This window comes from Phaethon lepturus, unplaced genomic scaffold (assembly GCF_000687285.1).
Source record: "Phaethon lepturus isolate BGI_N335 unplaced genomic scaffold, ASM68728v1 scaffold6457, whole genome shotgun sequence".
NCBI classification, from domain to species: domain Eukaryota; kingdom Metazoa; phylum Chordata; class Aves; order Phaethontiformes; family Phaethontidae; genus Phaethon; species Phaethon lepturus.
The window spans coordinates 1-58,100 of record NW_010553934.1 but is presented as its reverse complement, the minus strand read 5'-3'; the positions used below and the strand labels follow the sequence as shown (position 1 = coordinate 58,100).

Here is a 58,100-nt window from a genome sequence, read left to right as displayed (position 1 = left end):
CGGGGCGGGAAAAGCCGCGCTTCGGGAGCGAGCAGCCGCTCTGTGAGGAGCGAGCTCGCCACCGCCATCTACGCCCCTTCCTTCCCTCCGGCCCGTCTGTCCTTCCCTTCGCTCCCCCCTGCTCTTGCTCAGGCTCTTGCCGCCGTCTCTGAGCCTCGCCTCCTCCTTCAACAGCGCCGGAGGGGAGACGGCCGAGGGGAGGAGGCCTGGGGCTGCGGTGTGAGGCTGCGGGACCATGCCTGAGGCTGGGAGACGCCGACCCAAACGCACCGTGTCCGAGTAACTCCTCGTTATTGTCCCATCTTTCTTGAAAACTCCTAGTAAATGCTTTCAGCTAACCTGTTGCGGAGCGGCGTGTAGCGCACGCACCGGGATGGGTAGTGATGCATGTACCTGTTGATGGCAGCAGGTGAGCTATGCGGCATAAGAGTGGGCGTTCTGCCTTTTAGGTGCGCATAAAGAGTGCTTGAGTCGTTTCCAAAAGTTATAATAAAGTTCTGGTTCTTGTCTTTGAAAGGAAAATAACAGAACTCCGTGTAGTGGGAGCAGGGGGGGAGTGCAAGCTGGAAGCTGACAGTAGCGACATGCCTGCTGAAACCCAAAGTGAGACATAAACAGATAAAAACTACCGAGCAGCAACTGAAAAGGTGGGTTTGGCAAGGTGTGGTGTGCACAGAAAACAAGCAGGTAAGATCTGTGCATCCACATACACGAGAGGTAGTCAGTTAAGCAGGAGAGAGTATCTTCAGTACTGTTTTACTCGGTGCTGTTTCTTTGCTATATACAAACCAGGCGGTTTATGTTTGGGGATTTCGTTTTAGAATTTGTGGGACAGAGTCTAGCCCTGCAACTGATCATCAGAAAATGTTGCAGTGTATGCTGAATGGGTATGTGCAGCTGCTGAACAATGGCGTTGCCATGATACAGAAGTCCAGGATGTGATTAAAAGGCTACTTTGAAAGTTCAGTACAAACGTAGGCCCCTTTGAAATGCCTTGATGATGCGACTCCCTTAGGCAGTTTTTGGATAAGGGTAGGAGAAGGAAATTACATAGTCAAGTATGAGAGAGATAATGATTTAAAAATAAAAATAACTATTTGTGTTTATTAATTAATGTAAAGTAGGGTTGAAAAGAACTTATTTTATTCTTTGGGCACAGCAAATTATGTTTTAGGACTATTATCCCTTTAATGCTTCTTAAATTCTGTATAGTAACCGTTGGACACAGTAATTTTTATGGTGAAAAAATTCCAGAGTATTAGAAGGCCACATTGTGCATCATCATGGTCTCCTCAGAGTATACCATCTATTCCCTCCCTCTTGCTCTCACTTCTTCCCATCCTGGAGGACAAAAAAGTTTTAACCTGGATCAGTGCCTCTACGCTGTCCAGGCACAGACACACAAAAGCCTTTGCTGTCACAAGAGGGACGGGGACGAGGGGGTGGGACCCCAGTGAACTGTTAATGAAATTAATGTGTTGCACTGAAGTATCGTGGACATTACAAATAGGGGGGGATGAAAGACTAGGATGTTGTATCATTTTGTCACGGCAGGATTGTTTTCATAGTACAGCTTTTTCCTCTAAATTTTCTCACGGTGCTCTTGCTAAGCATGAAGTTCCTTGGCTGTGTGGTTCCAGGTTTTCCCTTGCTACCTACCTTTATGGTTACATGTCAGCACCAGAGAACTTCACTGTTTCAACCTGTAATGTTTCAGGAATATGTTCCTAGCATCTCTTGTTCTTTAAATTGTCCAGTGTGTTTATACTAAGCGATCAGATAAATATAAAGATGTGTACTGTACAAACAGAATTCACTTTAAACTCAGGTCTGTTTTTTGCTGCTTATTTTTCCACAGTAATAATGTAATATGACTTACTTCAAAACTTTTTATCTTGGTATTAGTGTCTTCCTTTTTAGTTTTGCCTGCTTATATATGTGTTTGTTTTGTTTTATTACAGTTATACCTACATAGCTTTTTTTGATGTTACATCTGACCAGCTGAAATGAGACTGAAGACTTCGCTTTTAAAGGAACCAAAACATATCCTTTGTCTCAGAACAAACTGTAGAACGGCATGTTAATTCTGAATAGACTCTTTTACAGAAAGGATTTCTGTATCATAGCTGTCATAGTAAAATATTTGTAAATTGCAGGTAGCTTTTTTTTTTTTTTTTTGTTTCTTCATCTTGCCATTCAGTACAGCCTTTAAGGGTAACATTTTAAGAGGTGTTGAACACTCTTAAGAGTAATACCTTTCCTTCCGAAGCTATCAATTTTATGGTAGAAAGTTTTCAGTTTTTCTTTCCCTTATTTGTAGGAGTAAATTAAAAGCTTTCCCAGACACTAAGTAGGAGTAGTGATATATCTACTTACTTGTAATAAGACATGCTGATACAAACAAAATTGTAATTTTCCTACAAATAAGTTAGATATGTCAACAATTTATATGTGATGTGGTGTTAATAAGCCAACACATTTGGGTCATAGTTGGGTGTTTTGCACTTGCATTGTGCACTAAGACCCTTCTAGAGGTGTAACCCAACAATTAGTTACTAGTTTCAATCAGCAGGCTTCATAATAAGAATTATATTTTTACATGATAGTTTGCTTTATTTTTTGCTGAATTTCTATCAGCTTTTTGCTTGACACAACAGAGCAAAAAAGCATGAAGAATCATATTTTCTTACATAAAACATTCCATGTAATCTTATCAAAATAATCTTCCTGTACTGTTCCTTCAGTTTGGTATAGCCTGGATAAGATATTTTGTGAGCTTATTCAATAATTATTAATAATTAAAATTTTCAAACTTCCTTAATTTAGTAAAACATAGAGAAATAGTTAGCTGTGTGGGATGGACTACAGCTGACGAGCTATATTCCTGTAGTGATGATCACCAAATTATGAAATGGAACCTTTTAACTAGCGAGACTACTCGAGTAGTGAAACTTCCAGATGATATTTATCCCATAGATCTTCACTGGTTTCCCAGAAGTATAGGTGGGAAGAAACAGTCCCATGCCGAGAGCTTTGTTCTAACAAGTTCTGATGGTAAGTCAATTTAAAATACTTATAATTTCATACCACTTTGTTCTTATGTCTTTCCAATACATGAGAAATTATTTGCAGTTAGTTAAATAGTCTGCAATACAGCAGTTTCAAATACCTGCACACCAAGTTGCACTGGTGTAAAATTAATAATTTTTTCAAATTTAGTACATTGTTTTACTATCATTTTCTCTGATACAATGTTATCAAACATACCTCTGACAGCAGATACATAATTTTTTTTATGTAAGGTCCAGTTCTACCATCTTCTATCCATTTCATAAACCAGTAGCTTTAAATATGCCTGCACTGCATGCCTACATAAATACTATATCTCTTACAGTTATGAAAACTGAAGTTGACCAAGTTACTGAAATTGCTTAACTGAGATGTTTAATATCAGTGTGCTCTTTCTTGGGCACGTTACAAGAGCATGTCTTGTATTAGGCTTCTGTGAAGTCCTGAATATCCCTCTAAAGCATCTAGTTCTGGCTGATGTCAGAGATGTAAGACTACTATGTATGGCCACTATACTGGCAGGTGTATATATACACATTTGTCCAGTATGCTGGTGTACTATTACTAGATTATATGATCCAATACAGCAGCTGTACGGATTCTGTTTTGTGGAAGGGAGGTGGGAGCAAGAAGGTTTGATGATTGCTTGGGGAATTTTTCCTCCTCTCCAAAGAGACTCAGAATTGATTTTGTTTTGACTTGCACACAGTCAAATTTTTCTTCCTTCATAAAGGCAGATACACTCATATCCCCAGTTCAGTGAAGAAATCTTGGGTAATTATTTTACATTTATTATGAAGCAGTCCATACTGTTCAGGTCAGAGTTTGTCTCCTTAGTACTGTAATGGGGATTGTGTTCCATGCCATCAGGAGTTTTCAGTGCAAGCTTTCCCCTTTGGTTTTTTCCCTCATCCCTTTTCTTTAAGGAAAAACATTTGGAGTTTCTTCTTGATGATCTAATTCTTTGTTTGAACAAAATACGAAAAGTAGTGGTAAAAATAAATTTTCTTAACACGCCCTGCCCCTTTTATTTATGTTACAAAGAACCTACCATTTGGAAACACTGTAGTTCAGGTGAGAGTGTTCCTTTCTGAACCTACCAATTTTAAAAAGGGGTTGATCCTTTATGAAATCTGCTGGTTTACATTGACCTTGTTATAAAAATTACATTGGAATGAAAACTCTGCTAAGAAACAAGTCCTTGATGTAGACTGGGACTGCCTCACTGACAGTCCACTGGCAAGAACTTGCTGATGGGGTTGGTGTATTAGTTTGTGAATGATTTCTGATACTTTCATATGTTAATCCAAACTACAGGTGACTTGGAAGAGCTGTATGACTTGCAGAAGCTGGACAGTCCTTATGCCAATCTTAACTTTTAAAACCTTTGTTTGTTACTCAGTTGATAATGCTGTTGAAGGTTTCAAAGTTAATTAAATTATCCTGCTGGTACTAGTATTTATCTGCCACAAAAAGGCAGATCACATCAACATACTAAACTTAACTTATATTCTTTTGTCAGTGGTCAAAGATCTTGGTGGTAGTGCTCTATTTCTACACAGATGGTAATAATGGGAATTTCTCAACACTGAACTCAAAGCAATATGCTGCTCTAAATTCTCTGCCAATTTTTTCAGACAGAACAGATCATGGTCAATTGTTGTAGAGAGTTTCCATCAGGATAATGGAGGCCATCTGCCCATGACCCTGTTGATAGCTTTCACAGGGACCTACTGATAGTTTTAATGGGACTGATGGATAATTTCCAGCTAACTTCTGCCCATGTTTTGTCCAGAACCTTGAATTTGTGGGTCTAGTATGTTTTCTTTGGTGAGGGGAACTTACTGTAGGCTTTTGGCTAGCTTAACAGTGAGCTTGATTGGGAACAGAAGGTTTGTTTCTGGGCATTAGCAGTCTGGAGCTGATGCATCCAGCATGGCTTTCTGTATGGATGGAGAGAAGTAATATGTATTTGAAGAAGGTAGAGGGAATTCATTCCTTGCATGACATCTTGGTGATTTCTCTAACTTTTGGCAATAGTTGCACTTAAAAATTAGGAGAGCTTAGAGTTCAGTTCACTGAGGGGAGGCCAAGATTTCTTCAAGATATTCAGTACTTCCTAAGGAATAAATGCGCTGAATTTATGGAACAAATGCAGGACATCTTTTGGCCAGTGTCTGAAGGTTGGCTCCCTATAGCTTCCCAGATGTGCGTGGGGAGTGAAGATGAGGAGGCAAGTTTGACCAAGTAGAGCTGTAATTTTTGCAATACTTGATGCTGAATTTTACTGTGAATTTTAGGCAGCTGGGTCTAAGGAAGCATTGCTGGTAGAGCTTTTAAGGTGAAAGTGGAAGCTTTTGTGAGAGCTGAAAGCAAGATTCATTTGTATCAATTAATGTTTGCATGCATTATACTATTATGCTTGGGGGGGCAGAGTACATAAACAAAGATGTTCTTGAGAAATTCAGTAAATGATCAGTATTAACTGAGCTGATTTCTGTGGTATTTGTATTCTTTTTCTTTCAATGATAAACATGGGATGGAGGGAGTTCAGTAAATCAGCTGGTGCTCTTAATTCCATGCTTTTTTCTCCTTCCTTTTTCTTTCTCAGTTTTCACATTTGTATTTCTAATGTCCTGTTTCTGTAAAGTTCTAAATTGTATGTGTAAATATTGAGCAACTGTAGTAAGTCAGATCTTCTGCTAATTTATCCAATTTTCCAATATTATTAAAATAGTATGCTAGTATTTCATGTTCTGCTTGAATAATGCTTTGATGGTTAATTGAAGAAAGATATGAGGGCTACTACTACCTTCTTGAAAAAGATTACTTTTAAAATTCTGCTATGCAATTTTTCTCTCTCATTTTTCTCTGGCTTTTATATCACAAAGAAATGAAAGGAAAAATAAATTGTATTCATAGATGTGTTTAGACAGGTTGAAAGTTGATTTTTTTTTTCAGAAGTGTTAAAAAATTAGCCTGTCGCAGGAGCTGTACATTCGAAAGTACTTTAGTCTATATGTGAGCCCAGTGCAAATTTAGGTAAGATACTAGTTCTTAAGTGCAGTGTGTAGTAGGTATGAGTGCTTACCCTTCTCCTGTAAGTGGATTAAGTGAAACTGCAGCAGAGTGCTACAGTTTAGGAATAAAGGTTCATGAATAGCACCATGTATCAGTAGTGCCCAGAATCTTTTCCACAATGCGCTAGGACCTTTGCAATTAACGACTAGAAGTTGGATTACTTTAAGTGACATAAGTCAATGGCAGAGGTTTCAAGTGAGGGGGTATTGCAGCTCACAGATGATTTTTCTTGCTGCTCAAGATTTTAGTTTTGTGTGACCAACAAATTCTAAACCAGTCTCTTATCATTGGTCTGCATTTTTCTCGAAAAGATTTTTGTGTTTATTTGCTTATAACTTTTACCAAACTTTTTTTGTCTAACTTAAAGTTAGAAGTACTTTATAAGGACTTCAGTTACAAGACGCAGTGAGAGGAAGGTTAGGAAAAATGCTGTCTCCTCCACAACAGTAAAAAAAAAAAATTGAAGGTTACTGAATGAGACAAAAATTCTGTGAAATATGTAAATGGTCATGTACTTATATCTCTCTTAGAATTCATGTGCACTTGAGAGTCTGTCAGTTCTATCATTGTCCAGCTTTTGGAGATCAGCTTGATTAACTTTCACTTTCTTTTAATGCAGCTGTCTCTTGCTTGCATGCAGCATAAACTGTTTTGGCTATCTTTGCCAACTTCATTGCAGTGAGTTGTTTTTTGGTTTTTCTTTTTTACAAATGTGTAGGACCTTCAAACTGTCCAGTTGTCAGCACATCCCTGAGGCTTATCATCTTAATGGTGGTGTAGCTGGGATAGGTATTGTCTGATCAAAGTCTGCAATCCGCTAACGTCCCCCTTTCCCAAGATGACACATTCTTCAAGCCAGTCCGATGACCAGTCGTTAGATAAATTTATATTGTTCAGTGAGTCGAGTTTGTATTCAGCCCTTGCATTCCTTCTGGACATCTGGGGCCTTTATTGCTATTCCTGTTGTGAATTTGAATGCTACTGTTTTGCTAGCATAGCACAGCGCAAAGTAGAACTGAGCATTGCTGGCTGGATTGCTATTTAAACTAAACACTTTATGGTTGTTACAGAGCAGTAGATACTCTGCAGTAGGAAGATAACATGCAATATTGCAGAAGGAAGATAGGATGTAATTTCTATTTAAGTGAACAGAGTAAATCCCAACTTGTTTATATGAGTGCTAAATGTAAACAGAACTGGATGAAGAAACTTTTTTTTTTCCCTTAAAGTTCTGTTCCCTAAGAAAATGAGACTTCCATGGCCAGTGTTGTAGGGGGACTGGCTGTAACTTTGGAGCTCCTTGGTCGGTTTTATGGAATGAGGCTGCTATGTGATGGACAAATGCCCACTGAGGGGCAGCTGTGGCATGGGCTGCAGACATTTCACGCTGGGAGGAGTTGGTGTTCTTGCTCTCACTGAAGGGAAATGTTCAGCTGGAGTCCTTCTTTAGACAGGAGGGAGTCCAGCAACACAAGTTGATTTGGTTTGCTGTTACTTATGAAATTAGTTGGTTTTGCCATAATTAGTTCACAGATCACAACACCTGAGATCTTGTTTTGCCTTGAACAAGTTAGTACTTTATTCTTTCTTGTAGGGATCTCTTTACCTGCTTAACTGTTGTTAGGACTAAGGGATAAGCTCTTAGCATTGATCAGTAAGCTCATCCTGAACCTTCAATTTCTGAAAAACTGTTCATGAGATGTATTTACCAAAAAATCGTAGGGTTTTGGTGTTGGATTTGTTTTGGGTTGTTTGTTGGGTTTTTTTTAAGTGAAATTGAAATACAAACCAGTCCTAACCTAATTTGTGAAAGAATGAATTGAGATAAAAACTTACTGTAGAAAATTTCCAAGTTTTTATCTCCTAGTGTAATTTAGCACTTTCAATAAAGACAACTTACCTTGTAAAGACTTTTTTTGCATATGCAAGTGTATTATTGCATTGTAAAAGTGCATGAACAATTTTTGTTGCTTAATTGCTATTTTCTGAAAACCTTACATTTAAAATTCTGTTTAACTATTACTTATGTAGCATGCCTTATGTGTTAAGCCTGCAATTTTCCTGCAACAGCTAATTCATCTCTGTGATAAGGATTCCTGGAAATGTGCTGAATCCAATGGAAAAGGAGTATAATGTCTTTACAGGGTTGCCTTAATTCCTGGTTGAACTCCAGATGTTTGTGAAATTAGAGCAAATGTAAATTTAATCCTCTTGGGTTTTCTTCCGAGATGCATCTCTTGTGGGATATTGTTCTTTTACTTCCTACTTACATTGGTCTTGTTGCTGCTTTTTTACAAAAATAAAGAATATGTTTGACTTTAAACTGCTTAGTAAGCACAAATCATAAGTGAATAGACCTATTTTTTCAACTTTTTAATGTTATTGATAATTTTACATTAGGTCAGCATTTAAGAGTCTATGAAAAGTAATGAACAAAACATACAAGTTTCATATTCTGTATGTATAGGCTGCTAATCTCCCACTTGAAATTCCTCCAAAACTGGAGAGTCACTTTAAGACTGAGGACAGCGTCTGGCTTCAGTACATAATAAAAATAAAGGAACAGTATTTTACAAGTCTGAAATGTAAAGTAAGATTAGGTTGAATCACTTCTATCTACTCCAAGCATACAGCTAAGATTTTCCCTTTCTTAATTGTGTATAAGGCAGCAAGTTCTAATTTGAAAGCCTCTACTACCTCAGTGTTAAGTTGAAGAACAGAAGGCAGAGAAATCCATTGAAACATTGCTTTTGGAGCAACCTCTACGTGTGAATGCAGTGAAAAAAAGCAGCATCTAACGAGTTGCATCATTTGCCATCGGCTGTAAATTCACGTGTTGGAAAAGAAGTTGCAGGATGATTGCAGTTGATATCCATGAAAACTTGATTTGGCCCTGTTCTGCATAGGTGTTGTGATACAGTTTTTAAATGCATGATCGTGTTTTTTCCAGGTGAATTCTGTCAGTGCCTAAGGTGGACCTGCTTTTATATGAAACTGTATTCTTTCCTGCTAGCCTACAATTTGCCATGTTTCAGTGTTTGAAAGATGCCTTGTGAAAGAAGTAAGAGCTTGTAGAGTGGGAAAGGATTCAAAAGATCGGTAAATGAGTTGAATGTTTCCCTGTATAACAGGGTTTTATCCTGTACTCTGTGACATGGCCCATTGTTTTCCTGATAATGTGACCTAGACCGAAGTATTCAGTTGCTTGCCAACTGTCTGTTCTTTCATTTTAATTTATTTTTTTCTCGTATGTGTTGGGGTGTTTGCTTACAGAAGTATTGAGGTCTTACGGAGTCTACCTGGGTCAGTGGAAGCTATTGTTTCAATATATAAAATGCCATAGAATTCTTTGTATCCTTAAAAAAGTGATTCTGAACATTTCAGATTGGATGCTGAAACATTTTTGCAATGGAAATTAGTGAAATATGTTCATAATGGCTATGAAGACCTCAGCCACTTAATGATGAATACTGTAGGTGATGGCATGAAAATACTTACATTTTAGTATTCTGCAGTGCAAAAGGTCTTGGCTACAGACTGAACAAGTACGCTATGCATCGAATAAGGCAGGTGATCAGAAAATTAAAGATGTTTATTAATGGATTATTTTAAAACCACAAAAGGCCCTTTTGACAATTTAATCAGAGAAAATGGCATTTAGCTGTGGAATTCCTGTGAATCCAGTTATTGTTTTAGACAAAAAATCAGAATCTCAGACCTGAGCGATGTTCTATAAAAGAACTGATGCATTAATTATATAAAATACATTTTATACTTATAAAATAACCATAAAATAACATAATGCATTAAATGTGGACTTCCAGTCCTGAACATTTTAGGAAATTAAAAATGAACTGAATGAGGAAGAAGTGGTCTTAGTAATATTAGTTCTGTGAATTCAGAAAAAAAAAGAGCTTAGCTGTTTGGAGTACTCTGGTAGATATGAATAGAAGGGATAAAGAAAAGCAAAAATTTGTAGTTGTACATGGTATTTGAAATGGTCTGTGCAAATCAACTCGTTTATACAAATCATTCTTTTTCTTCTGTATTAAAAGTCTTTTGCTTGGAAATCTTGCATTGGCAGAGATTTGGCTGGATCATTGTGCCGTTTTGTTTATGTACTTAAGTAAAATGAAGACAAAGTCTGATTGTATTAATGTGAATAATACTGTGGAGAGCTCTGATTGTATGTATCATGGTTATTTACTGACAGATCTACCAGAATGTTTTTTCTTTGGTTTCAGTCTGGCTTTGTTGTTTGTTGTTAGAGGTTTTTTGTATTTTTGCTTGGTTGTGGTTTGTTTTGGTTTTTTTTTCCTTTTTTAATTTAAGTGCAAAAATAAAAGTTGTTTCAAGCTTCTGGCAGTGCAGGCCACTTAAATCCTGCCATCTTGGCTACTGTAATTTGAATGTGCGTGTAGTGCGGTGGTGTCATTACCTTCTACGCAGTTCGTAGTTAACTCTGTTACCACCTGCGTACGCATATTGGTCTTGATAAGGTAGCCCTTTACTGAAACAGGTATTTAGTTTCCGGTTCTGGCTGATCAGGTGTGGTCTGTTCTGTAATTCATATTCTCAAGCAAGATGTTATTAATAGAAAAATTATCCCAGCTGAAGTGATGGAGCATTTGCACGGACTTAGTGCAAGGTATCTGTGTACTGTTCACCTCCAAGAGTTCTGGTCGCTCTGGAAATTGCTTATAGTTGCTCACTTTCTGGCAGATTAGATAAAATCATTTTTAAAAAGTTTTGGTTTCAAAGTAGTTAATTTGAATCACTGAACTATTCTAAGCCATGCGTTTGTTCTGCCACATGTTTCCAAGTCCTCCTTTGTCTGCTCTTTGGTCCAGTTTAAATTTGATCTTCCTGGATTTAAGCAACATCCCTCATTTGGAAAGAAAGACTTCCTCATGCTTCTGTTGAAATCATTAATAGCTTTGTTTTTGGCTTCTGTGAATTTCCATAACAGCTCCATAATGCAAGCAGTAATACTTCCGCAGAGCAACGCACTCGCTGATGGTCAGATTGTTCTAGCTTTTCCATTATCCCTTTGGTGTTGAGTGATTTTTCAGATCTTAAAAAAAAGAAAAGACAAGGACCCTCCTGGGCTGCAGCATATCTACCTCTGTTTGTTAGCTTTCAGACAAAGAAATGACATCAGGCAGTTGTGGCCCCAGAGAAACACCCAAACTTTAGAGGGACATAAGAAAAATGAACAGGCAAAACAAAGATAATACATACCAAAAGGATGGATTGGGCTAATCATAGCTGTGAACAACATAACTGCATGTTTTGTTCTTTTTTGTTGGTTTCTTCATCATGTTTTGCGCGGGTATTTTTAAGAGAAGACGATACTGTTACTGTCATAAATACCAATTCACAAAATTAGACACACTATTTCTATCTTGAACCTTTCTTTAGGGAAGTTCCACTTGATTTCAAAATTAGGAAGAGTGGAGAAAAGTGTAGAAGCACACTGTGGAGCTGTACTTGCAGGAAGGTGGAATTATGAAGGAACAGCACTGGTTACAGGTAAGCATCCTTAAAGTAATGAAGTGTTTTGTAAACGAAAATAACAGAAGAGCTCTTTCAAAATAAAGCCTTTTGGTTTTTTAATATACAAAGTTGACATGCCATGAAGAAATGTAAGGATACAAAAATAGCCTTAAACAAAATTTATGAAAAGTAAGTGCTTTCAATAAAACGTGTATAATGTAAGTACTTTATTCTATGGGATAAATACAACTAGAATGTTTTGGAAAAATAATCCTTGATGTATGTTTGAAAGATGTAATCCCAAATGTCATAGTTCATATTGTAGTTACATAGAATTTGAGTAGAACTGAGTGTATTAAGTGCTTGCACAATGATCTGGCTTGAAATTCTCATGAGAAGGGGGAAATGGAAACCCAAAATCAACAACGTAAATGAAGTTAGCTATAAGTTACTTTTTTTTAATGTCTTCATTATCACTGCGGTTATTATCACCTTGTTTAATAGGAGTTAATTTTACACTATTTGATTAATGCTGTTTTAGAAGAACGTTGTCTATTTTAATTAATAGAAAATCTAACAAAAACATTTATGTCTCAGTGATCCTATTTATTAGATGTGATCCTATTTACTTGAAAGTAAATTTTTTTAATATCGGAGTGCTTAGATGTTTTGGTGTTCTGTACTTCATAAAGGAGAACATTTTGTTGTTGATTTTTTTTCTTATCTGTTACAAAAAAGTTTGGTAAGTCAGTACATTTGTATCCCTGCAGATGACATTTGGGGTTTTTTAGCCAGCAAAGTTTACTGAGGCCTAATAAGCATCTTGAATGTTCCTGTGCTTCTCTTTCTTCATTATTAGGAGTGGTGTAGATCCAACTGCAGTCTAACTCTCTTCTCTATTGAGGCTGGGAGAGTGATCTCCCAGTGTCTGCATCTCTACATGTCTCTTTGTCCTAAATCTTTTGGTAATTAGTTGCTTTTGGCAGTTTTGTTAAAAACTTCTATCTTGATGTTGAGGGGAAGCTAATTAAATTTCCTGTGATAGACTTCTTTATGGGATTTCTGTTGGTGTCAGAATTTTCTGCAGCCTCCTGTTGATCTAGCCCAGCTGATTTCTTTGGACAAATTCCAACTCAGTCCAGAAGTACTGAAGATAATTTTGGATCTGCTTGTTTCCAGACTCAGTCTGACTCTAAAATGCTGCTTCAAGGAACTCTGTCTGGCATGTTCCTCTGAAATCCCAGAGGGGTAGAAATATTGTCTTTTTAAAGACAGATTTGCCTCAGGAACCTCTCCAAAGAAAAAGTCAAAACTGCCTTTTCAATCTTCCGCCCTCCCCAGAAAGACTGCATGGCACTTATGGGGAGTATGGGAATTCATCACCATATAGGAAGAGTGAATCGTTGATGATACTGTATCAGTATTCTTTATGGCTCTATTTTAACAGTATCAAATGTGCACAAATAAGATTTTTTTACCTTTTTTTTTTTTACACTTCTTAAACACTTAAAAGCTACATCAGTCGGATAGAAAAACCTGAAATCTGGTAAGTAAATTACCTTTGAATGGAAGCGTCCAGGTGTGCATTTTTCCTCATGAGTTGAATCTGGGAGGCCTAAATTAAGGCCCCGAGCTGTTCGTTTTAGATACGATAGCACACTGGGAAATCTGTGTTCTTAATGCATACATAACGATGCTGTATAGTGTATAAGAACTTCATCTTCAGTAAGTAAAGTTTCTCGGTGACACAGTTATGTTATCAAATTTAAGCCTTTCCAAATAGAGCCTTCAGCTATCTTCAGTTTCAGCATTTATCAGCTGTGAAGCCTCCAGTTTAATACATAAAATCTGCTCCTACTCCCTTCGGACTCCTCAGAGACTCATTTAATCAGCCTCTGGGCCATTGAACTGTAAATAGATGAAAAATACTAGCAATGCTGAATAGAAAATACAGAACTTGGGATACTTAAATAGTGATGGGCTTTCTCTTCCCAGGAGCAAGTTCAGATAAGAAGACTACAGGGATTTTCACGAGAGGAAGAGACTTGTTAATACTAGCAGAAGAACAGTCGTAAATATCTTTTTCCTTAACATACTGTCTATTTGCTTTTTAGGAAGACTACATAAACAACAGTTACCTGTAAGAAGACCTGAATTTATTTTAACTTTAGTGTTTGCTAGATAAGTACAAGTACCATGTTTGTTAGACTTATGATTGCATTTAAGTTGATGATTTCTGTGATAACTTTACAGTTGGTGAAGATGGCCAAGTGAAAATCTGGTCTAAAAGTGGAATGCTGAGATCCACTTTAGCTCAGCAAGGTAAGTTAATTTTCTTAAAGTTCCATTAGAACTTTGTAATTTGGGGTATTACAAAATATATCTAAATAACAGACCCTAAATCTAGCAGTAATGGTTTGTTTAAGGATCTTAAGGCTTAGATAAACTGAACTAAAATTAAATGTAAATCACAGTTGAATACAAGGGGAACTGGATTTTTAATAAGATTATTATCTTAAATAAATTTTTAAAATTCTTCAACTTAAAAGTATTATTGCAACACTTTTAGTCAAGGCTAAATAATTAAAAATTTAAAAATCCAGCTTTTAATACTAAGCCACAGACTCTTACACTGAACCTGGAAAAAAAAAGTCTCTAAAAGCATTGCAAGAGTGCTTGAAAAATGCAAAGGGTGTGTAGGGTACTTCCTCTGAACTTTAAAACTCTTAACAGTTGTTGGTTCATCTGTCTATTTAACCCAGTAATTAATTTAGTATATGCAAACAGTCCTACTGAAGTGAAACGATCCCTGTGCTTAACTTCTGTGTTGAACTGGGGCTATGGAGACCTAACCTTGATCTTGGCTTTGTAACTACGGTTTTATGCATGCTAGGGCATTCCAGTTATTTTTGTTTAAGTCAATTTAAAATCACATTACTGTGAAGTGCATCAGTGTAAGCTGCAAATACGTATTTGCACAAATGTTGTTTGATATTTTAAAAATGCTGTTTTTATAATCCTAATTTATAAATTTTTGTACTATTTCAGTGAACATACTGATCTAGGTGTTGTTTTTCAGACTTCATACACTGAGATCGTGTGACTTTCTGACATTTTTTAAGAAACCACATGCACCTGGGGTTGGGTGAAATGTCAGACCCTTATCTCTTTCTAAAACAAATTATCTAAATTCTTTCAACCTGTTGAAGGCATTTTAACCACAGGAGTGAATGTAAAATGTATTTCAATTCTGTTAAGGAAGTTCGTATTCAGATGTAATGTTTTTTCATGCTTGCAATGTAAAAAGATAAGCCAACTGAACTACAGTTTTAAAAGAGGAAAAAAAAAACCCCAACAAACCAGCACACACTCTTCACTGTTTCTCAGTTGATAAATTTTTTTTTATGTTTAACTAAGCTTATCTGAAGCTTATAAAATAAGAGACATGTTGAAGTTCGCAATATGCAAGCTGAATTTTCATTGATTTCTTAGAGTTTCTGGTACAGTTGACTCCCCATGGAATAATTGTCTTTTTGTATTTGTGTTTTAAGATAAGATTCTAAGTGAAGAAACTTTACATTTATAGGATCAGATTCCCACAGACTCCTCTGTAAACGACTGACATACCTGGGATCAGGCTAGGATTCTGCGGAAATTGTTATAGAATGAATCATACAATGGTTTGGGTTGGAAGCGACCTTTAAAGATCATCCACTTCCAGCCCTCTGCCATGTGCGGGACACCTTGCACTGGACCAGGCTGCTCAAAGCCCCATCCAGCCTGGCCTTGAACACTTCCAGGGTTGGGTCATCCACAGCTTATCTGGGCAACCTGTTCCACCACCCTCATAGTGAAGAAGCGTTATATTGTTTAAGAATGGTATATCATGTTTGAGCTAATTTTTCGCTTCCTTTATCATCTCCTTGCAAAATGAAAGGATTACCATTGCTAACATTCTACTCATTCCACTCTTTGTATTAGAAATAAATTTTCAGGCTTGTATCTTTGGATGGTAGTCCAGATGCCTATTCCATCTTTGGATTATTACTGACTACAAAAACATGAACATACACTTTTCCCTTTTCAGCTTTTTCAGTGCTATAAGTACCGGTCTCTCTGGTCACATGTCCTTCCATCATGCTGATGCATGGAATAAAGTTAGTGGGACCCCATAGCCTCTACTGCATTCAGCCTCTAGCTGTAATATTACCGTTGTGGCTGTGGTGTTCTTTGAGCCTGATCTCGCTTCTTCATCCTTAGATTATCTTAATAGTCTTCCTTTTGTTCCTCCTTTTCCTTAAACTGAAAGCTTTTTAAAAAACCGCTGTATTTGCAATCCTCTTGGCTTTCAGCAGACGCAGCGTATTGATATATTTTTATGAGGTAATTTTTTTCATGGCGCTCTGGTATGTGTTGGTAACCCACATGATTATGCTTAAAGCAGGATTTATCTGTATACACTGCAGCATGACCCTGTGCTCAAAGTGTCTGTGTTCCTTTGGAGAGAGCTACAGAACTGTGATGAGTAGGGTGTACTGAAGGTCCACATTTGAAAGAAAAGATGGCTCTAGCAGCATGAATTTTTAGGGTGCTTTGTAGAGTCTGACACTAAGATTGTTTGGGGTGAAGTCTATAGTGTCAGTGGTGTCACCTGCACTGGGTCCTTCACAGGACAAACATCTGCTTAGCAGGACCCATGCTGAGCTGACAGTTGCATAGCCTCTCTTGAAATGTCTGTCTAAAATTGCTACTGCTGAGCTTCCTAAATCACTGGCTCTCTAACCCGCTAAGTCCTCTACGGAGCCAAAGGTATAGGTCAAGCTGAAAATTAAGTAGAGTGCAGTTGTGCCTTCCTCACTACCATCAAGATTATTCTGCAGTGCTATTTCCCTAGCTTATCCCACCAGTGAAGCTGACAGCTTTGCTGATAACTTTACTCTTATTCCAAGATCTGAGAATCTTCGGGGAGGGAAAACAGGCACGCCAGCCTCATGGATCCACCCCAAGTATTCCATTGCTAGAGCACCTGCTTCCATCCTGGCAACTATTCTGGTGTCCCTAATACCAGTCAGAGAATAACTCCTTATGGAAAAGTCATATTTTAAATCCATGGGATGGCTTTATTTCTTGTGTGATGGAAACTTACTTTAAGAGCATGTGTCGAAGGACATCACCACAACCTTTATGAAAATACACATACATCGTGCAGACCAAGTCAGTGCTCTCCATGGGCTTTTTGATTCTCAGTGAAGCCATGACTTCCCATTATAAAAGAATATGACACTTATTTATCTTTTAAACATCATTATCCAAGGACCCATTGTTTCTGTGCCACACATTCTACCAGTTTACCTCGGATTGATTTCTAGTTTTTCAGGTGATTGATGTCATCTTTCTTTGAAATTTAATGTGTCATCTAGTACTCTCCGGACCATCTCTTTCTTCAGTAGTTCTCTTTTGGCCCTGCTGAATTTCTGATGGGCTTCCAGTGATTAGTATGCTGAGAAAGCACCGAGGAGTAATACGAATAATTGGTGTATAGATTGCCTTTTAGGTTAACGGAAGCAAAATCACAACAGTTGCAATGTAAACAGTTTAATTACGACATGTTTGTTGTGTAGTGGAACTTGTTTTTTATTGTATTTATTTGGAACTGTATTCCAAATGTAGCTCCTATTTTTTGTGCTGCCACAGAGAGACAAAAATTGTCTGAATTAATGTTTCTACTCCTGTGAAAGTAAAAAGTCTCACACGGATTTAGTGTTGTAATTATCTGCTGTGGCTGAAAGTGTCAGAGTGAGTGCTCTATCACTCCTGCACTCAACTCTAGCTCTTTCTGTGCTGGATGCACTGGCCACGGGAATGCTTCATTGGGGACTAACATCTGCTAGTAGAGCACTGAGATGTGAAAAGCCCACCCTGTGTGCTTAACGTTGATGTTCCTTCTTCAGATCTTCTCTCAGTCCACCTTTCTTGCTTTTCTCACTCTTTTTCTCAGAGAGTACTTTTTTCCTGAAACTTTATCACCAATGCAATTCACTGCAGTTTGTTCTGCTGAATTTTTCTTTCCACAGCAATGCAATGTGTTGGCAGTCTTTTCCCAACCAAGTTCTCGTTAAGTGCAGAAGGAAATGAGTTAACTTAGCTCCTGCTGTTAAGCCCTGGAAATTGTGGTTAAGTAGTCAGCCATCATAAAAAAGTTAAACATTTGGTTTAAATATAAAAGTCTTCTGATTGTTAAATCAGCATTAAAGCAGGATGAAAATTAGTTTATTTAGAATTTCTGTGCAGCTGGTGACAGAATTTATGTCATTTTCAACATAAATTGCTGCCAGTAAGAAAATAGCTAGTGCCAGATTTACTGAATATATGTTGCATGTTTCTGAGTTGTCTCCTGTAATGGTGGATGAGTTAAAAAAAACCAAAAACAAACAACAAAAACCATCATTCTTTATTTCTAAGTAACATAAAATAAACACCTTCCTAAAATAAAATACATGAGGTACAAAAATATTGGGGAGCAATATTGACACCAGGTCTTACTTCAGAGTTTTGAGTATTTGGAAGCTCAAATCAAGTTTAGTGTGCGGAATTGATGTAGCTGTAATAAAATCAGGTTTTTGTTCAGACAGAAAATTCAAAGGCTTAAGTGTTGAGATATTAGATGATGTTAGGACAGTTGATACTGCAGTTCAATCGCTTAAGTATCTAAATCTCATCAGATTATTCCCATAAAAATATATTTCGGAGTCATTTTTTGAAATGGAATTTACTATGCCAAAAGTGTCTTTGAAAATTTTACCCTGTAAGAGCATTTCTTAAGCCGTTTGGGGTTTTTTTTATTACCATAAATTATAGATGTCCAAAAAATGGCTTATTTTCTCAATTTTAATTGATTTGATCGTCGCTTAGGTGCTTGTGTTTAGAGAATCGAATCACGTCTTTAAAGGCCTCATTTCTTCCAGTGAGAATATTCAGTCTGTTAGAGAAAAACAGACGCCTGAAATAAGCCCTCTCTTTCCGATTTCAGAAGCAAGTTTTACAAAAAGCAAAAAGAATGGTCTGGCAGGGACTTGTTACACAGTCTCCCTCCTTGCAGTTTTATATGCACTGTTTCCATGTCTTGTAATGTTGAGACTGTGCTGAAACTTGCTGTCCATTGCTACAGGGCTTTTGCTGTGACAGAAATAAAGGCTTGGGCATACTCTTAATTTTCGTAGTTTTATTTGTAAGGAATCAAGTAGCGTGATACTTTGATTCTTCTTCAGGGGAGGCTAATCCTGTCAAGTACTATGGAAAATATTTGCATAGTTGGCAAGTCTGATTCCCCCCCACCCCGATGCTTTTTCCATGTAGTTTTTTACTTATATTTTCAAAAAAGGTCATTTGAAAACTGCAACGTAACATGTTTTTATAAATGGAACAGTCAGCTTTATTCTAGGTACATCATTGTAGAGTTTTTAATCTGCAAAAAAAATGTTTTCATTAATTGGGAAAAATCTGTGAAGTCTGCAGGCCACTCTTTCTAGTTTTATTTGTTGTAATTTGTTTTGTTCTGTAAGTTGTTTGTGTATGGGATGTTTGGGTTTTTTATATGTGCAGCAAAACAAAAATATGTGTTTTGTTAGAGGCTTAATTATGGAGCCTAAACATCTTACAAAGAATAATTTATGCGCAAGACAAAGCTTCTACCTACATTTGTGTTTAGTCTCACCATTGTAGGTGAAAAGAGCTATTTTCTCATGACTGTTGATATGTATTAGGATGACTGTTGTCATGTTGATTTTCTGTATCTCTTAAGTGATAATTGTGAATAAAATTGCATCAGAGTATAAAAGATGAAGTAAATATAAAATGCAGCCATTATTGTTTGTTTTCTGGAGTTGTGTAAAACTGCACTTCTAAAAAGTTTTACAAATTAATAGCACGGTAAATGGCAATAGAGAATGAGGTTTCAGAAAGATGCATTATTGAAACCACAGTATTAAAGTGATAGGTGGTGGACCGTCCAACCTGACTTGCTGGGCTTACTTCTGAGACAAATAGTTGGTTTTAAATTAGGTATCGGTCAGCATCACAGTTAATAGTCTCAGCATTGGATTTAATCGTATTCTAGGTATTCTGGCAAACAAATTTGTGGGGGTTTCAAGGTAAACATGAAATAGTTTTGTAGGTATTTGTAGGAAGTGTCTTCAAATTAAACAGACAGCAAGAGAGAAGTTCTGAAGATTTGACAGCTGGGCATTGAAGGCTGACTTTGTGGACTCATTAGTTGGGAAGAGTTTACATTTTAATACTGCATGAAAGATGCCATGATGCAGATAGACCTTAAAAGTAAATTGGCCATGAAGGTCTTTATTTGATACGATAGAGAAAATTGTACACATGGAAAGGGCACCACAAATCTCTGCAGTGTCCCAGTTAACCATCAGCCAGGGGTTCACTACATAAAGGTGTGAGAGAAGCACCTTAAAGATGAAAAGTGACCCAAAGGTGAGAAGGACAATGTCTTAGATTAGACAATATCTTAGAATAATTGGTCAGATTTTTGTTTTTATTTTAAGAGTGGGGAAACAATGATTGGGGATATATACAGGAGGTTCAGTGAAGCTGAAGAAACAAAATTTTCTAGTTATCAAGATGATTTGACTAAAGAACTCCTCTTACAGTAGAAGAAGAAATTCGGTGATTTTAATTCTTCCAGAAGTGGTTTTAGAGAGAGCATGAAATGAAGCAGCAGGTGGTAAATGTAGTCAGAGTCTGCTGGGACAGACTTTGCAATAAAATCAGTAGGTCTTAAGTGATGCATTGAAAAAATTGATAGGTACAGTATGAGAAAAGGAGGTACCTATAGCAGTAGTAAAGTCATACGTATTTTCAGGAACCCAGATGTAATATTGGACAAGCCAATAATTAATTATTTGTTTTGCAAAGGGTTGATTTGTTCAGAGTTAAATTGAGAGTAGCCCCATTGAAAGTAGTAGGTGTTTGGCAGTTTACTCAAGTGAATTTGCCAGGACTTCACTCTATGTATTTTTATTTCCTTGAGGAGCGTTGGAAGGGTATGAAGCATGAGCTAAAGTCTTCCGAGTTGTCTTTCTGGGTTGCGTCTGTTACTGCTGTTCTGTGGCTTTCTAAAACATGAAGTGAACCAGTAAACATGGCCATAAGTGCAGTCAGACAAGTGCAGAAGTCAAATGGTTGCCCCTGGTTTGGTTTTTTCCCTCTCCTGAATTTTTGATGTATGATATGAAGTAACCAGTTTGAAGTGGCTGTAGCAGTTTCTGCATAATTTGATCATCTAAGTCATAAGAAAAATTTTTTTTCTTTTTGTTTACAGGAACACCAGTGTACTCAGTAGCCTGGGGACCTGATTCTGAAAAAGTTCTCTATACTTCAGGGAAGCAGCTCATTATTAAACCTCTTCAGCCAAATGCAAAAGTTTTGCAGGTATCTAATACATTAAGGTTGTCTCAGACTTCCACATGAAAACTTTTTTTCAGTTTATCTAGAGTTTTGCCAAACATAAAACGTTTGTGCTAAAATTTTTCATGCAACATGCGTACCCCTCATTTCCTGCCCCTCTCCCCCCCGCTTTTTTTTTGAGAGTCAGGAGATTGTCAATTTTTTTTTAATTTAGAGAAAGGAACAATTTCTGCTGTGGACATACTTCAGGCATGTGATTAAGCATTTCCCTTTTTGCTTTTTATTTATTAAAAGATACAGAAGCCTTTCCCATTTCACTTGTTATGAAAAGGTAAAGATACAGAAGCAATTGTTTAGAACATGCTTTTAGTGCAGATTGTCCTGCTTTCATTCTGCCTTATTCAGGCTGTATTTATTTTTCTGCAGAAGAGATGACGTCTGTGTATTTGTACTGTTGGAAACCCTGACCTACATTGGAGCGTATGAATGCTAGTAAAAAATCAATGATAAATATTAAAAATAGAACTTGTCAGACTTGTTGTATTTATGTTTAATTTTTTTTCCTTTTCAGTGGAAAGCCCATGACGGACTTATTTTAAAAACTGACTGGAACTCAGTTAATGATCTTATTCTTTCTGCAGGTGAAGATTGTAAATATAAGGTGTGTACCAGTTACCTTTTTAGGGGAAACTAAATGGCCAAAAAAGATACTAGGCATTCTGATGTTTTCTAATTTTAATAATACTTGAAAGCTCGAAATTAAATGAGAAGTCTTTCAGTTTTCAAGTTTCAACAGTTTTCACTTGTTACCTGAAGTTTTATTATTTGTAAGTACATCTCGCTCTGTCTAATAACATAAAATCAGAAAATTTGTTTTAAAAATACTACAGAATAAAAATAGGTGAAATGCAAATAAAACATACTCCTAAAGGAAAATATGTAGAAATATATAAACAATGACTTGAAATAATATAAGCTATCACATACACTGAAAGAGGTAATGATATTTAAAATTAGAGGGGATAAAGATACTGTTTTCTGTTACAGGAGCATTAGTGAATCCCTTAAGAAATTTTTTGGTTAGAATATCTGTATCCAAAATGGAAAGCACATATTGTGTTTCTTCCCTTAAGTAAGAACTTTTTTTTTGCTTGTATCATATTTTAGTTCTATCATTCTCTAAGGGTATAATGACTGTGATTGAAAATGTACAGAAGAAATAAAAAAAAAAAATTATCAAAGTGTTAAAATCAAATTCCTTCACTCTGTGAATTGGCTTCCTGTTATTCTGTTGGCTTCAATCAGTGAGAAAATCTCTTTGGTCTGGAAACCATCTTATTGTTGGGAAATGAGTACAAATAGAATAAACCTTGTGGTTATTTTATAGACTCACAGTAATTTGCAGGAAACAAAACTCATTAGTTCAAAATATTTTATACAGGATAATGTAAGATTTGCCACAGAAGCAAAGCAAAATCTATTGCATTAAACAAACCAATATTGATTAGGAACAACCTTTAATGAGAAGTGAACTTTAATATATGTGACTTTTCTAGTTACGCAAAAAGGTACCGAAGTAACTTAGAGTACATTCCTGCAACTTCTGTGATCGTGAGGGGAAAATGATAGCTTTAGAATAAGTGAAGGTATGCCCAACTATTTTCATAGATATCTATATTTATTTTTATTTTAAAGGTTTGGGACAGTTATGGACGTCTACTGTACAGCTCGCAGCCCCACGAATATCCTATAACATCTGTTGCCTGGGCTGTGGATGGAGAATTATTTGCTGTGGGATCTTTTCATACTTTGCGTCTATGCGATAAAACTGGGGTAAGTAACAGCTCTAAGAAATAGCAGATGTGGACTTGTACAAATTTATTGATAATACAGTAAATATTCCTGAGGATATACGTGTACAGGCAGGTACTTTTATTAGCAAAAACTAGTCGTGTCTTCCAGCACCTTTCTACTGGGTGCATCTGACTAAGATACTGCCTTCTTGATCTGCTTAGCTGCACTTCTGAATATGTTTTGGATTGGATAAAATTTTGTTATAATATTTTGCCTTTCAGGAAATTTCTTTGTGCATTTTTTAGCTTTTTCCCTTCAAAACACAAAGGGTTTACAAGCGTCTTTTGTAAGGCAATCATGAAACACAGTTAACCACTATAAAAAGCAAGGAGTGTATAACAGTACCCTATCTTAAAAAAGGAGGTAGAAGAACAGTGTCCTGTCCTTTATTATTTACCTTTTTTTTCATGAAAAGTACCAAATACTAAGAGTTGACAAGCACATCTCACGGGGAGATTGCAAAATGCGATTGTCAGGCGTTGGAAATAATATGGCTAAAGCAGTAGTAAAAAGAGGAGCTAAGAGAACATTTGTGCTTCTACTTCTGATGGCTAGACAGGGCACAGTTTTTCAAGCTAAAGACATACTTTAATCCTGTCATCTGAGCATCTCCATTACTTAACTCCTGTGAGAGAAGAAAGGCTCCTAAAGGAGATACCTTTGTTTTTCTTTTTGTTTTTCTTCTTGTTTTTAAATTGATGCTTCGAGATACCTTTGTTTTTCTTTTTGTTTTTCTTTTTTTTTTAAATTGATGCTTGACTCCCAGTTTATTGTTATTGACCTAGGGTTTTTTCCAGCTTGGTCTCCAATTAAAATTAATTTAATGCGGTTTCATCTACCTTCATTGGTATTCTAAGTAAGTTAGCCCAGAGCACAGATTGACCTGATTGTCTCTCTGGATTTCCTGTGGTCCTGCAGCTTTTTATTCAGACTCACGTTGCATTGAACCTTGCTGGTTTGGGACTTTTATTGTTCCATTCTCTACTTATTGTGCTTGTTGCTCTTTTGCTCAGATTGGGAATAACATCATTTGCTGTGGTGTTTTCAGGCATCTTCAGTAGAGCATGGTTCTCCTTACCATGAACTTGGACTAGGTGTTTTGAGTATTTTTACATTTGTGAAGAAGAGCCTTTAAAATTTAAATGAGAAGAGGCATGTAGGATAAGATCTCTTCTGATTTCACTTTCTATACTGATTCTGGTTTCAGTGATCTTTGCTGACAGTCATAAGTGTGAGCCAGGCATTAAATTTGAAGTAAGGATTGCTTCTATTTTCTGTGCCTTTTCCTCTTGCTTTGAAAAATTCCTAGTGTTATTTAATCTGTAGAAGTTCAATTTGGCGGTTATTACCTTGAAGGAAAATGAAAAATACTCACATGCAATCTTCTTTTGGAAAGTGTTTGTTTTCCAATTTTAAAAAAATGTTGTTTTATTTTGATATCTACATTTTTAAGATTTTTATGTTAAGGAGATTCTTATTACCTGTGTGTTACAAACACACTAGAAAGTTCAGCAGAGTAAAATAGTGAGTAGAGTTGGAGCCTGAGGTATGAACTTGTGCAAAAAAATTGGGGTACCACTCACATAGGTAAAAAAGACACTGAAGTAGGTATAAAAGATAATGAAATAAAGAAGATACTTCCTGTCTCTTTAGCATAAGGCTGGAGAGCAGATTGCAATTTCTATCCTTTAATGCTTTTTCATCACTGAAATTATTCTTTTAAAAGAAGATACATCTTACTGTTAGTTTTAACTGCCTTTGTTTTGTTCAAAATTGGATACTATTTCTCTTTGCAGAAAAAAATGGATAAATTGTCTTGATGCATACAGTCATAAAGATTGTTCAGTCACACCTCAGCAGTTAGAGGGTAGGACACTCAGATGGTTAAGTGGCTACATCACCAGTGGGGACATCTTTTCCTCTCCCTGGCATTCTTCTAGTTCGGTTAATGTCAGGCATTGAAGGTGAGATTGTGGCATTATCTTATTTTACACCGGTATTATATTATACCAGCTCGTTGCATGTGCTTGCTGGTTCCCTTAGCAGGGTCCTGTAGGGTTGCCTCAAAGCTTTTGTTCCTAGGCAAGGGCAACAGGAAGATTTTTGTGCCTTTAATATGCCACTTAACTCAACTTGAATGTAATTAAAGCAGTAATCTACCCTGACTGTTGCCTTTCCATCTCCCTATATAAATATGCTGTTGTAGAAGTGTTTATACAGATACCATATTTCACTTGATGAAGCCAAATAAGATATGTTTGTATAAAGCAATTTATAGTAGCATAATTATACCTGTGTTGGACTACTTATGTGACACATACTGGTTTAACCAATCGGACTAGCCGTTTGTATTTTCTTCTCAAAAAACCACTTTAAACCATGCCCTCTTCTTTCACAACCACTTTCCATCTCCTTTCTGAGTACTGGGATCACTGAGCTATATCAGCAAGTGGTAAACTGAAATAAATATGCTCTTGTGTGGGTGAGGCCAACGATTTCAGTTGCATTTTGCACTCAGTACAGATTTATGCTTAAATGTGGCAAAGACTGGTACAGTGGAAAAAGGAAGAAAAATACTAGATTTCTTTTTCTGCTGTCATGTATGCTGTTTTGTAGCATATAGTTTTTGTTTCTGATCCCCAGGGCCTTACTGTTTTTCTTGCTACTTATTATGTAATATAATTTACTCTTAAGTATGGTTCCAACTCCTGCTAGCTGAAACCCAGTGATTTTTTAATCAGCATTTAATATTGAACAGCCTTGTGGACTTTGAAATTTTAATGCCGATAGGTTTATTTTTTCATAAAATTAAGGGTTCATGTACCTGGTTTATTACTCAACTCTTAAAGAAACAAAGACATGTACAGTAGCTAGTGCCAGATGCTTTTGTCTGTTTAGCAGCTAGCAATGATAATTTATTATCTTCAAAAGTCATGATTTTTCATGAAAGTTTCTTTCCTGACATTAAATGTAAATAGTTACTAAAGAACTAGCTTTGCTAGTATTGAGGGAAAAGGAAGAATGATTCACATACCACCAGAGTGATGGAGTTTGAAGAGAACCAGACCTGGCTTTTACTGGTCAACACAGACATTTTTATTATGTCTGATGTAATGGAGCTGTATTGGCAAATTGCTCCTCAGGGAGCCATCAGGCGATATATATATCATTAACTCTTCTCTAGCATATGTGTTCAGTTTGGGGACATAATTAAATTAAATTCGGTTAGTGTATGTTCTTTTCTCTTTTTCTTTCTACCCGGATACTTTGTTCTAGCAGCTTCATGTTAAAAAAGAAAACTACAAATATTATAGTAACTTTTGGAAGTTTTATTTCTTCATTTAAAAATCACTTCTGCTCTGATAGCATTATGTATCTAAAAGAAATTATTACGGCTATCCTACAGAATACCAAACAAAATATATTTAATGTTGAAATTTGTTGTCTGCTTTAGTGCCCATGATCATTAATCCTGCAGAGAGTGCTAAGATTAATCTTAAAGTTTATATATTGAAGTGTAAAGCTGGATGTATTAGCCTTCCTGGTGTTCACAGCTTTTCAGAATCTAATCACTGGGATGGAGGGCAGTGCTTAAAAAGTTCATTTATGTAAGCTATTTCCTGTGGCTCTGCATGCTTCCCTTGACATTACTGATCAGGTCAAAATATTTAGACAGTAAAAGATGGTAAGAATGACTGAAATTCACTGATTTCCTCCTTCCCCACTCCACTCCCACATAAGTATCTTCGAAAATGGACCATACCCATCTGCTCCAAAGACAGGTTGCTTTCCCAGTGCTTTGGAGAGTGTAGAAGGATAACTGATAAAAAATTCAAAAGCTAAATACTGTGGTCAAATTAATCCTTTCAGAATTGCCAACAAAAGCTAGCAAAGATGGACATCAAATTTATGTTTTAATAATGTTGAATGTGTTTATGCATTTGTTTTGAGGAGGCCTTTTAGATTTTCTTCCATTAATGATTGTTTACCCTTAATGGAGATTGATCAGTTTGATTTGATTTTTTGGTTGTTGTTATTTGTTGTGCTTTTCTTGTTAAACCTTTTTTCTGGTCATGTTTATCCACAATCTGTTATCATAAATAAGTTGATGTTTGTTTGCTAAATATTGCCCTTTGATTTACTTTTATCTTGATGTCATCACTATGCTTAGCAAGTGCTTTGTAATGAAAGCAATTCTCTACATAAATCTGTAAGTTCATGGTTTTTAAGTGATTATGTAAACTCTACAAACTCTCTTTTATTATAGAATGAGTTGTGGCCATTTTACTAGACCGGTAGTTTGCATATTTGACTGATTCAGTTATACATGGCTTTTTATATTCCATAACTTGCTCCATAGAATGTCTAATTTTACTAGAAATTCTATTAAAAAAAAATTTGGGAAACTTAATAACATTTAGGGAATATTGTCTAATAGCTGTAGAAAATAAAGGAAAACATTCTGCAAGAGTAACAACTACTTCTCATCTGCCACCCCATTTAAAACAAGCGTGAATATGGTGCTATGGCTGAAAAATATTGAGCTCCATGATAGCATGTTTCTATTCAGCTTTTTCTCAAAAAGATACAAACTTGAACTTAATGAAAGTTGATTACTTTGATTTGATGTCCAGAGTTGGTCATATGTTAAAGAGTTAGCAGTGTTTGTCCTTTCTTTCTTACTTCCTTATTTTTTAAACTGTCAACAAAGAGAAGCTTTGAAAATAATTTCATTGTTTAGCATTAAAGCGATGATTTTTATTCAGGACAGTAAATTATGTGGCTGTTGTAAAATTAACATCATATATCCTTTAAACTAACATTAGATATTAGATAAATATGAAAGCAAGATTTTGAAGGTGAATGCATACAATGCATATGTTTTCGTATTCGTCTGATAGTGCTGAATTGTCCTACACTAGAGCACTACAAAAACCTAAGCAAATCTGTTTTCTATAGAGTTACAATGAGCTTTGATCCCATTACATTTAGTTTTAGTCTTGTTTCACAGAGATACGCATTTGGCAGTGTAACAAAAATAAGGTTTTTTTTCTGTGCTGTCTCTATTTCATCTACCTTTATTAACAGTCATGACCCTGAATTCTTTGTAGCTCAATAAAAGAAAAAAATATTACAGATAAGTTTCCCATGGAGTAATGTTGTTGACCAGTTCTTTCCATGTCAGCATATTTTAATTTATCAGAATTGGCTAATATAACTTTGGGAAGAAAATGAAAACATGTGGATCATCTATGGAAGTAATAATCTATTTAAAGAACTACATCAATGTTTCATTTTCTAAGGTTAAGAATTTATATGGGGCAGTTTGTCATCCTATTTTAGTTCTTAGGCCTAATAATTATGAGAATATGCTTGGATTTCAGGACGTTTTTAGATGTCCTCTGTTTGGCTTTGTTCTTCTAATGCATAGCTTAATACCTCACCTGCAGGTCACGGCTTAGTTCTTGATAATTCATATTTATTACTGGCATCAAGTCCAACAAAAGTTTAAGAAGTCAACAGGAATCCTTCATAGTTCTGTACTTCAGTAGTTGTGTCAAGGATAGTTTCTTCTCTTAAGGTAAATTGCCCTATATTCACATGTAGTGGTGGATTTCCTTACCTCCAGTTACGCATATTGTCTCTGGTTTGTAGAATCTTTTGTAGATTCCTGTGTGGTAGGAATTCAATAACTGTTATATTGTAAAATATCATTATGTTTTATACTCAGGAGAATATCGGGGGGGGGGGTATATAGGCATATATATGTATATATTTCCCACGAGCTAGTTCCATATATGTGTGCATATGCAGGTGTTTCTAATGCACCTAAGTATGGATTTGCTTTGAGTAATTGATTTTTATAATCTCGTAAGATCCAATTTGCCTTCCATTACATCAGAAATGTAATAGTCATTTTCTGATGAGAAGCTTCTGGGCAGTTTGTACTAAAGTGTCGGTTCATCACTCAGAAGTAGTGAGGCTAATTGCCAGCTTTAGTGGCCATTCAGACTATAATATACTTTCAGATGTCAGCTACCTCTGCACTAATGTGAAATGCCCTATGGGGCACAAGGTAAACTGAGCCTTCACTTTAAAAAACAGAACAAAAAAACCAAAACAAAAACAAACCCAAAAAACCCTTTCTTTTCATTTATATCAACTGGGGCATAAAAGGACAAGAGCATGTATTTGCTGTTCGTCCATCCCATGCTCTTGATTCCCGGCGTGGATTGAGGGGGAGATTGCACGTTTTCTTTTTATAAACAAAGGCAAAATAATGGGCGAAGACTATTACTAAAGTCAGTGGATTAGGTATGCTGTGTAAAGTCTGACATCATGGGGAGGTTCAGCAGTATCAGCTTTAGTTCAGCTTATGTCAGCATTCCCTGTTCAAAACTCCACACGCTGGTAAACAGAGCCAAAACAGAGACCAGCCAGGAACAACCAAGCGTCCTTTGCACAGCTGACATCAGTATCACTCTTATAATTTAAAATTTAAGAAAATACTCTTTCTTCACTATGTTTTTTCAAAACATTTATGCTGTGGTATTATGTGGATAACCATTCTTAATTTATTGCATTCAGTCCAGAAATAATAACTAACTCGATCCTTCATAATGAGTTTTGAAGCATCAATATTATACGTGTGAAAGGCTGTCCTTGTTCCTGGGACCCAGAGTTCTCTGAATCTGCTCATTGAAATAATTTCACCAACATCTCGAGAGCCTGCTCAGTTTCCGTTTATGGAAGTCAGACAGTATTTGATGATTATAGTACTTCATCTTTTTACTACATTGCGCAATCGGAAAAGGGAAGCTGAAGTTACTGCTTTTATGTACTTATTTAGTATAATGAAACTTTTATAACTACTATTTTTGTTCTTGAGTTCGTTGATTGAATTAAATGAAAAATTAATTATGACATGGGAAAAGTATAAGCCAAACGGTAATACTAAAGTATAATATTGCACCTAATGTTAGAACAACATTTATACAGTCATTCATATAGTCATATTCATACCCTTTCTTTTCAAACTCAGTGTATTTGGGAAATACATAACAGCTATTTTGGTTTTTAAAAATTGTTCCTGTCTTACAAATGGAGAGCTACATGATTTTTATTATAGCATTTTGTGTACATGATAAATGTACCAGACATCTGCAGGGAGTATGAATCATTGGAGTGGTCTGAATTATACTGAGAGCTTTCAAAAGTAACGAGAAAATAAAACTTGGTAATTGCATTGGTTTTTTTTTTTTTTAATTAGGTTGTAATCTGGAAATATTTTACTGGGTATTTCAACCACCTAAAAAAAAAAGATTTCTGGTGGAAAAAAAGAAGTAGTTTTGGGAATGTATCCTCTCAGAGGTGCAGTGTATCCACTATGCATAAAAAAAGTAGCACCAAAGCCACATTCTTTAAGCTCCTTAAACTGGTTCTTAGTTGATGGCTTGATGCCCCTTTATTATTCATTCTAACTGATGGGTAGATTCTTGGTCGAAGGGAAATGACCTTAGAAACAGCCCTGTCTTTTTGGGAGGATCCCAATATTCAGTTTTGAAATAGTACTTCTTCAAACTGTTCTCAGATAGATCACAACTGGCCAGCTGTGAAAAATATGTCTCAGATGTAGGACATTTAGAGGGTTCTCTGAGTGTGCTTGTTACAATCATTTGTCCTACAACCTCAAGTGCTTACTCATTTGCCATGTAAGGATGTCAGACGTAGTTAAATATTAGGCTCTTAATTACTATGGAGTGTTTCATACAGAATTCATCCCGTTGAGACAGAAGAGTAGGTTATGGACTTTTCTCCAAAACTTGCAATTACCTTCCCCAACTGCAGATCTATAGGCAGTGAATGGCGTGTCTGTGAGCCAAGAGGCATGGAAGCTGAAGCCTTTAAATTGAGTGCTTGAAATTGGAAATTCAGTCAGTGCTGACACTGTCTTTCGCTCACCCTTACGCACGTAGGCAGTAGAAGAGCCTTAACTCAGTAGGTCATCTTACATAGTGTTCTGCAAGTCATTAGCACAACTGGGAGGTTGAATTTCATCCCGTTGTGTTTCCGTGTTATTGAGCGTTTAAGTCTGACACCTTTTATTTTACTGCAATTTTTGTGATTTCATTTCTTATGAATCATACAAAGACTTTGGGTGAAGGACTTGTGTGTGTACTGCAAAAGAAATCAGAATATGAAATGTGTTAGAAACATTAGGTGAGTATTTTCTTCCAACTGTCTCCCCTTTGGTATATCATGTATCCAAAAGTCATGAGAATCCCATGTCTACATTTAACTTCAGTCACATGGGTTGTTTTTCTTACTGACTTGATTCTTAAGATTTCAAATGTGTTTGAATATTTAAGTAGTTCTTCAATTGCTAGATGTTTTTTGAAATACGCTATTACACAGTTCTGAAGAGGCTATAGTTAAGATTTGCTTCTCATTTTAAAACCTGGTTTAATGTCTTCCTAAAAGTCCTTTAAAAAAGTTCATAAAAGTTCATGGAAGTTCATAAAAGTTCTTTTCTTTTTTTTTTTTTTTTTTTTTTTTAATCATCCACTTTCAGGTTAACACTTGTTTGGAGATTTGGGATGATTTGTGTGAACTGTATTTCTGAGATGCAAGACATAGAAAACAAGTGTCTTGGTCTACAAATTCTTCTAGTTTTTTACAAGAATATATTAATAAGGGTCCAGCTGAACTTTAGAGGAGTCTTGTATATAAGGCTGGGGGAATTTAAGAATGAAGTTCTTCATTGGAGGAACTTTAAATATTGAAAAGGAACAAAATTAAGTTTAGTACTAAATGTGTCTCTCGTAACTACGTTCATGAGTATGGATCAGAAGGAAAAAAGCAAATGCTAGTTTTAATACCTCCCACTTGTTCTTTGTGCTAGGGGGATTTATAATTTTATTTTTTTGCGATGCCAACAGAGAGAATGAAAACAGAGAGAATGAAAATAGGTGTCCAAAGGAGAAGAAATCATGTGCTGTTTCATTAAAGCACATGCTCTGCCCATGCATCCTCATTGCGCGGGAACAGGCGATGGTGCCGCATGGGCAGGATGGAGGGCAACGTGCAGGCAAGGGATTAAAATAAAAAAATAAAACAGCTTGCACCCTGTTGCTAGAGAGTATAAAGCTCCTTTATTTTTTCATTAAAAGCATCTTTTAGCAGCCAGCCCACAGCTCACGAACGCTGTATAATCTCTGGCAGTGTTTGCCTGAGGCTGGCTAGCTGCTTGGGCAGAGCAGCGTGTCTCCTGGTCCCCGATCCGCACCGCGAGCTTCCAGTCACCGCTGCTTTCACAGCTATCCCCGTAGCTTTGAGCCTCCATTTAAAACCCAATAAACCAAACTGATAACTATATTATAATAGACGTAGATGATGTAAACCAGTAGTAGAAGATGAAGGAAGATACCACGGAAATGCATTCTTTAGGTCCAAGTCAACCTTTCCACTTTGCAAAATCCAGTTAGCAGGAAAATGTACAATGAAGCCAGCTTGCCTACTATTTGAATTTCTAGTCGTACAGGGAAGCGGGTACACTGCTTATTTTGATAATAAGATTCTGAAATACAGTTATTTGACCTGTGCCCCCATGACATTAAGCTGTGATACTCCTCTGTGAGTAGCTCTTAATTAGTCTAAAACGAACGCAACACAGAGAGCTATTGTTCCTGGTTCTCTCCAAAGCCGGACCAGATGTCACTACTGTGATTGTGGTAATGTTTCAATTTTTTTGTTTTTGTTGCAAGCATAGCAACTGGAAATTTTGAATACCTCCTGCCCCTGTACAGTAACAACAGAGACTAGAGAAAAAGGTAGGCAAGGTATCGAGCTTCTTTTTTGTGTTAGGAGGAGAACAGTATGCAGGCATTGCTTTCAGAGCTTTTCCTAATCCACCAACATCCCTTGTGTTGGAAGCACAGCGGGATGCACACACAAGCTTTGCAGCCTCTCCATGCTGGGACAGGGGTGCCGTGTATAACCGACCGATTTTGCCGAGGCCTTGCTGTTTCTGTATTCAGGAACTGCTGTCCCTGCAGCGTCAACTGAACGCATCGCACTTAAGACCGTAGCCCATTGCACCCGTGTAACCAGTCTAACTGTTTCTAGGCACGTTCGCTTAATTATGTAGTGATTGTCTAGATTTATGAATGACTAAGTACATTTAAATGTGTTGTGACTAGATAACTTCTACCTGATGTACTTCAGGCATTGTGACATTTGTCATTTCTACTGTGCCTGATGGTTTTCCTTTTTGTATCCTTTCAAGAATCTGACTTAAGACACCTGATCTCTTTGGTTTGCTTATTGAAGCTGTGATAAAAAGTTAGTTCGTTGATCTTTCTTAAAAAATTATAACCATGCAAATCTGTTTATTACAATATAATAAATAACAAATATAAAAAACCACAAAAATTGAAGAATTCTTTTCTCTTTTTCTGCAAGTGGTCTTATGCTTTGGAGAAGCCAAACACAGGCAGCATATTTAATATTGCTTGGTCTATTGATGGCACTCAACTAGCTGGAGCATGTGGAAATGGACATGTCATTTTTGCCCATGTCGTGGAGCAACGCTGGGAGTGGAAGAACTTTGAAATAACGTTAATTAAGAGAAGAACCATGGAGGTAACCTTCACAGTTCAGAGCTGTGCATTCTGATTACTGGCTGTCTAAGGCTTTTTTTAATACAAAATGGGAATTTTTAATCCTTGACAAAACATTATCCTTTTTTTTTCTTGTGTGTATATATGACTGAAAATGTTTTAAGATCATTAGCTAACTCTGGCTCTTATATGGTGTAAATAATTATCAGTTGTACAGAAGATCAGATCCATCAGATGCAAACCATACCACCAAATGGACCAGAATTACATAACTGAGAAGTACTTTACCCTCCAGAAAAATGCAAAGCTCATTTGAAGAGCATGTGAAATTAGCTGTGGGGGGTCATTTACAACAGAGAGAGAATTTCAAGTGTAATGAAATGTTTATGCAGAAAACAGTACAAATACATTGGCCAAAACCAAAGCATCTTATTAAATAGTATTACAGTAACTGTCAGCAAAGATGAAGCTGCATAATTAAGTGTAGATAAAGTAGAGGAGCTTTCTTTACCTTATCTGCATTCATGAGTTGTTGGAGGTACCGATACACTTCGTAATAGCTAATGCTTTAGTAAGGTTTACTGTATCCCTGTCGCTAACGGAGCTGTGATGAATGTTGCTGTCTTAGGGCATTTCCAGATAAATTTGGTTGCTGACTCTAACTGTAAGGAGTTGTAATGTGCTTTTCTGCACCACATACTGTATTACAGCCTGATTCAGATCTTCCAAAGCTACGGACATTTGTCATATAACATGTATCAGGTACCTGCATGATGCTTCCAGCTGAGTGCTGAGCATCAGGCATTGACCTCAATGGGAGCTGCCAAGTCTCAGCACTGCTGGAAATGAAACGGGCCCCTACATGTGGTTTCTGGAGTTCAAGTGTGGGATCATCCTTCTGAAAAACCTTGGCTTGAATCCACGTTTAGGTTACCAAATATCTGGGAATTAATAGAAAAATATGAATTTTTACCTTCTAATTTGTCCTCTGTGTTCCCAGACACTGACTCACAACATTCACTCTCTGAACGCTGGGATAATACAAGATTTCCATTCTTACAAATTTTCCAAATTACACATTTGGTATTGGACACCAGGCCAATATTTTCCATATCAAAGTCAAGTTCCTGAATTCCTAATTAGGCCCTTAAATGTTTTTTGATCTTGATTCTTTCAGTGATGAATATGTAATGGGGAAAAGTTGTAACAACAGAAATGCTGTATTACAGTTTGGTCCGGTGGGTGGGATAACATGAGTCAGTGTCTGGGAACACAGAAGACAAATTAGCAGGTAAAAATTCCTATTTCTTCTTTCATTCCCAGACATCGACTCGTAACAGATGGGTTCTGCGAACAATCTCCAGGGCGTTTGAATATGCAAACAACTGAGGAAGTCTAGCTAACCCCGATTCGGGACTAATTTTTTATTTTATTATTTTATAGGGATTTTATTTTATTCCTGTATATCTCTGTAGGAAAATATTACCTACAAAAAAGTTCTAGGTGCAGTCTTTTTTTCTGAGTACTGCAATAGCTGAGTTAATTATAGACATATCACTGCGGTAGACATAGCAATTAATATGTCACTGGAAATGGTTTCTAGGCTTTCATAATAATTGAGTTCAGTCCTTGTTTTGCAATTGGTTGCATAATGGAGAAAATCAAAAAGAAGTTACCACCCTCAGAATGGTGACATCTTAAAAAAACAGCAACAAAAGAACCCCAAACAAACAAAAAAACTCTGTCATAAGATATCTCCTTCGATTTCAGCTGCCTAAAATCTTTGAGCTCAAAAATCTGTGTTGATTATAGGCAAACTGTGATTTTCTTGAAAAATTGTCATTTGAGCAAATTTTCACAGAAATGACAAAGGCACAGGCTGCTCACCAAGGCTGTTTCCTAAACTTCCCTTACTTCCGAGTGTGACAGCATTAAAATATAAGCTAAAACTATTCAACATATCTTTAGACAACATACCTTTATCCAAATCTTGGATATTGCTGAATCATTTTGATGGGATCATGATGGGATCACTGAAGTATTACATTTCAAACATTTAAATAATCAGCAGCTACAACACCCAGTTTTAAAATGGGAACTTTCAGACATCCTTGATCTCAGATGGTTTTATCAACCTCCTGTAATATTGCGCTTTATAGCTTATCTGTTCCAAGTATGCATTAATTACTCCTTTTAAGGAACTCCAGCCAGCTCCTCAGTAATTATTCCCTGTTTATTCAGAGTTTATAGAAACTTTGAGTTTGTTTTCACCAGTGCTGTGAAAGTGCCTGTTCCCACATAGCTATGTTCTTCTGCTAATGGCATAATAGTATCAGCATGTTCTTATAATAAGAAAGAATATGATACTTCACTGGTTAGTTTTCATTTCAGTTATTGTTGTTTTATTGAACCAAAATTCTCTTGTGATTAGGTGCACAATGTTATTAATGATGCGGTAGATTTGTTGGAGTTCCGTGACAGGGTTATTAAGGCCTCTTTGAACTACGGGCATTTGGTTGTTTCAACTTCTCTTCAGTGCTACGTGTTTTCGTAAGTAATACAAATTCATGAAACTTTCTCAAGTTTATCTAACAGTTGCAAGAGAGTGGCAGAAACTTTATTTGAAGCACAATAGGGGTTTTTGTGTTGGTTTTTTTTTAATTAACAAATATTCTATACCTAGCATCATCTACAACAAAATGTATTGGAGTATAGTTGCCCTCCACGTGTCATCTTTTCTTTCAGCTTCTTGCTGGTGCCATCACTGCCTGTTCGTTTCGTTACAAAAATTTGGCAGGCTTTCTTTTCACGTAGAGGCAGCAGCAACGGAGGCTGGATGCACGCGTATTTGTGCCTCCAGCTAGGGACTCCTTTTTTTGGATACTGCTTCTGGCATGCCATTATTTTGGAATAGAATAGGAATGATTCAATCCTGCATCATGTTTTAAGAACATGATATTCTGTTTCGTATGCTGAAATTTCAAGTTTCAAGGCACTTATCTGTTCAGTGAGATGACTAATGCTGAACAATAATGCAGCCTGTAATAGGGCACACGAGAGAGGGACTCTATCCTACCTCCAGATCGCTGTAAAAGAGTTGAACCACAACTCAGAAATATTTTACAAATAGGTTTGTTTCGTATAAATATGATTTTGCTGTTTACTAAGACTCCTAGGTCAGCTGCTGCTAGTGTGAAGGGGTGCAAAAATGCAGGCTGAAGTGTTATCGGATCATACTGCATGGTTATCGGTGTTACTTGGCTTCCTAAATGCTATTTTCCTTTTGAAAACCTCCCTTTCTAGGAATGCTAGATGATTAAAATGTGTATGCATTACTTATTGCAAATACGAAGTTGAATTCACTGATACGTGAAGATAAGCGGTTTTAACAAATGTTTAATTTTTTTTTCCCCAGTACAAAGAACTGGAATACACCACTGATCTTTGACCTGAAGGAAGGAACAGTTAGTTTGATTCTACAAGCAGAAAGGTAGCTTGCTTCTTGTAATGCTCGCTATTAGAAGTGAACATGCACTTCCTAAAACTTTGTTATGTAACACAGGCAGGTATTGAAATATTAGAAATAGACAAAAAGTATACTGTACTATTAAGCAGTGTGTAAAGGCTTAGCTGGTATATTTGCCATAGGTCTGTGATGGTGGTGATGAATCTTCGCATACATTATGTATGTTTATATTCTTATTTATGAAAGAAAGTAGATCTTCTGACATTATGCTAACATCTGGGGGTTTTTATGTTTTATATTGCTTTTTTGAACTGGAATATATTTTATATAAATTATTTCTGGTCCCCAGTTTTTATTAAAAACATTGCCAGGTATGGCAAATAAAAAGAAATCGTTTCCTTTTTCTTACATATTTGTATTTCTATTTGAAAAAAATTGCTATATTTTTCTCAGTTTAAAAAAAAACTTTAATCTGTAATTCCTGAAAATCATTTGTCAAAGAGATCTTTACATGAGCTTTTGTAGAAGGCCTTTCAAAGGACTAAGAATAGGAGCAGAAGTTCAAAAATCTTGGGTTTTGGTTATAGTCTTAATTCTTGTGGACAAATACTGTCAGACAGCTATTTCAGCAGAGTGCAGCACAGTGCTCACTGCATTTTTGAGTGCCCCAAATTAAACACTTCTGTCCTAGTCTATAGAGATACTGCAGTAAAGAATGGGTAAGCAAGTGGACAAGATTTTGAAGATCAGTTTCTAGATTTGGAGTTTTGTGCTGTCAATTCAAAGTAAATTTTGAAAACATGGCACAGATTCTGTGGCAGTATAGGTGATCCACAGAGATGAACCTAAGGTTTTGGTAAAACCAGTCTACCTCAACAGCTATATGTGCAAACAGAGGGTGGGTTCTTTTGGTGACTGGTAATATTTACAATAGCTGAGGGTCTCACAACTGGCTTTTTGTTCATGGATGTGTTTTGTGTCTATGAACTATAGATATTCTACTTACCAAACAGTTATTGTTATGTAGAACTAGTCATGTTTCTGTATAAAAGCTTGCACTGTGTTCTTGCAAATAAATTATTTTTCACTGAAGCCCTACGTGGTAATAGGTGGTGATCAGTTCATTAAAAGCGTTTTCTGCTTGCTTTACATCATAAACTAGTCGTACTGAAGAAAATTATACAGGTAATGCTATTTCAAAGCTAGCTGTGAACATGAAAGCTGTTTCTCACATACATACACACAGTGTGGTCTCGTGGTGATGTGTGGGGAGTACCGTCTGCAGCTGCATACTTCGTCATCAGGAGTTACAAGATTTAAAACCTATAATATCTATAACAGATAAAATCATAGTGCTCCCAGATAATAAATATTTCTCATGGAAAGAGATAACATTCACATTAAAACTGAAATCTTCCATACAGAGCTTTCAGAATATCGACTTTGAAACTTAAGGTTTAGAGATTATGTAGTTTAAGTGAAAACAATTGCAGGATATCAGGCAGTTACCTTCAAATTGCTGAAAATGTCATGCTTTTCTGTATTACTTAGTGATTTACTTTTTTATTGTTTGTTTGCTTTGGTTTTTTTTTTTCTGTAGGCATTTTCTTCTTGTAGATGGTGGAGGACTTTATTTATATTCATATGAAGGAAGATTAATTTCCTCTCCAAAATTTCCAGGAATGAGAACAGACATTTTAAATGCCCAGACAGTATCTCTGAGCAATGATACTCTAGCAGTAAAAGACAAAGCTGATGAAAAGGGTAGGTTCTCCGTTCTAATGGCTCCGTGTTTGCTAATAATTCATTGTGAGGTTTTCAACATCTTCACATTTAAATTATCTTAACATAGTTATGGTAAAAACGAAAGCATGAAGCATAAGCAATTTATCTATGATATAAATTAAAGAGAATATTTATTATAAAAAAGAATTAAGATTCTTGCTTAACTTTGATTAAAAAAACTTAAAGAGAATGATATATGTCCCTGAACTTCCAGTGGTGTGTAATGCATCAGAGAACCATGGAATATTTGCAATAAATACTTGAACGGTAGGTTTTTACTCTGACGTGATTTTCTGAAGAAGTACCCGAGCAACGTTTTCTGCTTGACTGCTGCTCTTAGAAGCTACCAGTACATTAGCTGTGATTAATTTTAGTTCTCAGATGTGCTTTGCTTTAGTTTTTTTGGGTTTGTATCTTTACAGTGTGTAAGTTTTGTATGCAGCTGATATGACCCTAGTTACAAAGCTGTGATGTTCTGTCTCAGTGTTGTGTTCTTGAAGATTTTTATGCTCTTAAATTTTGTGTTTTGGCATCAAAAGCTCTGTAATTCTAAAATGCAACATGGCCATGTGAGCTTCACATCAATGTTTGCATTAATGAGTGGTACATGAATATCTTTTTGTCTTTGTTTAGCATTTTTCCTTTGTTCTATCTCCTGATGCAAATCTGTAAGTTTGCCTGTGCAACAATTTAAATTTTAATTGTCTGCTGGAGACAGACACTTCCATTGCTGGAAAACCCATGGCACTTTGACTTTTGACCTCATAACGGTGCCATTTATAGGCCGTACAAATATTACAAGACGGGGCTGGCATGCTCGCTGTAACTGTATTTCTCCTGCGATATGGCCAGTAAGGGGATTACCAGCGGGAGCAACTGTGCACGGGAGGTGCTCCTACTGCAGTGTGAAACAGCGAAAGCTTCCTGTGCTTCCAGCTGACACTAACTCAATTTTTAGCTGTTAACTCTCTCTGTTATCCTAGACTTAACGATTGGATTTTAAACAGTTTCAGAATTTGAGAGTTCTTTGTCTTGCAGCAAAGTAGTAGTGGTTTTCTCAGCATATAACCTGCTTGCTTATGTGCTTAACTTAAATTCCTTGGTGAATGGAAAAAACCTTTGTAATGATACTTTAAAATATCCCTCCCCAAGCAAAAATAAAATTAGGTGAGGTTTTTCTCACTTCCTTGTTACAAAGCGTATTTGCTACTCCGTACAACTTATATGTACTTTTTTTTCTTGCACATCCTTATCTTTTGTGTGAGATCAAATACTTTCTTTCATTTTGAATAGTTACTTTTAAGAGTAGTAGTATAACTGTAACGTGTATTCATTTTTAAGGAAAGTTACTTCAGAAAATATTGTCCTCAAGCACCAAGACACTGAAGATACCTAAAATAGCTGTGTAATAACTGAAATTGATTTTAATCAGCAAAAATATATATCAGTGTAAATTTTTCAAGTAGTTTGCAAAAAAAAGGATAAGTGAAAAATTGTATTTTATTTCTGATCTTCTTACTCTGGGTGTATGTCTGTGTGTTTATATTACACAAGTGTGTGTACATTTTGTATATTACTTAATATGTATAACACAAGAGACTTTAGTGCCATATTGACACCTTGATGTAGTTAGAATTAAAACAATAGAATTATTTTAAATAAATTGAGGGGATACAGAAAATTCACCCATGAATATTGACTACCATCTATATGCATGCATGTTCAAAATTTTGATGGTAAACTCACTCTCTTGCCCTGTTCCCCTGCCTGTCTTCCTGAATAGGCTGAAGAGCATGTCCATCTCCCAACCGTTCCTATTAATGTCCTGAAAATCTTGTCAGCTGGCTCTGCACGCAGGCTAATCTTCATCAAAACTGGAATTTGCTGAGGCTGGGTTTCTGGTTATGTTTTCAGGATAAGCCCTCCAAACGATCCTGTTGATAGGAGCTTCCCTCAGGGCAATGAGAAGGGGTTGGGTTTTTTTTTCTTTTTTAGATACGAGCCCCACTAGTAGTGGTAAAAAAGGCTTTATAATATGCCAGCACATTGGAAAACAGATTCTTGGCACAGGAAACCGTGGCTTATCTAGGTCTGTTTATTCTTCTCAACTCATCCCAGCAGAAGCGTTTGGTTTTTTTCTTTGCCCTGTTTTGAGGGCAGGTCTGTTTTTCATAATGCACTGCATTATAGAAATACCTACGATAGCTCCGTTTGATACAAGCAGTTTGCACGTTGTAGTACGACGCGCTCTACAAGCTAATTTAATCTGAAACAGAGAGAGATACAACTTGCTGTACCTCAGCGTTGTTCCTTGGGTATCCTTCCTCTTTCAGTAATCTAGAAAACAGGTTGGTACCTCTGTGCTCACAGCCCTTCCTCAGTCTCTAACGAAGCTGGAAGAGGGAGGTGAGCCTATTCTCAAAAGGGAACTGCTGACCCTAGGAGCAGTTATTCTGTGATAATAGAACACGTGTGTTAAAAGACACGCAGTAGCTGTTCTCTTTCTCTGGATGCTCAAAGTGAGAGAATGCCCTTTGTTTCTATTTTTAATTTATGCAGATTAAAAAAAGATATACTTTAGGTTCTAAATGATTGTCAAGTGATGTGGAGTTTTTCCCGATAAGGGACAAAAAACAACCACCAAAACAAGCCCAAACTTATTTTCTGAAATACCTTGATATGCATTGCAGATTAATGAAAAGTTAACCAATTTTACTTGTTAATTAGGTACAGTGGTCTTCTTTAAAACTCTTAATCTCACTTTCTAGAGCTAGCATAATAGCAGTAAAATTGGCTTGTATAGCTAGATCAAAATAAATTTCATGCAGGGAGCCATGCATAAAAGTGAGAAAAATAGCACTTCTCAGGAACAACTGGTTTTCTTTTTTATATCTAGCCAGCTGCCAAGAGCAACTCGTGCAAAACCTTTTCTTTTCCTCCTCTGCATACTCAACCAGTGCTTTCTGAACACCTGCTCTTACAAGTTGCTGGGTTTTTTTTTAATTCTGCCTGTATAACCATTGACCTCAAACCAACATCCCGTGTCCTAGTGAGACATGCACAGCAGGATTAACATGTGAACATCGCCATCCTTTGGAGTGAACGTGTATGTTCGTCTTACGTTGTGTACCTACAGGTAACGTGTTGAAACCGCAGGTGGGATGTGTTACTGAGCATCCGAAATGTTCCTGTCACATCTGTGTTTTCTGTGAACTAACACGCAACCACGTGCTTGAAATTACAGCTGGTGTTCTTAAAATGTTACTGTTTTTTCTAGGTTTGAGTACTCTACCTACATTTGTCTGAATTCGTGTGTACGTTCACGGGCTAGATATAAAGTATATATGAATAGTTTTTGAACGCGCATAGATGTGTGTGCATCACACACATGTGTAATATATATAGAGAGAGACAGAAAGAAAGCAAAAGAAACTATTTTTAGCCAAGTTGCAAATTTGAGTCTTCACTGAATGTCCCAGAAATACAGATGATGTAGGTGGGGGGTTTTTGGAGGGATTTTTTTGTTGTCTTCTGGTTTTTTGACGGCGAGACAGGGAGAGAGTGGAACAGACTTTTGGTAAAGATTGCAAGAATTATATATAAAATTCAAGTATATCTGTATAAAGCAGATACTGGATAAAGCCAGTTATTAATGTATTATCATTAACTGTATTATCATGACAAGCAGAAACCCTGAATTGTCCTGGAAGAAAATATGCCTAGGGACCACTGTATGAATAATTCAAATAGAGCAGATTATTAAGAAAATAGAGAATGCTTCTGAAGAATGTTTTAGCCAATAGTTCAAAGGACAGCTTTCTATATATCTGATAATAATTCTTTAGGAAAATACATCAGTCAATGGTATCACTTCCTAAACCTTCATATTCATTAAAACTGTGGGTTAAGATTGAGTAAATCTATCAGTCTTGGTAAACATTAATTTATTCAGAATGCAGCGTGCTGCAGACTTGCGTCAGAAAGAACTCGGGGTCGTTTCTGTAAATAACCATTTGAGCTGTAATAGGAATTAAACCGTTAGTTTTCTCAATCCTGTATCAGTCCATAATACCATGTTTCAATGGCTATCAATGCTCGGAAAATCATGATACTTGAGAATTTTCACAGATTACTCCAATTGCAAAATGAGACTCTTCCTAATGTAACCGTCTCAACAGACTGACGGTTACATCTTTCCCAACTATAAGATTCTTTTTCACCAGAGTGTGAAAGTCACTGGTAAATCTAGCACACAGTAATAAGTATCCACTTGCAGTAGATTATACTCTGAATGGAACTGCTTGAAAAGTCTGTGAAGAACTGTTGCGTTTAACTAACAAACCAATTTTTTTTTCTCTTCAGTTATCTACATATTTGAAGCTTTATCTGGAAAGCCATTGGGTGATGGAAGGCCTCTAACCCATAAGGTAAGGTGAAGGATATATTGTCTCTCTTTTCTTATACTTTGAAATTAAGAATCCATAACAGGTTTCCTCAGCAATGGTCTAATAACCTATGAAAGATTTACAACCTTAATGAAGAGGAGCTTCACAACTCTAGCTGACTCTTAGAAAATAACAAAAATCAGATTCTTTTTGCAGCGTCGATGCACAACGGGATATGCTATAGGTTGTGTTCAGTTCCTGGCGTGTGTTTCCCATGCACGTAAGATCTTGAAACTACAGGTGAATAGTTTTGTTATGCAGTAAAACGGATCAACTGAGTTTCCTTTGCATGTACTCCAAAGCAACTTCTATTAGTGCCAACCTGTTGTTAACACTGAAGAAAAGAACGGTGAGAAGAACTTCAGTGAGAAGTTGTCTGTCTTCAGTCTGAGCTTTTACTGCTTTTACTTCAAAAATGATAGCCTGAACTGCATTTACTTCTATTTACTTCTATAGCATTTTGCTATACAAAAAAGGCAAAATTAGGCAGCTTCTTTGGAGAGAGGAATAAAGATTCATCTTTTAGGCAGCTTTGCTTTGAGACTGACACTTCTATTTCTGTAGTTTGTAGTAAATTCCGAATTTGCTAACTCTTCTCTGTTGCAGTTTTGTTTTAATCTGCATGAAATTTAATTTATATACTGCTTCATTCAACAGAGAAGACATACATAAAGTGTCTTCACAATCCAGTTTTTCAAGAGTTTTGTGCCTTATTTTTAGTAAAGCATTCATTTGTTTGAATATCACATGCTTTCTGTGATATGAATCTCCAAAATAAAAATCAGATATTTTCTTTTTCCTTTTCAGACAGAAATTGTGGAGATTGCTTTGGACCAAAAAGGACTTACAAGTGAAAGAAAAATAGCTTTTATTGATAAGAACAGAGATCTTTACATTACTTCAGTTAAACGGTTTGGAAAAGAACAGAAGATTGTCAAAATAGGTAAGAAAAAATTAAAATAACTTTTAACTACATGCTAGCAGGCAAATTGACTTTTATCTAGTACAAGAGACAAAATTTTGCTTTTTAATTAATAGTGAAATTGGTCTTGAAAGCACATTAGAAATAGTCCTGTGGCTTTCCTAAGGTAGTGGTAGAAACAATTTTAGTACATTTAATCTAAAAATTATCAGTATTTATATGTGATAACAGTTACATGTTAAGCAGTTGTTAACATTTAAGCACTCGTTAAATTAATTCAGGAGCAAGCGGCTAAGAGAAGGATGTATTCCTCAGAATTACTCAATACAGAATCTTTCAGACATTCTTCTTGCAAATACAAACTCTTAAGATCATAATGTGTTTAATTAAAAGTTTAAATGCTGTAGACAGATGCATGATCCAGTAAGTATGAAGGTGCAGTCTGACCGTTGTGTTAATTTTGATCTCCAGTCTCAAAATTAAGTCCAAAAAACATTATTCTGAAAAGAACTTACTTTCAGAAAGAGAAAACTTAATTTGGCTGAAAGTTTGTGAGATGTTACCTTACAAACTAAGGGGTTAAAACCAGTCCCCATGAAAGGAACTAAGAATGACTAATAATTACCCTTTTACTACAGTTTGAGAAGTGTACCTTTATTTTGAAGTTTCTTGTGGAATTTCATATTATTCTGTTATCTTTAAATTAAGGGACAATGGTTCAAACTTTGGCTTGGAATGACACATCTAACATTCTTTGTGGGATTCAAGATACCCGTTTTACAGTCTGGTACTACCCCAACACAGTCTATGTTGATAAAGATCTTTTGCCAAAAACTGTGTATGAAAAAGATGCAAGGTAATATATCCTTTTTACCCAAAATAGTATTATTATGATGTATTTTAACCAGTTCACTCATTCCTTAAAGAATTATGTGAATTTTACCAGGTGAAATAGAAACCAGGGTTGCAACTTTTAAATTTTTTTTTTTTTTCCCCATGTCACTACTTCTTGATTAGGAAATCAGGAAGTGAAGAAATGTTTTATAAGGTATATCATCAAGTTCGGAGTTAAAATGATGATGTGCAGTTTAAAAGTAGAATAGTATCTTGATGCAAAAGCAAAATGTTCATCGTATCTTGTGAAATATTGCCTTAGTTGTTCATAAAATAAAAAAACAAACAAACAAAAAACCACAAACCAAAACCAAACCCCAAACAAACAAAAAAGAAAATCTGTTTAAAGTATCTGTTGAAAATTAAAAGTGTCAAGATAAAAAGTCACCAATAATATTATTTCTAGCTCGGCATGTTTACTTTACGTATTAGCTTAAATATTTACTTTATTCATAAGTACTTTAATATTTTGTGATACGAAATTCTTCATAAAAAATACCTGAATTCATTATTTAATTCTAAGAGTTATGGGAGCTCAAATATTTTTTATTAAAAAATGTATTTGAAAATTTTTGCACAAATACCCAGTTTGCATTTGCCTTCCAGCCAATGAATGTGCATAACATCATTTTATTTTTAGAGAACATTACAACTACCTGTTGGATGTAACTGTCAAATAACTAGCTTAGATTTTTATATGCTCTGAAAATGAAGTATAATCATGTTGTAATTTTGAAACAAAGATTTTTTTGAATTCCTAAAGTTCTTCTCGGTAAGAAAGAAATTAATATTAACTTACCTTTCTTTCTCTACCCAGCGAATTTAGCAAAAACCCCCAGATTGTACATTTTGTAGGAAATCAAATAACAATTAGAAGAGCAGATGGTTCACTTATTCACCTTAATATTTCACCTTATCCTGCGATTCTTCATGAATATGTTAGCAGTTCTAAATGGGAAGATGCTGTCAGATTGTGTCGCTTTGTCAAGGTAAATGCTAATTATTGGGAATGTTCAGATACAGCTTCACTGTAATATTTGTGTTTTCAAGTATTACTTTAATTGTGCATCGGATGTTACATCTTGTTGCCATTCTTCTGCTTTGTTGCTGATTATTTTTAGGCTGGTCATGAAAAAATATACATTTTTCATAATTACATAATATACATAATGTCATAATTTTAATTATACATAATAAACAATCTTCTTTTTATTTACACCAGATGGATTGAACACAGGTACTCATAGAATTTAGTAATAAGCATAAGTTTTCAGGAGTAGGTCTTAATATGAACTGATTAAAAGTGATCTTTATCTCCATAAACAGTTGGCTATTATTTTTTCACATTTTATTTCACTTGTTTTTGTTTTTTGTTTGTGTTTTTTTTCCCTTTGCTTTCTTTTGTATGTATTTAGACAACAGCAACAGATGAGGTGAGTCTGGAAGTTTTAAAAACAAACAAAACCCCCCTAAACCCTGCTTCCTTTCCCCCATTTACTCCTAGAAGAGAGTTAAGCACTTTCATAAGTTTATCATGACTTTAAATGTGTATTTAAAATATCTTTGTATTTGCATTATTAAATCAATACCCATCCAGGTAATTTGGCTTGTATAATGATTTTTATTTCAAGTGTTACCCCTCTAATAGAAGGCTTTTTTCCCCAGTGCTTGGCAGTGGGAACTGGGATTTCAAACTTCAAATAGAGTATTATGTTCACTTCTTTTGAGTAATCTAAATGTATTACCTTTAAAAATAAAACATCTGTGTCAGATGGTAATACTCATAATACTGTTTCTTTCTGATTAATGTGAAGGTTTTTTAATTCAAGGATTTTTTTTTTCCAAACTTTTCATGCATCCTCTTCATTCTTATGGGTAGCCATCCAATGAGTTCAATCCTACTTAAAATGAAAAATGTTTAAAATTTTTGGTGGTATTTTTATGAAATCCCAATCTAGGTATCATGTTTTGCCACTGTCCTTTTTTTATGAGGCTTTCCTCATTAGTCTGTGTCTGTCAACAAGTGAGGAATGCCTTTCTCTCAGGAAAAACTGTAACAAAATCTTCATTTTCAATGTGAAGAGTATTCACATCATCTGGTTTTAAGCATCTAAGTTAGGTACCTAGGTCTCAGCCTTTGAAGACTTCTTTACAAAAGAAAGTTTTTGTCTTTGATGTAAGGTAATCTAAACTGGGCTAAACGAGATGGTGTGAATCTCCTTTCTATTTGACAGTTCGTGTTTGTGCTGAGAGATGACCTGGAACCCCCTTACACCAGGGTAAACAGAGCCATCGCAGCTGGTCTTGCCTCGAGTACTTTATTTATCTTTCATGATTCCTAAACTCTTCATGACCATGCAGGGCTATTTTTTGTGATGTTGGCAACACAGGTAGTCAGTTCAAAGTGCTTCCAATCAGTGGTAACAAAACGGACCATCGTTCTGACGAAAGAGAGAACAGTAAGACCTATAGGTGAAAAACTAGAAATTTGGTCTCTTGGATAATATCAGGCTGAGCTTTCAGCATTTCATCACCTAACTTTCTGGGTAATAGGGAAGTGGGAAGATTTTTATGAGCGTTCAATTCACTGAACAACTTCAATTCTCCCACATTATGGGCCACCAGCAGGAAGGTTTATCTTGCCCTGGATCATGTTAAAGAGTAGGAGCACGTGGCCAGGTGTAGAGATGGTGATAGTGAAACCATAGCCTTAGGCTAAATTACTGTATTTCATTGGCTTTAGTGGGTCTTACCAATTTCGTTTCATACAAAAGCAATTGTAAGACAGGGCATGGGAACATGTTTAGAGCATATTCAGCGTAGCTGTTTATTCTGGTTTAAATCAATAGTAATCCTATGCTGCTTCTAAAAACCTGTTCACATTGCAACGTATTTTCAAATTCGTTATTGAACACATTTTTAAAAATACTAAAACCCGCTTAATCCCTAGAGTGCAGGTGGACTAACAAACTCATTCAGAATTACATTGTTCCTGTCTGAACTAGAGTTTTCAGGTGTGGTAAAACATCAGGATTTTTCTAAATGTTTTTTCTGAGTTAGTGGGGTTTTTCCCTTTCTCTTTCATTCGTAATACGTTTATGATAGATGTACAGTTATTGTCAGCATCATGGTTCCAGTACAGTAATTTGTGAAGCCTGGTTGAGATTAGTCAGGTTAAAAAAATTATTTTAACTACAACCAGTGCTTTGGTTTCCAGCATAGTTCCACAACTAGTGACAGGGACACCGATGATGAGGTTGTAAAGTGATTAGCTTTCGATTAGCTCATTACTGGCTGAGATGCTGAAAACTAATGATTTATTCAGCCACACTGTCAGTCTCAGCTGAGCACATCAACATTTTTATAATGAAGGACTTCTGAGAAATAATTAAGTAGTGACTTTCTAATAAGAGACTTAGACCACGGTGCCATAAATAGCATGCTGAGAAATGCTGTGTTGTTATACATTATTTTCAGGGCTTTGAGAAGACTTCCTTTGAGAACTAATTTTTCGCATAATAATGACTATTTGAAGTTTTAGGAGTTGCATTTGTTTCTAAATTTCAGGATCAAACTATGTGGGCATGTTTAGCTGCTATGGCGGTTGCCAACAAAGACATGGCTACAGCAGAAATCGCCTATGCAGCAATTGGTGAGGTAAGAAAATTGAGTTCTTTGCTTCCAGTTAAATTGTTGCAAGACTAATTTTATCAGTGAATTTCCCTTTAATTAAACTGTTGTACATCTCGTTAACAGATTGATAAAGTTCAGTATATCAATTCCATCAAAGATCTTCCATCAAAAGAGTCAAGGATGGCTCATATACTGCTGTTCAGTGGAAACACCCAAGAAGCTGAAACCCTGCTGCTTCAAACAGGCCTTATTTATCAAGCTATTCAAGTCAACATTAATCTTTACAATTGGGATAGGTAGTATTTCCTCAAACACAATATGTTTATAAGCAGTTCTACTGAGGTAACCTGTAAATTATTTAAATCGGTTGTTTTATTGCAGATACTTAGCTGACTAATTTCCTATCTGTAATTCCCCAGAGCTGTAAAAAGATGACGTAAATCACATCCTGACAATAACCAAAGAAATAACTTTCTTTTCTGTCATATTTAGAAGATAGAAGTATTCTGCGATAAATTCCAAAACATGCTTGGAAGTATTTTTAAATAACGTTTTGCTTTTTCATTGTTGTTGACACAAAAAAGACCTTAGCGATACCTCAAACTCTGTGTGACCTTCAAAGAATTAAGGCTGTTTTGAAATGTCTTGTTGCTAAAAATAGATATGTGGCTATTCAGACTCCCAGCACTGTGTAGGTGGATGAAATATGAATTAGGCCTGAGAAAACAAAGTAGGAATTTCTCCTTTAAACAAAAACCCACGTTTTCTAACAGAATCTTGAGGCCATTTACTACTAATTTCTCTGCTATTATATGCATATTGCTGTGGGCAGAAAGTTGTTTTTTCCCCCACGTATCTGTAGGTTTTATTATGTTGCGTAATATGTATCATCTAAAACCTGTGTCTATCAAACATAAGTATTCTTTATGCCATTGAGAAGAAAACAGATGTAAGAGTAATCAATTATGCCAATCCAGTGACTAATCTTTCCTGCCTATAGAATATTCATAAATGCTGTGTAGCATACGTCATAAATACGTATTATGGCACTGTTCAGAAGCAATTCCTGACTCTAATAAAGTTATTAAAAATTATTTCCCCCTTTATATTGAGAGTGCTAAACTCTAAACAGTCTCTTTTATTTCCTTGAAATAAAAATACTCCTATTGTCAAGCTCCAGTGATGTGGTGAGGTTGTCAACAGAAATAATTGTTGGATATTTTTCATAGCATGCATCGCAAAGTGGACAGTCTCCTTTGTTAGCTACTTTTAACCTCCTGTGACTGATACTAATGTAAAACTGCTTGGTACTATAGATTAGGAATCTTTGCCTGCAGCCCCAATGCTTTTCAGCGTATCGTTTTGCAAAACCATGGTGATTGTAGCTGTGCCAGAGCATTTATATAGCCTGACAAGCCCATTTCTGTTTTATTCCAGGGCCCTAGAACTAGCAGTAAAGCACAAGACACATGTTGACACAGTCCTGGCTTATCGACAGAAGTTCCTAGAGGCCTTTGGTAAAAAAGAAACAAACAAAAGATTTTTGCAATATGCAGAAGGTGTAAGTATTCCTCAGAATTACTTCTACAGCTTTAGGTCAGCCTGCTTTTTGTAGCCAGTTTGGGAGGGTGGAGGGAAATTGCTCTTATGTTTTCATTCTTTGGTTCAAATGTGGACACAAGTCTTAAGATTTTTACATCTGAGTACAAGTTCATAGCTTCATGTGTGGTTACTTGGCTAGTAATAGTTGTGCATGTGTTTTATTTGAAGGCACAGATACAGAATGTATATGTTTAGTATCTGGCAAGGATTATACAAATGAAGGCACAGTTGTTTTCTATAAACAGGGAGCTAGACCTCAGTATGGTTGAATGTGTACCTCTTAAATGGCTTCAACATTTTTATGTAATTTTATGGCTAGCAACAATAACAAACTTTGAAGGTATCCAGATACATACTAGGAGTGAACTATGAACTGTTCTGCCAAATATGATAAATACTAAATAACAATTTCATCAAACCTTTGGAAACCATCTTCATCATCAGTAGGTCATTTCAATTTATTAGCATTTCACAGATCTTAAAGACTGCGGACAGGTCTTAAAATTGATAACCGAGAAGTATTTTAGCTTCCAGTGGAGGAGTACTGTGCATTTCCTTTATGAGAGGCACCCACATGTGCACCTTAGATAGTAATTTCATTGAGCAGCCCTTATGTCCTTCCTGTTCTTCCCCTCACTGTTCCTAAGCATTCTGAGGGTGAAACTATGAAAAGAGACGTGTACTTTGACTCAGATCCTTTCATCCTCTGTAGCTGATGGATCAGGAAATACATCTGAGCTGCTAGCTCAGATCCTTTCATTGGACAGTGCCCATTACAGTTCCAATAAAGCTCAATTTCTAATTTAAGGCATTAGCTTTTAGCATCTCTGCGGATGTTTCATTTCCTTAAACAAGAATAAAAGTCTGCACAATATTGAGCCCTGCAATGAACCACTCTGCAGTACTTTACCTAGAAAATACAGGAAAATAACAGAACAGATTCCAAGCACTCTTATCATGCAGCAATTTCGGCTGCTATGCTGGAAGTATGTCTTCCACATACTTTAAATCCATTATTGAGCAAAAATTGTGTTAATCCCCTGATGCTTCCGAAAGAGACTTTTTAGATAATGCTGTCTTGTCTTTAATTGGTCGAGAAAGCTGTAGTTTCTGGAAGGGTTCCCAAGCAATAACACCTTGTCAGTGACAAGATGTGAGCAGAGTGATGCAAGTAGAGCCTATTTCACCTTGCACTCTGTCTTGAAATTTGGGTCTCAGACTGCAGGAGCTTCCTGCAGTAAAGAAGTTCTTTTCTGCGTCCATGTTCTGGAGGTCTTGTCTGCTGGATCTGAAACCAGGAGGGAACCTACTTAATGAAGTGGATTTTTAAGCTCTTGGGTACAGTGGTAGCTAAATTCTTAATGCAGCCTGTCAGGCTCACATAGCAAAGTTAGAAGGCAATGTTAAGTGCATTGAAGAGAAAAGCAAGATTTTGTGCTGCTATTCCTTCTCGGGGGGAAAAAAAAAAAGGGTCTCAGGTTCCCTCTCACCACCTAAAGCTCCTTCAGGCTTAAGTAAGGAGTTTTTTACCTCTTTTCTGTAATTGCAGCTTGAGAGCACTGATCTGCAATCAGATACGGAATCTAAACAATGTGCTTAGTTGTTATATCTCACATCTTTATATATAAGGTATTATGAACCTAATATGTATACTGAGAATCCATATCTTGGCAGTTACTAGGTGTCACTGGCAAGGGTTGTTGGCTTCACTGGCAAGTAGCTCTCTGGGCTAGATGGCAGAACTAGCCCTAGATGTGGTGTGTTTAGCATCTGTGTGACATCTGTTAAAGCAAACACATTCTTTCTTAGAGCTCCATAAAGATTTCAGTCATCAGATCCAAAGCACCTGGACCCAGTAAATGCATCCTGAATTGAGGGATTAACCTTTTCACATGAGAACGTGGGTATTGCAGTTACATCTTCCCTCACAGCGAATCTTCCGTGTTATTTCATGACGTAGTTAACAGAATAACAGCTACTCTGGAAATTCCCTGTGCAGCAGTTGAGATTTTTTTTTTCCCCATCCCATTTTTGACAGTCTTAGTATCTCCAGCAATGAAACTGAACTTCGCAATTACATTTTTGCCCAGTTTTTGGACATGTTTTTATAGTCATGAAATGCACCGTGATCCATTCTTTCTTGTCAGGCATTTTTGGAATGACAGACAACTGTTGTACCCCGCTGTACCATGGATATTGTACTATATCTATTGTCTGAAGTTTCACTGAAATAGAATATAGCCAGAAGATGATGATTCTGTGCAGCTGGAGAAATGCCAAGATAAAGCTAAAATAGTTACTGATGTAGAAGATAAATTTCAAGCAGAAAACTGATTTCTGTTACATCAGATAACTAGTGTAATACGCGATCAGTTTACTTGGTGGACTTTAGGTGCAGTCAAAAGACATCACTGCATGTATTATTGATAAAGGGCTATATTCTCAGTAATAGGACACAGATGTCAGTACATTTAAATTAGATGCAAGTTGATCCAAGTTATTTTTGTGTTTTAATGTTTGGGGTTTTTTTGCCAGACACAATGAGATGTGTTAGTATTTGTTAAAATATATCCAAGCTGGTTTTATCTTAAAGGTGGAAAGCTCAGCTTGTTAGGACCCAGCTGTGCCTTCATACCTTCCATTAGTATAAGTTGTTCACTTATACCTCAAGAACTATATAATAATTGATATGATCACTTTGTAATTGTAATTTCAAATTATCCTGTTAGTGAATCTGTTTGACCTCTCTCTATAATGTTAGTTGATCTCTGCATACTTGCTTTTCTGTTCTTACAGCTGGAAGTTGATTGGAATAAAATCAAAGCCAAAATAGAGTTGGAAATTGCTAAAGAAAGAGAACGGGCAGCAGCCAGTCCCGCAGTGAGAACTAGTGTAACTGTACAGCAGTAACTGTCCTTTTCGTCACCTTAATAAGTGCTTCTTCAATATTTTGTACTGGCATATTTTGACAAACATAAATAAAAAAAGCCACAGCAAACATCTTGTGGGGAACAGGAATGAGAATTCTTGTTAATTGTTGGATGACAGGCAGAATTATTTATTTACTACAGTCTCATTTTGAGTTGGGTTTATGTTCTGATGCCCTAGCTCCAGTGAGTAGCTGCACTGGAGTCTCTAATACATGTATGACAAAAAAGAGAAATCAACTGTCTTTCCGTTAGCGGCTTTTAATTTTTCATTGCCATTAAAACTATTTAACCTTGGTTGCCTCGAATTAAGTACCATTTCCCTGTTTAAGCACCTAGTTAAGTAGTTTGGTTATTTCTGCAACCTCAGGGACCTCTGAAAACACTTCTTTAAATTGCCCTAAAACAAATTTAGCAAACTGTAAGTGCTGAAAATTAGAAAAGGAGCTTGCACCTATAAAGTGCAAAAGAATATTTCACTCACAGTTACAGTAATACATATTTCTGCTAGTACATATGTACTAGCAAGTTCTTTAATAGAGATTGGAGATTACTGCAGCAACTCAGGTTTGTCACTGTAGCAAATTATTTAGCAATAGGGGGTATTGTCTGAGATAATATAAATTGTTTAAAACACTATGGAATGTGCTTTGAATGTTATTTGACGTAACAAACAGCATTGTTGGTTGCTTTTGTAGCATCTAACGCTTAAAACTGACAACGATATTGAGAGCTTCCTTAACGCTAAAATACCATATTCATTTAAAATAAGGAAGAGCTTTCCGCATATTTTTTTGTGCCCAAAGCACTTGATTTGAAAATACAATTTTTACATTTGTGTTATTTCATCAAGTTATATTTTTTTTCTTTGTTTTACGTATGGAAGTGGCTGCATATGTTAGATGTTCTTTGCAAGAAGCCCTTTGTGTTATAAATACGTGAGCAGGTTATTCATAATTGACATTGTAAATATGTATCTTTCAAATGTTACCATCAAAATCTTAAATATCTGTATATCTGGCAAATTTCTTCTCTTTTGTAAGTCATTATAAGACACTTTTTTGCATAGTTCTTAAAGGTCTTAATAAAAACAAATAAAGGTGTGGGGTTTTTTAATTTATCTAATAGATGATGCATTAGGTGATCTCCTTTGATTTACCTGACTGCTAAATAAAACAAGAATTTTGATGTAATTCGTTTGAAGTGCCGCAGTATTCTGGTGTACTGACATGCGGCAAAGTGAACACCTTTGCCTTCCATTGACTTTGGAACTCAAAATATCACTAATGGCAAGTGTTTTATGTTAAATTTATGAAGCCTGGCTCAGATTTGTAATGCAATGTCAGCAGTTTTTAAAGACCGGTCTAGCGGTGATACAAAGTTCAGGGTCTCAGCTCAATCTTGCTCTTTTATTCTTGGGCCAGTTGGAAGTCCAGCAGAGGCAGCAAATTCACCCAGCTTCTTAAAAATGCCTGGTGCAACAATGAAGCATTGCAATGATGAGATAAAGCAATGGTGTGGATGCCGCGCTTGCAAAGGTACGGTCGTAGACTGGCTGCCCCTCGGGCTGATGTCGATGTCGTGCACGGAAAGTGCTGCCGCAGTACTTCAAGCTGGATCTCCATGTCTCGGTATTAATGAGAAGTGGTGTATTTGTAGGTGATGCTTGTTTAGTTCCTAGGCCAAAGCCCAATAAAGACCTTAAGGTATTTATTGCTATTTTTTTCCGTGCACATCCACTCCTGAACTACATGCTGTGCCGAGCATGTTTGGGTTAAACAGAAAAACAAAGACTAGAAAACAAAGCAAAACAAGTGTTTCGGAAAAGCACTTGGTATTCTTTATTTTCACCTGGTTCTCATATTGCAGGTAACCTGGTACAATTCTGATCTTGGGTATGAAATCTAAATTTCAGAACACTCTCAGAAGAAAACATCCTTACATGGCTTACCTGGGGTTGTCGCAAGGTTTTTACAGAGCACAACCGCAATTCCAAGAAAAGTGCTGTCTGTCCAGTCGGAGCTAATTTTGTGCTGGTTTGTCGGGGGGGGGGGTTAAAGTTCTGCATTGCATTTGTCTGTACTTGTTTTCAGTCATTTTCAGTAGTTCATTTAATGAAATGTATTAAGCAAAGAGAAGTACCAGGAGGATACAGATGTTTCAAGTATGTTTATAAGGAGCTGCAGCAAACTTCGTGTATCTGCCATTTCTAACATACTCGGGTAAGATTTGCGTGTTAGCAGGTGCAAAGAAACATAAAAAAAACCCCATCAGAAGTACTTTCACCCTCCTTGTTGTCTTTGGGTCATATTGCCTCCTCGTCCAAACCCTGATTTGAAACCTTCCAGAGCTGTAAATGAAATAGCTAATCAATTACTGACTGCATTATTGCCCAGTGCAAGAATACTGATTCTTCAATGATTTAAGAATACCTATTTTAAAACTAGATAGCGCCCTAGTTAATTGTTGCCTGTTATAATGGAAAACATCATAAACCTATTTAAGAAGTAGGGATTCACAGGGGTGAAATGTAATTGTTTTAGTTGCTGTTGTGATGGATCAATTATTCAAATATAACCCCAATTTTGCCATAGCAGGTTGGTTCTTGTAGTTCAGATACTTCAGTTGACCTTGAGCATGTAGATTCTCTCTGGTTGTAAGAAGGGAGATTCAAATGGAGGTGTGAAAAACATGTCTTTAAGTGAGGTAAAAGTACAAGCTAAGACGAGTGTTTAAAAGCTGTAATTGAATTAAGGAAGCAATATACTGAAAAAATGTTGCGTGCATTAGGTAGCACCTCTGTCTTTTGAACTTCCAAGCATTACAAACGTTGTACTTGGCTCTTCTTGCACGTGGGCTTGGAAATGACGTAAAAACATGCAGAATTTTTTCTCCCCACTCCAGCAGTATAAAATGGGACAAACCTAAATAATCTGTTAATGTAATTAAGTCAGCACCCTACCCTGCATTAGAGGACAGCCATTTCAACATCCCAGTCTTTGTGTATCGTCCATCATCTGTTTGGCGACGGACAGAGGTTGTGGTCCGTTCCCTGGGGGCGGTTTCTATTTACGGGACACAGCAGCCACTATACGTTTCTAAGGGAACTTATGGATAGGGCCCAGTGATGACCGCAATGAAAAGCGGTGAAAAGAGCATTTTAGGAACATCCTCTTGGATTTGACAAGGAAAAATTGGAAGTACTGCTTTAACCTTGCTTTACACCATGTTTCAACTATTGTTTGGGCTCCAATTATTCTAGATAATGCAAATGGTTAAAGAAAGCGGCTTCATTTTTACCTCTAGCTTATTTTTTTTTATGATTTGCATATTTTCAATAGTTCAGAGGGAAAAGGAAAAAATATTCTCTGTGTTCTGATATCTAAGGCTGTGAGACTTTGAGATCCATATTTGACTGTCAGATTTTATTCTTTGGAACTGGAACAGGATGAAGCTTTGGATCATCTTACAGGAAAACTTAATTTCACCATTTATACCAAGACATTTTCCTACTGCAGGAAAATAAATGTTCATTTCTTAGAGGTTCTGTGCATGAGAGAACTATGGGTGCATCGCGTTTGTGCTAGAGGCCAGAAGCTGTGTCCTAGACGCATCTCGGAGGGAGGTGAGAGGTAGGAGCGCACCTGGGAGTGGGGAACTCTAGGCTTTGGCTCTGTGGCTTCGTTGTGGCCTCTCTCGGCCTCGCTTTTTCCATCTGCAGATGGGGGTAATGTATTCAGCAACGTTGCGAGCTGTTTTTTTGATTCTAGGAAGTTAATGTAACGCAATGTGCTCAGCGGGAAGGCTGGTGAGTTGTAACTTTAAAGGCTTTCAAACCCCAAACCAATAAACATTCATAGAGGTCATGGCACTTGATGAAGATGGCCGGTGGTGTTACTCCCTTAGTGCCAGACGAAGTCGCTTGCCCGTGGTCGTAGAATCACAGAATCATTAAGGTTGGAAAAGACCTTTAAGGTCATCAAGTCTAACTGTCAACCCGACACCACCGTGCCCACTAAACCATGTCCCGGAGTGCCGCGTCTACCTTGGGAGCTGGCAAGAGGACCAAGCCATCTCTTCAGCTGAGCCCTACCTGCTGATCCAGAGAGCTCAGAGGAGGCATCCTCGTCCCTGCTGGGAACTGGGGTAGTTGGTGAAGGCTATCGAAATGCCAAGGCATCCGTTTGCAGAGCGGACCACAGGATTTAGCTGGGCAGCTCTCATGGAATTTAACAGAAGTTGCCCAGATTCCGTTCGACGGAGGTTTCGCAGGCGGGAGCTCAGCGAGATCTGGGCGTGCTGTGAGCGCAGCTGGACGAAGCTTCGCGGGGTCTGCCCTGAGCCGCGGTGGGATTTCGTCCAACCCTATTAACCTGCATTCCGTTAAAAGGTAAAATTCACTATTGTAGATAACGAAAGATGTCCCGCAATCCTCTGGGACTTAGTCTTTGCTATTTCTTCAGAAAATATGTAGGTTCTATCGAATAGCGAATGGAAATACCGATGGTGAAAGGGGGGAAAAGAAGCGCTAGCCATTGAGTTACGATGTGTCGGTACTTCTGATTCTGTAAGAAGCAAAATAGGAACCAGAATGTTGGTGTTACGCTGCCAGAGTGGGTCTGAGGAATGGCAAATGCCTGAAAGCTGTGAAATGTGCTGCTTTTCAAGCAGAAAAGCCGTTTGAGGGCTGTATCATGCTGGCCTGGTGCCAGCCTTGACATGATTTTTCGGGCATATTGGGTAAATCTGCCTGAAAAGTAACGTAAGCCCAGTGTGTTTGGTTTGGGACCCTCATCTGAAATGATAAATTCCCATCTACAAGAGGGCTGGAAGGAGGATCCTGGGAACTCCAGTCCTGTCAGCCTGACCTCTGTACCAGGG

General features: G+C 36.6%; 1 protein-coding gene across 1 annotated transcript; it reads left to right on the top strand.

Moving 5' to 3' along the window:
• The first annotated feature begins 2,006 nt into the window (after positions 1–2,006).
• Positions 2,007–53,328, top strand: IFT80 (intraflagellar transport 80). Its single transcript, XM_010291663.1, has 19 exons — positions 2,007–2,043; positions 2,833–3,054; positions 11,572–11,682; positions 13,900–13,968; positions 20,987–21,096; positions 21,644–21,733; positions 22,768–22,905; positions 33,388–33,567; positions 35,977–36,095; positions 36,961–37,035; positions 38,612–38,775; positions 43,159–43,223; positions 44,049–44,184; positions 44,872–45,019; positions 45,875–46,046; positions 48,625–48,714; positions 48,814–48,986; positions 50,128–50,251; positions 53,089–53,328. Exons 1-19 carry the CDS (start codon positions 2,007–2,009, stop codon positions 53,200–53,202), a joined length of 2,337 nt encoding a protein of 778 aa, XP_010289965.1. The 3' UTR covers positions 53,203–53,328.
• Positions 53,329–58,100: the final 4,772 nt, after the last annotated feature.

Bases quoted from the DNA above. Each gene is read 5' to 3' on its own strand.
- IFT80 (XM_010291663.1), top strand. From the start codon at position 2,007: ATGAGACTGAAGACTTCGCTTTTAAAGGAACCAAAAC. The intron at 3,055-11,571 runs GTAAGTCAATTT...ACCTTTCTTTAG, and splicing joins TGTTCTAACAAGTTCTGATG to GGAAGTTCCACTTGATTTCA. The intron at 43,224-44,048 runs GTAAGGTGAAGG...TTTCCTTTTCAG, and splicing joins GAAGGCCTCTAACCCATAAG to ACAGAAATTGTGGAGATTGC.